General features: G+C 40.0%; 2 protein-coding genes across 3 annotated transcripts in view; both read left to right on the top strand.

Annotated features, from left to right (window-relative positions):
- prss56 (serine protease 56) overlaps positions 1–23,480 on the top strand; it is a 39,604-nt gene extending 16,124 nt beyond the window's left edge. The window contains exons 9-17 of the mRNA XM_073041268.1: positions 2,265–2,424; positions 3,637–3,825; positions 5,480–5,647; positions 9,579–9,672; positions 11,760–11,937; positions 16,970–17,123; positions 18,181–18,270; positions 20,621–20,727; positions 22,633–23,480. Of these exons, the coding sequence (XP_072897369.1) occupies positions 2,265–2,424; positions 3,637–3,825; positions 5,480–5,647; positions 9,579–9,672; positions 11,760–11,937; positions 16,970–17,123; positions 18,181–18,270; positions 20,621–20,727; positions 22,633–22,806 (1,314 nt within the window). The 3' untranslated portion in view covers positions 22,807–23,480. The remainder of the gene's footprint in view (positions 1–2,264; positions 2,425–3,636; positions 3,826–5,479; positions 5,648–9,578; positions 9,673–11,759; positions 11,938–16,969; positions 17,124–18,180; positions 18,271–20,620; positions 20,728–22,632) is intronic.
- Positions 23,481–32,105: 8,625 nt separating this feature from the next.
- chrnd (cholinergic receptor, nicotinic, delta (muscle)) lies at positions 32,106–65,716 on the top strand. Of its 2 annotated transcripts, none has more exons than XM_073041270.1 (12): positions 32,106–32,215; positions 34,546–34,691; positions 37,950–37,994; positions 39,776–39,885; positions 41,092–41,247; positions 42,313–42,422; positions 44,205–44,405; positions 50,711–50,822; positions 52,462–52,576; positions 52,853–53,069; positions 54,237–54,361; positions 57,762–65,716. In XM_073041270.1, exons 1-12 carry the CDS (start codon positions 32,164–32,166, stop codon positions 57,942–57,944), a joined length of 1,572 nt encoding a protein of 523 aa, XP_072897371.1. In that variant the 5' UTR covers positions 32,106–32,163; the 3' UTR covers positions 57,945–65,716. The 2 variants fall into 2 exon arrangements, with proteins under 2 accessions (XP_072897371.1, XP_072897370.1); XM_073041269.1 differs by having other exon boundaries at positions 54,234–54,361.
- Positions 65,717–72,089: the final 6,373 nt, after the last annotated feature.

The following is a 72,089-nucleotide window of genomic DNA, read 5'->3' as shown; positions in this document are numbered from 1 at the left end:
ATAACAGATGTGAAATAAACAGTAAGCCAAGATACAGTGATGATGATTTTTATGTTTGATCCTTGGGCTGGCAACAAATTTCCTAAATATTGGGCATGTAATTGCATATTTCAGGATATGGTATCCAATATAAGTAGCAGTTGCAGTATTTGGCATGAGTTTTAATGGTGTGGGAACACTTTGTTAGAAGTTCAGTCTAGTCCACCCTATTGTCTCAGACTGGGTGTCAGTAGCATTTAATAAGTACTGTAGATTTTGACATGTGGTGGTACTCAGAAGGTTAGACAATAGTTGTGGAGACAGAAAAAACAGTTAATATTTAAGGCTGGTGGCTTTCCATCAGAACTGGGGAAAGTTAGAAATAAAACAAGTTAAAGTTTACAGATGAACTGGGGAGGGGTGGAGAGTACAAGAGGGAAGCTCTATGAGAGGGAGAAGACTGAGTGAGAGTGGATAACACAAGTTTCAAGAGTCAAGACTGTTTATTGTTTCTCTCTGTACATGAGTGTAAAGGAGAAAAAAGTGATTGTTATTCCAGATCAGATGCAACATAGAAAAACACAACAAGCAAAAAGACAGAAGAATATAAATATAAAAGCAACCCTATAAAACACAATATACAAGTAACTGTTAAGTGTGGCCATATATACATAAGATAAGCTTATATATGTAGACTGTATGGCAATACAGTGATCTTAGGTGCGGAGTGTCTGAATTTAAAGTGACTCTGACAGGAAATGAAAAAGTGGTGCTGGATGAATGTAGTGAGTAAATGCTACTGAATATCAAGTCATACCTGGGGAAAGTGTGACAGGGAGATGGCCAAAATCCAAAATATTAGAAGAGAAAGAAGAATTTTGAATATATGAACTACAGCACTGATTGTTGAGTTCAATGTGCCAAGTCATAAGGGAGTTGCTTTATGGGGACAGAGTAGGAAGGCAGAGAGGTCAAAGTGGAATGAACTGACAACTGAACGATACCCATGTGGACCAAACTACATTGCTGTCACCCCAGTGGAGAGGAGAGAACTTTGTCAACACTGGATTAAATACATAAAATGGACCAGGCAATCAGTGTTAACTTTTCAATTCTAATTACCCTTTCCTCTCTCTCCTTTTCTGGTATTTCAAATATCATTCCTCTCCTGTTTACACTTTCTCCCAGTCTTACATTACTACCTTCTAACAGCCAGCAGCCCAGCAGCCCTGTCATTTGCATCATTCATTCTCTTCTGGTCTCCATCCTATCACACTCATTCCCTTTTGTTTCGTCCATCCCTCATCCTTTTCCCAATTCTCATGAAAGGACATCAACCCACAATGTTAACTCTCTTTCTCTCTCATCAGATGCTTCTTGACCTGTTCAGAGCTTGCAGGACTTTTGCAAGGGTGTTTTATCTAACCATCTTATGCAGTGTTTAGTGATTAGTGTGTTCATGGTTATGTAAAGTGGACACTCCACACATTTAACAATGCTATGGTAGGGGAAATGTGACAAGTATGGTATGTAAGTATGTGACTTGAAGGATAACGATGTTGTCTTAGGTCTGATTTAAGGTAATGAGTGTGGATATAATTCTGTTACGAAAGCCACTGGGTGATTTCCATATCCAACTGCCCACTGTGGACTTTAACAAACAAAACTTGGGTTCATAAGCAGCGGATCACAAAATTTGCCCCAGTTTCAATTTTTGCTATTATATCTACTGTTTCTGCTTGAATGGCACATCATATTTAGCTCAAAATATTTCCAACTTTTTGAAAAAGGAGTCGATGTAAACAGGACACAAACATAAATACACTTTAGATGGATTTTCGCAGATGAATATTATTGTTGCAGTGAGAAATTGTAATGCTTATGTTTGTTCCAGTCACCCCGATGGTTTGGTAGCCAGATGAGTAGAAAGGTCCCATAGCTGATTCTAGTTCTTTGCTGAGTTAGCCAACCACAGCCAGTTAGTGGTTGCACTGTTTCGGCTGACTTCAACAAATCTGGCTGTAAGAAGTTTGGACTCCTTGTTACTGCCCCATAGCTTGAACATCAGCATGGGGATTAGCCAAGGCATGGTCCTCCTTCCTGCAATACATCAGGTAGACAAGTAGCTTGTACACTCTTACTATCAGGGCTGTACTGTGCATGATACGGTAACAATGGATTCTGGAGAACAATACAGTACCTTCAAAAAAGAAGACAAAAATTGGTAGAAGTAAATATGTAAAGTGTCAGTATTGAATGATATATGTTATCTTCTTATTTTATAGGGAGACTCTGGAGGACCATTGACTTGCATGGATCCTGCATCAAAAAAGTATTATCTGTATGGAATTACTTCATGGGGGGATGGCTGCGGCCAACGTGGCAAACCAGGGGTTTATACCAGGGTACCAAGTTTGATAAACTGGATTAACAGCGAAATGAAAAGTAAATACTTTATAGTGTTGTAATCTGTATAGAGACTCTCACTCTCTTCCAAGATATGAATAAAATGTTTCCAGTGAATGTGTTGGTAGAGAGTCTTGGTTAACTGATCTACATAATGTCTATGGGCTGTCAGAATTGTTTCTGTGAATGAGACAGATTCAGACTACTGTCCTTCAGGTCTTATTTTCAATTGGATTCACCCATCCGAGAACATGGGCTGGAATTCCTTCTATAAGTACTATTAAAATGAGGAGAGGCCAAGCCTGGACCCTATGGAATTGTAATGGCAGGGGAGAGAGGTGGTGGTGGAGGGCAGGGGAACTATGTGGATGCAAACTTTGGTTTTCTTGCGTCAGAATATGTAGACATGTTGTCCAATGTTGAAAAGGGTGAGAAAGACAATCATTGTGCCCAGAAGGTTATTGTATGTTTATAAGAATTACATTTTCAGTTTGTGTTTATGTTACATATATGACAATCCAGAGAAGATGACAGTGTTTAGTAATCCCAGGTAGTGAACTGTAAGAAAGAATGCAACAGGGTCCTGGTTGGTTCAACAACCTTATTGAAGCTCAGTGGAATCTCTGATTCTAACCAGTTGTATGGCTTTTCCATTTTGTTATGTGTTCAACCTAGGCAGCATTGAATGATGAAGCAGACAGCCCTGTAGGCTTTGATTTACTGGCCATGTAAGTCTTCTATACATTTCTATGTTTTTCAGGAAAATTGTAGTGCATGAGTACAATATCAGAGCTGGAGGCAATGAAGCTCTCTTGCCTGTTAACAGAAAATCAAGCTTAAGCAATCCACAGAACTCATAAACAGAAAACCTTGAACCTTATACCAGCTGGGAGCATCAGAGGCCAATCGTTGAATCTAACTTTGCACGTGTCACAGTGCACTTCACAGCAATTTATAATTCTTGTACATTTCTGCATACATATACTGTAAACTATAAAAATATTTAAAAATGAACTTTGCCCTAGTGATTTTACTATGAAAATGTAAACTCAATTAAATTTTTCTAATTTTGGCTTTATAATCTTAGAAATGAGTAACTAAAAATTAATTCTATGCTGATTCATAATACTGATTAATATCAAATAAAAATTCCTGAGGAACTAATCATTGATATTTGGAGGATGTGACAGATTCAGAGCGATACACCTGGTCCTCTTTCAGTAACCTATGTCTTAAATGGTGTCTTTGCAGAATCCCCCGGTAGTCGCGAGCCAACTTGCTTTGACTTTCACAAGCTCTCACTGATGCAAGACGTGCAGCGAAAGACCGAGATTGCTCAACTCTGTGCATACTACAGCAGGTTATGTCCACCATTGCTGGAAGCAGCAGCCTACAGTCAATGCATTGAGGAGAGGTGCAAAACGAGAATGAAGAAATGTGGTAAGTTTTCCTTTCTGAATTGTAATTTTCACAATGGGATTCATTTGCAATGAGGAGAGCTGAGAAAATGAAAGTAGGCAGATTTTCAATTATGTGGATCTGTGGCGTTTGTTGCTCAGGGGGTAAGTGATTGGAGCTGGGGACTTGATCAGTCCTTACAAAGAGCATTAACCCAAGATAAAGGATTCTAGAACCAGTCAGAGGATACAGGCTAAGATATTTAAAGCTGTGATGAAGAGGAATTTCTTCACAGAAGATGGAGAACTGTGGAGGGCTGTGGTGCCAGGTTGCTAAATATGTTTAAGAGATAGAATTAGAGCACAGAATACTACAGCACAGTAAGGCCCTTCAGCCCATGTTTCTATGCTGACCTTTCCATCTAACCCTTCCCTCCTACACAGCTCTCCAGTTTTCCATCACCCATGTGGCTATCTAAGACGTTTTTAAATGTCCGTAATGTAACTACAGACACATATGGACCAAGGGGTGTGTGGAGAGAGTGAGGATAGGGTATTGAAATAAAGGAACAGCCATGATTGTATTGAATGAGTGAACAGGCTTAAAGGACCAAATGGCCTGTTCTTGCTCCCATTTTTCTGTTTCTATAACCCTGAATATTGTCGGATGTTTTAGGGTCATCGTTTAGCTTCTCAGGATGGTCAATTAACCATCCTCCCTTGATGGAACCTGCACGATTTTATTATCCAGTTGTAGTCCAATGGATTCCACTCAACCAGATAACTGTAAAAGGCATTGCAGATAAATATATGTCCTTAAAATAACACAAAGGGCAAGATAAAGGAAAACGTAGTTCTGTCACATATTCCTATAATAGTCTTTTATAAAATTCACTCTATCAAAGACTATTGTTTCTTTAAAAAATCTTATCTATATTTGGCTTAAACTCCGCATCTCCAGTATCAGGAAGATGCTTTGCATTGCCATATCCAACTTAATCACATGGAAGGCCTAAAATTTCCCCTGTAGGGTCATAGGACCATAGTGAGAAGGAGAAAAAATGACTTCCATTCCCTCACTCTGGAAATACATTCCTGCCTGTGAAAAGAAAGCATCTCAACATTTCCTGGGTATTCTTGTACAACAAACTGTTACAACACACCTTCGAAAAGAGAGCACTCCAAAGCTGCAATATCTAGTTGAGAGAATATCGTATACGCTGGGTCAGGTCATTTTATAATCTAAATATTAATTAGATATAAGATGTATAGATTATGAATTTATACCCTGATAAATTGTAACAAAAGCCTAGAATCTTACTGTCACTTGAATCAAGTGAGGGTCTAATAGATGACCATGGCCCTATGCAGATTAGAAGGCATCCCAATTATCTCTGGTTGTATTATGATATATTTGCCAATTAATACAATCACAAATCACTGCTAGACTTACAGTCCTTTGTTAAAGAGCATCAGTTAGCTTTGTCAGCATGATAATTGGTAACATATCTTCTGTTAGAGCATTGAACTATTAGTATTAGATTATACAGAGTATTTCTAGAAATATTGCTTCCACTTGGTCAATAGTCGTAGCTTCCAACCAGCAGTGACCACATCTGTGTAAGTATTTTACATCACTGAACACTAGCGGAGGGAAAAGTTTAAAGTTTTGCTCACTCATTTTGTTTTAATTGCAGAAATCAGGACATTTTTACAGAATCTGCTGGACTTGCTTCAGCCAGTTGAAGAATTCATCCGCAGTAAAGTTGACTTCTCATTTTTCACACAGACAATCCCAAAATTCTTTGAGGAAATTTACACAAACGTGTTTCCTTCGAAAGAGTTTCTGTCAATGTACGAGAAAGGTATAGTATCAAGTGATAGTATTAAGTGGGGTTTTTAAAGTTAGCTTTAACTTTGCAAACTAATTTTACATTCAAGCCAAACACTGTGTAGTAACAACATTCCATGATGGAATAATTACTGGCAATTGTTAAATACACTCAATCAGAACAGTAATACAGTACTAAATTGTATTCTGTGTATATTTCTAAATCTTCTCCTTACTATCACTCCTCTTGCCTAAACATTTCTTGTGTCCTCCATAAACCTAACTGCACCCATAAGTGCTTAATATTGATGGAAACATAGGACAGGTCCCTCTCGGCATGTGTCTCTACAATAGGGATAGGCAGAGATCAAAACTACCCCTGCAAACTTTTTTTAAAAACAAGTCAGTCATGGACCAGATTTAATTGATTTTTTGGTTTGTAGGGATGGTTTTGGGGGAAGTATGGAGAGTTAGGGGACAGGTTAGCAAGGACAGGGATGAGGGGAGTTATAGGTCAGTGGCAATAAATGAAGAGTCAGGGACAGGGGCCGGAGCCCAGGTCAGAGAGCTCTGTGGTAGATGGTCAGTGATCACTATGGACAAGTGTTGGTTTGACAGGCACTGAGGATAAAGACCTTTGGATGCCAGATCCTGTGGGCAAGAGCTGGTGACCTATCCCAGTTGGCGAGTCCCCCCCACTGCCCCCAGGTTGACAAAACAAAACCCAGGATCAAAGTTCTGTGCAGGCAGGAGGCATGAGGGCCGGTAACATACACAGGTCAGCACGTCCCAGAGTCAGAGGTCTGTGTGAGTCTGGAGTTCAAATTCCTGTGATTGCAAATTCTGGAGTTGAAACTGAAGGCTGAAGCCCATTGGCCCAATAGTCCAAAAGTCAAGGCTCAGTGGTCGAAGCCCCTGAATTAGAATGTGTGGAAGTTGGTGCCTGATGTCTATGAGTCTGAATCCAAGCCAGGGAAGACCCCCAATAAGCTGGTGAGTCCTCATCAACATAGTGGGGATCCTCTAGTTTGAAGCCCATAGTTCATAGTCCAGTCGCTGGCAAGCCCTGGGGTTGATAATGAAATTTGAAGCCTGAAGGTCAAAGACCAAAGTTGGCGAGTCCAGAAGTTGAAAGCCTTTAGCAAAGCCTCTGGATTGGCACGTCTGGAAATCTAAGACCTGATATTTGCAAGTCTGTGAGTCTGGGCTAGAGGAAGGATGTAGCCTGTCCTGAGCTGGAGGCTTGCCTGTGTATGTGAGTGGTAGGTGGGAGGGAGGAAAGGGGCTTGTTTTGCTGTTGCTGTTGTGTTGTTTGTTAACACAAACAATGCATTTCACTGTATATTTTGATATACACATGATAAATAAATGAATCTGAATTTGAATCTGGATGTGAATCTGTCTTGTCTCTCTCTCTTTCTACCAGAGAGATAAAATAAAAGACAATAGTGAAGATACATTAGTTAGATTTATTCCAAAACTTTCTGTCTCCTTTTATAATGAGAGGGAGGGTCACCATTAAAGATTATCTGCATTGGATTGCATTCTTCTGTTAAAAGAATCTATTCTCAAATAGTTAAATTTAAATTCCTGCACTTGTCCCTGAAGTTGTTGGATATACTGGAAGCACAAGAATGAGTAACAATATATCAGAGAGTGAGCGTGGATTTGAGGAAGTTCGTTATTCGGCTGATCAGTATTCAAGTGCAGTGCTTTTGGTTTGCAGTTCAAAAAATGGTGCAAGTGATTGGCTTGGTCACTTTCCTTGTGATTGCAAGACTCTGGAATTAGTAACATAGAATACTGCAAGTCTGGTTCACTGGGGAGACTGACGGTGGGAGAGCTCCATGGCCTCCATTGTTGTGCGGACTAAGTTCTTGCGCTGTGGGGTCACTTGATGCAGCACCCAGGGAAGGAGACATCCAAGCCAGTGAGGGAGAGAGCTGGAATACGAGCTAGGCTGGGGGTGGCCCCGGTGTTTGCTCGGTAGAAGACAAGCTGGATTGTGTTCATCTGCAACTGCATCAGGGCATGATGGGAACTGCTGCACCATCAGTCTTCAGGCCATGACACTCAGGGACATGGGCTATATAGATATAGATAGATTTGGTTTTATAACTATGGTTTTCTGCTATTGTAACTATATGTGCTCTATGTGTTGTGTGTGACTGTCTGGACTGTGTTTTACACCTTGGACCCAGAGGAATGCTGTTTCATTTGGCGTTCATGTGCATGATTGAATGACAAACTTGAATTTGAACTTCAACTTTGAACGTGAAGTAGAATGTTCCAATAGCTTTATCTTCACCCTGTCACTTTGGAAGTACTTCAGAGGAAGTGATAATAGCTGTATAATGTTGACATTTACATTAGTGGGAAGTCCTCATGTGAGGCTGAAACTGAATCAAAATGGCAGGATCCCTACTGAATGTGATGGCTGGACTTGGTAGGACTTCTTCTTAGCCGACGGCCTGAATGTCTGAGTGGAAGACATACTGGAGTCTATGACTGTGGATCTTTGTGAAAAGTTCCCATCAAATGTGAGAGGCCTGCAGTCAGGAAGAAGCCTACCATGATGATGCCCTGAGGTGATGAACAATTAGAACTGTGAAGAGAAGATGGCTGGAATTTATTATTTTATAATAACTTTGAAACAACAGTTGTCAGTCACTATGACATTTGTGAAAATCACAAAATGATTGAGACTGTAGAATACACATGCAGTATATTTGGATAGAGGGGAATACAGCATTCACAGTAAATGCTGGTGTCTCATAGAGATTGATTATATTCTTGGCACTGCATACTATTACAATTAGAACTCATGAATTGGTGATGAGAACTCAAACTCAACAGAAGAAAAAATATATACTTTGAGCTAAATAAGAAGACTTAGCTGCTGGCTGACAGTGTAGGTGAGCACAGTGGCAGCATGATCCACCAGCAACTTCACTGTGCATTGCAGCAGCCAAATTCTGCACAAGAACAGGAAAAGCACAGCAGGGTGCATCACTGTCTGGTATGGGGGGGGGGGGGGGGGGGCTACCGCACAGGACCGAAAGAAGCTGCAGAGGGTTGTAAATTTACTCAGCTCCATCTTGGGTACTAGCCCACAAAGTACCCAGGACATCTTCAAGGAGTGGTGCCTCAGAAAGGCAACACCCATATTAAGGACCTCCAGCACCCAGGGCATGTCCTTTTCCCACTGTTCCATCAGGTAGGAGGTACAGAAGCCTGAAGGCACACACTTAGCAATTCAGGAACAGCTTCTTCCCCTCTGCCATCTGATTCCTAAATGGACATTGAACCCTTGAACACTACCTCACTTTTTTAATATATATTCTGTTTTTGCACAATTTTTAGTCTAAATATACATATACTGTAATTGATTTACTTATTATTTTTCCTCCTCCTACACTATGTATTGCATTGAACTGCTGTTGCTAAGTTAACAAATTTCATGACACATGCCAGTGATAATAAACTTGATTCTGATTCTGATGGCCTTGGGAGTGAGTAGCAAGGACCAGCATAATTCTTGGAGAAGAGCAAGACTATGGAGATGCACAAGGCCTAATAGAATAACTTGTGCATATGGTCTGGGAAATAGAAAGCTCCTAATAGTCTTTCTTCCCAGCAGACATTGCTATTGAGTTTCCCCAGCATCTTCCTTGAATTAGTCATAAGGTTGACAGTATATTTCCCTTTCTCACCTTTTGGAGCAGTTTCAAAAGGATTCTGGTTTTCTGAGTGATTTGGAAGGCAGTAGACCTTAGATCATCCTTCTTGTGGTAGTTATCAGAACTTTATAGGATATAAATATAGGATAAATATATATCCTATTTATATAGGATATAGGATCTATGTGCAAATCCCATTTGTTGAGTTATGGCAATTGTTTAAAGGAAAATGAAAGCTCCCCGTTTGATTTATTCATTAATTTGTTCATCTTTTACTATTAAAAGAACAGGTACAAACAACTGCTCTAAAAGAAGGAAGACACGAACAGTCTCTGAATTCAGTTTTAGGTTTAAAAGCTCCACAGAATATCAACAACAGGTGAGCACATTGTTCGGCCAATCACATTTCTCCCAGCTTTGATTTATCCTTCTCAAATATTCTCCAAAGTTGCTGACTGATGTTGAGATATAGAGGGATCCGTAGATACTGTCTGCTTCCCAGTGTTTTTTCTAAACAGACCCACCTCGTGTGTGTATGCCAGCCAATTAATCGTGTTGTTGAATAGGAGAGCCCAAAGCTGAATATCATGGCAATCAGGTGATATGGAGATAGAAAGGGAAAAAGGTATTGAGATAGAAAATCAACTTTGATCTTTTAAATGCCACAACAAGACAAATAGGTTCTCTAGCCTCATTTACTCAATTATTTTCCATCTTCATCTATTGTCTCTACGTATTACCTGCCCAGTAAAGGGTTTGAGGCAGCAATGGAAGTAAACCACTTCTCCCCTTCCTTGTGTGAATCCTGTCAATTACAACTTGTACTCAGTGAAGATCAGCTCGCAAGACATTATTTGACCCAGGACCCTGTGGTTTGCTTTTCCGAGTTAATTGAGCTACCGATCCATACACTTTAAACTACTGGTGGAAAACAATAATTAATCATTGAGATTGGGAAGCAAGTTGAAGAGCAAACATCAGTAGATTGTATTAGCTGGCTCTGACAGTAAGGCTAAGTGTGATAAGCCTTTGGATAGATACAGCCAAGAAATTCAGTCCAAGAAGCTCTTCACTCCCAAATAAGACAATGAATTACAACCATTTGTCTTCCATCAGCTCTGCAGCCTCCTCTGCTAATATATCTATGTTGCTGAGTTGATAAAAAGAAGTCATTGCAAAAACATCTCTACGTTATGTATGATGGAGCAATTGCACCATTTCCATTATGTTATACAGTATTTCAAAGTAATTTGTAATGATAAAATCTCTGAGACTGAGACAGGTCATTTTGTACCAGCAAGCACATAAATCTTGTGTCTCATTCTTTGAAAAGCATGGTTAGGTTTAGGTTCGGAGCTAGTAATTCTGCTTCAATTAGAGGTTCACATGGTAATCACTTTTTGCATGATACTCGCATCCAGTGTTGGTAGTATAAAGCTCCAATGTTTTACATTATGCTGAACTGGACATTGGAGAATATGCTGATTCCGTCCCAGGACTATACATGAAGATTCAGGGGATAGTATCTGGAGGCTAAGGTCTTATTCTTGGTACCTTGATTATGCTTTAAATTGTACCTTTCTGAGCATAAAAACTATTAGTTGTCTTGAAAGAAATGTACAGTTGGCCCTCCGTAGCCACAGGTTCCGCATCCGCAGATTCAACCAACTGTGGATCAGGATCGGAAAAAAGACTTGTTAGTTCTCTCTCCAGCACTCGTTGTTTGAGCATGTACAGACTATTTTTTCTTGTCATTATTCCCTAAACAATACAGTATAACAACTATTTACATAGCATTTACATTGTATTAGGTATTATAAGTAATCTAAAGATGATTTAAAGTATACGGGAGGATGTGCATAGGTTATATGCAAATACAACGCCATTTTATATGAGAGACTTGAGCACTTGCAGAATTTGGTATCCGCGGGGGTCCCGGAACCAAACCCCCCTGGATACGGAGGGCCGACAGTAAAAGTTTTGCCTCAACACAACAGACTTTCTGTCTAACCACCTGATCACAGAGTGGCTATTACTGGATTTGTCTGGATGGGGTTATATTAGTGATAGGGAGACATGAGTTTGAAGCCTATCAGGGCAAATTGGTAATTTAACTTCTGGAAAGTAAAATTAAAATTGGAATAAAATTAGTTACCAATTGCAGAATAAAGATATCTGACTCAGTAAAGTCCTTCAGGGAGGGAAGTTTGCCAGATCTACACAGCAGTGCTGCGGAAACTTACCAACCTTCTCAAATGCTACTGGACAAGAAAGAGCAAAAATATCAGCTTTGCCCCAGCGCCCACATGTTGTGTGGCCAGATGGTTAGACACAAAGTGATACTTGCTATACATAATCATTTCTCTGTATAGCTCTTGTATAGTGTCCCCAATATTGATCAATAGCTGTTCAATAAATATACATGTACAAACGTACTTTGCTTACATGAATTTCTTTCTTTTCAAGAACTACGGAAATGAGAGCAATCGAAGCTGAAGTCCTGTTCAAAGATATTGGCCCTGATTTGGACAGCTGGATCAATTATTTTGCTGAGATCACAGAAGAAACTCAACCTGTAACTTTCAATGCTAAAGAAAGGGAACGCAGAAGCTTAGTCCAAAAAGAAAGGCAGCTCTTATTTCAGGTATAGTATTGAGGCAGTTCACAAACTCACCTCTCTGGTGCTATTAGGGTAAGCATACTACTGGAAGTAGAAAGCATAGAAACTGGGTATAGGCTACCCAGCAACACCATTTTTTTTGTGGGAGTAAATGAACCACAGTATCCTTTATGCTTTCTAACCACTTTCACAGTTTGCCCTTCTAATTTCAAGGTCGCTGTGTCTATGCACTCAAATTTCAACTCTGCCATTTATTTTTTTATTGTTTCCCTTATTCTTTCTGATAAAGTTTATCCACATAAACCTACCCAATAAGCCAGTGTATGCAGTCTGTACAGTAGTAGTATTCCCAGGACTGATGCCTGGAGAGTACAATGTCTGTTCTTTCTCACAAGAGAACAAAGATAGTGGAGTGGAAAAAAACTACAGGCGCTAAGAGAGTAAATGTATACCATTTGTCAGCTCAGTCAATATCTCTCGTCCATCAAGATCAAAGTAATTTCTTCTGTACCCTTTTCCCATGTAATTGTTATATCATCTTCCATCCTTGCATGTTTCTCTCAAGCTTCAACTTAATTTGTAACTCAATTTTCTTTTGGCAGGCATCTCACTTCCATGCTTGATCTTGGTCCTTAAAAAAACATTTTACTTTTCACTAGGATCAAACTCTGCCAAGTTTCTGCTCAACCCTGCAAATTCCTTATCATTAACTCGACATCCATGTCCTTCATGCTTTTGTAACTATAATACCTTCACTCAATAAAGACGCTTTGTAAATTCAGATTGCTATAAAGTATTGCTGCCTGACCTGCTGAGTTCCTCCAGCATTGTGCGTGCGTGCGTGCGTGCGTGCGTGCGTGCGTGCATGCGTGTGTGTGTGTGTGTGTGTATGTTGCTATGAAGTATTAAGTCTGAATAATATTGAACTTAATTTCTAACAGGATGAGCCTTTTGTTCAACATAGTAATTGGCAATTTCATGTAGAAAAGCTTTTTCATGTTCAATACAAATAAAAATTATAAAGTCTAAATGCACTATGGGGCACAGCCTTAGAAAATGCACCACAAATTTTACTCTATTTCTGAGGTAGAATCTTTTAAAATCACTGAATATGGATATTTACCATCTGTTTCAACATACACAAGCTACAACACAGAATTGAAAGAATAGTAGTCCAGTTACTGGAGAAGGTTTTTAAGGATGTAAGCATTTAGAAATCCATGGCCTAATTAGGAAGTCATAATGGCCTTGTGCAGGAAAATTCATATCTTACTTAACTGAGCTTTTCAAGGTGGCGATGAAGGTGATTAATGACAACAAAGACGTAAACATTGTCTACGTGGATTTAAGTAAGGCATTTGACCATGTCCCTTATGGGAAGCTCATCTAAAGGATTCGAATGCACAAGACCTATGTGAAATTCATCATCTGGATGTGGAATTGGCTTGCCCAAAGAAGACAAAAGCTAGTGGTCAATGGGACTTATTCTGGCTGGAGGTCTGTGACTGTGGTGTTCTAGAGAGATTCATAGCGGGGCCTCTGTTGTCTGTAATATATATCCAGGTCATTATATATACACACATACACACACACTGGAGGTCTGTGACTGTGGCGTTCTAGAAAGATTCATAGCGGGGCCTCTGTTGTCTGTAATATATATCCAGGTCATTATATATATATAATGGAAAATTGACAAAGGATATAGTGGGGATAGATCAAATACAGATGTGGGTGGAGAAATGGCAGATAGAGTTTAACCTGAGCAAATATAAAGAGGTGAATTTTGGGCGATCAATTATAATGGGACAGTACACTGATAATGGGAAGAACCTTAGCAGTGTTGATGAGCAGAGGGACCCTGGGGTCCAATTTTATAGCTCCTTGAAAGTGACTACATAGATTGATAGGATGGTTGAAAAGGCATATGGCTTGTTTGCCTTTATTAGTAGAATTCAAAAGTCAAGAAGTTATGTTACAGCTTTATAGAATTCTAGTTAAGCTGCATCTGGAGAATTTGCACTCAGTTCTGGATTTGCCATTATAAGAAGGATGTAGAGGTTTTGGAGAGGCTGCAGAAGAGGTTTACCAGGATGCTGCCTGGATGAGATAGCATGTGCAATGAGGAGAGTGATGTTTTCTCTGGTGCAGCAGAAGCTGAGGGGAGACCTGGTGGAGGTTTATAAGATTATGAGGAACATAGCTGCAGTGGACAGCAAATATCTTCCCCCCCCCCCCCCCCACCTTGCAAGGTTAACATGTCTAATACCAGGGCGTGTGCATTTAAGATGAGAGAAAATTCAAAGGAGATGTACTGGTCATGGTTTTACAGAAAGTGGTGGGTCCTGGAATGCACTGCCTGGGTGGTAGTAGAGGCAAAAAAAAACAGACATTCACAAGGCAGTTAGAGAGGCAAATCACTGTGTAGGAAATAGAAAGTTATGGATATTGAAGGGTTTAGTTGGGTATCTGAATATAAGTAAATTAGTAGGCACAATATTGTGGGCCAAAAGGACTGTTCCTGTGCTGTGTTCTTCTATGTTATGTGCACCATTTGACTCAACCAGTCCATATAAGACCCTAAGATATAGAGGCAGAATTAGACCTGTTGACCATCGAGTCTGTTCTGCCAATTCATCATGGCTGTTCCAATTTTCCGCTCATTCCCAATCTCCTGCTTCTCCCTGTATTCATTTAAGAATCTAGCAAGCTCTACCTTAAATATATATATAAAGACCCCTTGGCCTCTACAGCTGCCTGTGGCAATGAATTCTACAGATTCACCACTCTCTGGCTAAAGAAATTCCTCCTCATCTCCGTTCTAAAAGGACACCCCTGTTTTCTAAGGCTGTGTCCTCTGGTTTTAGACTCTCCCACCACAGGAAACATTCTCTCCACATCCACTCTACCAAGGCATTCACCATTCAATAGGTTTCAATGAAATCATCCCTCATTCTTCTGATTTCAGCTGATACAAGCCCAGAGCCATCAGACACTCTTCATATGACAAGCCATTCAATCCTGGAATCATTTTCATAAACCTCCTTGAACCCTCTCCAGTTTCAGCACATCCTTTCAAAGATAAGGGACCGAACCTGCTCACAATACTCCAAGTGAGGCCTCACCAGTGCTTTATAAAGTCTCAACATCACATCCTTGCTTTTATATTCTCGTCCTCTTGAAATGAATGCTAACATCACAATTGCCTTCCTCACCACAGACTCCACCTACAAATTAACCTTTAGGGAATCCTGTACAAGGACTCCCAAGTCCCTTTGCACTTCAGTTTTTTTGTATTTTCTCTCCATTTAGAAAATAGTCAACCCTTTCATTTCTTCTAGCAAAGTGCATGGCCATACACTTCTCAACACTGTAATTCATCTGCCATTTCTTTGCCTATTCTCCTAATCTGTCTAAGTCTTTCTGTATCTTCTCTGCTTCCTCAAAATCAGCTGCCACTCCACCTATCTTCATATCATCTACAAACTTTGCAACAAAGCTATTGATTCCATCATCCAAATAATTGACATATAACATAAAAAGAATTGGTCCCAACACAGACCCCTGTAGAATACCACTAGTCATCAGGAGCCAGCCAGAAAAGCTCCTTTTATTCCCATTCTTCCCCTCCTGCCAACCAGCCACTGTTTTATCCATGTTAGGATCTTTCCAGTAGTACCACGGGCTCATATCTTGTTAAGCAGCCTCATGTGTGGCAACTTGTCAAAGGGCTTCTGAAAATCCAAGTACACAACATCAATGATTCTCATTTATCTATCCTGCTTGTTACTACTTCAAAGAACTCCAACAGATTTGTCAGGTAAGATTTTCCCTTGAGGAAGCCATGCTGAATACGGCCCATTTTATCATGTGCTCCAAGTACCCTGAGACCTCATCCTTAATAATCAACTCCAATATCTTCCCAACTACTGAGGTCAGACTAACTGGCTTATAATTTCTTTTCTTCTGCCTCTCTCCCTTCTTGAAGAGCGGAGTCACATTTGCAATTTACCAGTCTTACAGAACCATTCCAGAATTTAGTAATTCTTGAAAGATCATTACTAATGCCACCACAATCTCTTCAGCCACCTCTTTCAGAACTCTGGGGTGTACACCATCTGGTCCAGTGACCCGCATTTATCTACCTTCAGACCTTTGAGTTTCCCAAGAACCTTCTCTCTAGCAATGGTAACTTCACACGCTTCATGCCCCGACACCTGGAACTTCCACCATACTGCTAGTGTCTTTCACAGTGAAGACAGATGTTAAATACTTATTCAGTTTGTCTACTATTTCGTTGTCTCCCATTACTAACTCTCCCGCATCATTTTCTAGCAGTCTGATATCCACTCAGGCCTCTCTTTTACACTTTATGTATCTGAAGAAACTTCTGGTATTCTCTTAAATATTATCAACTAGCTTACTTTTGTATTCCATCTTTACTTTCTTAATGACTTTTTTTAGTTAACTTCTGTTGGTTTTTAGAAATTCCCAATGCTCTAACTTCCCACTAATCATAGCTCTATTATATGCCCTCTCTTTGGCTTACTGTATATGTTGATTTTGACTTCTCTTGTTAGCCATGCTTGTATCATCTTTCCTTCAGAAAATTTCTTCCTCTTTGGGATGTATATATCTTCTGCCTCCCAAATTGATTCCAGAAATTCCAGCCATTGCTGCTCTGCTGTTATCCCTGCCGGTGTTCTTTTCCAATCAATTCTGGCCAATTCCTCTCTCATGCTTCTGTATTTCCTTTTATATCTGTGTTTACATTTTATAAAAGTAAATAGTCCAGTAATAAGTAATATGAAAGTGCTTGGATGTTTTCTGAAGCAGTTTTTCACACTGATTGTTATAATCCTGGAATATTATAGTTACAATATAAAAATATAGTTTTTTTTAAATATTCTATGGTGAAATATGTTTTAGTCATAATAAAGAATGTTCTTCAGTATGGAGTTACTATTTAAGATCTTGCAAACAGGAGCATTTATTAGCATACCAACTGTTCATGTTAGTCCAAAACAATGTTAAAGATGTGCCAGTCTTTTATTTTTAGAGTTCCAACCTGCAGCTGGAATCACTGAAGACTCAGCTTTACACTCTGTTACAAGGTTTGAGGAACCAGCCTGAGATAGATCAGCTTCTTGCTCATATGCTGAAGATGTCACATGAAGCAGAAAGATCATCCTTGGCATCTATTAAACAAAATGGTACATTTAAAATATTTACATGTCAGAATCAGGTTTATTATAAGAATCAGGTGTATTATCACTGACGTGAAATTTGTTGTGTTGTGACAGCAGTACAATGCAATGCATAAAATATGCTATAATTTACAAGAAAAAACATTTTTATAAAGTAGTGCAATAAGACAGCAAACTAGTGAGGTAGTGTCATGTGTCCATGGGCCATTCAGAAATCTGATGACAGAGGGGGAAAAGCAGTTTCTAAAGCACAGTGTGTGTATCTTTAGGCTCCTGTAACTCCTCCCTGATGGCAGTGATGAAAAGAAATTATCTGGGTGGTGGTGTCCTTGATGATTGAGGCTGCCTTTTTGAGGCATTGCCTTTTGAAGGTGTCCTCAATGGTGGGGAGGCTGGTGCCTATGATGGAACTGGCTGACATTACAACCCTTTGCAGCTTTTTCTGATCCTGCAATATCATATTTCATCTCCTATTATGTGATTATTTGAGAATTGTAACATTACCTCTGCTGAGCTAATATAAAATGATTGGAAATGTCTTAATCTATTTTATTGTCAGGCACATGCTTTAAAAAAACAACAAAATGACTAGCATCTTTTAACCAAAGTGAAGCATTTTGTTATTATTCAGCACTCTGTCCTGTTTCTTGGTGGAGCATTACAACATTTTAACCAGTAGAGTACCATGGAATCAAAGTGTCTGCTATTTCTGAGACCTATATTAATTAACATTCAAACAAGAATAAAGATTTCTGCTGCTTTCTCAATTTAGAGAAGATTTAATTAAATTCCCTCATCCCCTCTAACAAGATCAATGTGGCTGTTTACTTGGAGAAGTGAGACCTCAATCCATATTTACCCAACTGGGCAGGGCAGGGTATAATGAAGTGTAATGGTCTCCTCTTTCTTCTCCACCTTGAAGATAGTTAAACAATAGGTGAAAGTGAAGAAATCTAAAAAAAAATTAGACTCGTTTGCTGTAAATAAGATTATCATTATTTCCTAGCTGAAACGGGAAAATGCTGATAAAGTAATTCTATTTCAAAACAATTATTTTTAATAGGATTGAACACATCAAAAGGTAATTTGAAAGTGAAGAAAAGAGATGTTTCAAATATCCTTTCAGAACCTGGAAACTCTCTGAAAGCAAATGGTAAGTTGTTTGCTCAGATACAATTAAATAAACCTTAGCATGTTTTGGAAGGGATTGCCAGTGAAAGGGAAAACTTCTTCGATGAGTCTCTGGTTTACACATCTGAAGCTTTGAATTGAATGTGGTCTATAGGACTGGCATGCAAGATGGAAACAAAGTAGATGAATGTACTTCAGTTAATAGATATTACCTGAGTGAGTCATCTTTGTTGTGAATCCTTCTCAAGCAATATCCTCTTAATCATCCCTTAAAATGTAAAAAGGTTCCTCAGGGTTCATCCTGCCAGTGCAGTTATACCTGACGAATAGCTGTGCCACACAGATGCCAGAAAATGACAAGCTACACTCACTGGGAACGTCATCACCTCCCATTAAGATTCAGTGCTACCACCTGCCTGCCTGGATTTATAGATTTCTCCCATTGTTCTCACTAATGAAATCATTACAACCACTGTACATAGCATCCTGATATTAACACAAAACAAAACACAGCTGGACCAGCCATACAGATGCCATGAAAGCCTGGAGAAGGTCAGAAGTCTGGCATTCTAATTATCACCTGACTTCCGAAAGATTCTCTGTTATCTCTACATTCCAAAATAGGCAAATCAATGCATACTCTCCATAAATACAAGCATTTCTGCAGATGCTGGAAGTCCAGAACAACACACACAAAATGCTGGAGGAACTCAGCAGGCCAGGCAGCAACCACAGTGGGGAATAAACAGTCAATGTTTTGTGCAGAGACCCTTCATCAGGACTGGAAAGGAAGGGGGAAGAAGCCGGAATCAGGAAGTGGGGAAGGGGAAGGACTACAAGCTAGAAGGTAGGTGAGCGAGACAACAGGTGGATGGGGGATGAAGTGAGAAGCCGGGAAGTGATAGGTGGGAAAGCTTAAGGGCTGAAGAGGAAGGAATATGATAGGTGAGGAGAGTGGACCATGGGAAAAAGGGAAAGAGGAGGGGCACCAGATGGAAGTGATGGACAGGTCAGGAGAAGAGAAGGTGTGAGAAGGGAGCTAGAATGTGGAATGGAAAAAAAGAGAAGGGGGACAGGGGAGAAATTACCAGAAATTAGAGATACTGATGTTCATGCTGTCAGTTTGAGGGCTATCCAGATCTGAATATATGGTGTTCCTCCACCAACCTGAGAGTGGCCTCATCATGGCAGTACAGGAGGTCATGGATTGACATGTCAGCATGGGAATGGGAAGTAGAAATAAAATGTGTCTGTCACACATGCTGTCCACCTGTCTAAGTAAATGCATTCAAGAAGCCTGACAACATATATAAATTCCCCACTCCCACTTAGCCCTATCAAAGTATATATTATGCGTAGAATGCAAAGCAGTAATTTTCCATGGTCTCTTTGGTGGTACTTCCCTCATCTGGAACCTAGACTGACAACATGCAAACAGCTTCAGTCCCATATTTCACTCCAAAATACCATCTTGACATTCGTGTGTCAGCATTTCTTCATTATTGCTGGGTCAATGTACTGGTCCATAAGCTTCACTGTTCAAGGTGGAACCCTACAATCGTTTTCTCAGGCACCCAAGATTGGGAACAAGTGCTGGCCACTTGGGGGAGGGAGAGGGAGTGAGAGAGAGAGGGAGGGAGGGAGAGAGAGAGACAGACAGACAGACAGACACAGACAGACAGACTACACTACACTACACTAAAGTGTACCCCTGCCTAATAGGGGTCAAAAATAATGACAGTGTCGCTCGCTGCACTGTTTGCAACAGTGACTTTTCTATAGCCCATGGTGGGTTAAAATGTAAAAGCCATGTTGAGGTGAATTTAACAGGTGTCATTCATTCATTAGCATAGCTAATGTTATTTAAACTAGCTGGCTCGCTGTTAAGGAGCTACTCTATTGCAGACATCCCACCTCTCCCGGCACTCTCCTGCAAATTGATGGTGTTACCTCCCTGAAATTAGTTTTTGCAGGGTGGGAAGTCTATCATTTGAATGATGCCAACTCATTTGGGAAACCTCTCTTGTTCAGCTAATCATCTAGAGGAAATCCAGATAAGCACAAAATAACAGAATTCAAACATTAGGACAATAGCTTTGGATAAGTAAGGATGGGGAGAGATTCATGGGGAGCATAATCACTTGGTAGAATATGCAGTTGTTTCAAATCAACTGTTTCAGAATGGTAATCCCATGTAATTTGCTGTATTTCAAAAGCTTTTTTTCCCACTAAAATGGTTCTCTGTGACTGGTGTTGATATTTTATATCCATCTGGTAAGTGTATTATTTGCTTAGGAATGGATATTTGAGTGTGCAACACCAGAAATCATAGCTTTACTCCTTCCCACCAAAACATTGTTCCTGCTGTTTAGGTTGTCAGAGTGTAAATGAAACACTGCTGAACATTAGCATATTGATGGATGAATATAAATGGATTCTGGATATACCAACAGAGGAATTGTCAATGACCTTTAAAGAGGTATGTACCATTGCCATTTTGTAATAGAGCAAAGTCTTTGTGAATACATCTCTTGTGTAGCATGGGAGTAAATTCATATTAAAACTTAAGAAAATTTCAATGTTTTCAAGCCATCCATTCTTTGAAAAATGGAAACTAATACATTTCTGTCTGGTTCCTTTCTACTACATGACTGTCTCTAGGGCCTACAAAGATTTAGGGTATGGGGCATTCCAAGTTTGGGATGATAGATGCAAATCAATGTGTAGTGGATTGCGTGAGTGCCATGCACGTTTAGCCCAGGTGGTCCAGCTGGAAGAGATTTTCTTTATTTTTGAGAAACGTATGAACAAACTGGATTTTGGTTGAATTAGCACCCCCTTCTAAGAACGTGAATATCTATTGCAGAAAGCCTATATAACCAACATGCCTCCTCCTGTGTTATGGTGCTCTCTGCAAAAGACATGGCACTATAAGACAACAGGCTCTGTATAATGGTGTTGCATGGGACCAATGTTTAGCCTTGCTCCCCATTGTGGTACGACGTCTGCTGTGGCTCGGTCAGTAGAATCTTAACCATGAATCAAAGAATCTGGGATGCGGACTTGCTCTGGAGATATAATCACAAAAATCTATCCTGACATGCTTGTGACATGCTGGAATTGCTCAGATAGATTTTTATTAACCCAGTGATCAGGTCCTGGTTTCTCTGATGTGAGAAGCAGCTCCATGACATTATCTTGCTGATGATTAGACAGTGTTCCAGGGTTTTCATATGATTCTAACATTGACATTTCAGTTGACTTTCTAATCATTGTCACATTTGGTTTGTGGGAGCTTGCTCTATGTAAATTGACTGGCATCTTTCCCATATTATGACTACACTTCAGAAAGATGTTAATGGACAAAAAGAGTATTGGGAAATGACGGGTGAAAAATAAATGTTTTTTTTGTAATCACCATTTCATCCTTCTCTGCTTTTGTCATTTACAACATGATTCCTCAGCTTTACTTCTTTTCTCTGCTTTCTAGAAGAAAATAAATATTCTTGATCGTTCTTCTACCACATTTTCTTTCTCTGTAGATTCCCATGCATTGTAACTGAAAGATAAATCTTTATTATGTAAATCCATAAGACGAGAAGCAAAATTAGCCCATCGAATCTGCTCTGCGTTTCATCGTGGCTGATTTATTATCTTTCTCAACCGCCTTCTCCTGCCTTTTCTCCATAAGCTTTCAAACCCTTACTAATCAAGAACCTATATACCTCCACTTTAAAATTGTATTGTTCTGTGCTATTCTGTGTTACTGGACCATTAGATTTGATTATTGTTTCTACTATTCAAGCACGAATTGGACATTACTGTAGCATTATGGTAGCTCTGAGGCACTCCATTGTTTAGGGTCGACCATGGATGTTCACTCGATAGGCAAGCCAGGGTATTACCATGTGAAGAGCGAACTGTTGCGATGTAGCAGGCTCACCCTCTCCACGCAGCTGATGAATCCAAAAGAACGGCAGAGACCGATGAAGTTTGACACCAGCGGCGTGGCTGGAGTTGCCAGTCAGCATTGAACTCGATGTAGGACTGCCTTAGGGACTTCAGTTCCTGACTTCTCCCGAAACCTTCCTCATAAGCAGGTAAAGCTGCAAAGCAGCAGAGGTTTGAGATTGGAGATTTCCTTCTCCTAGATGAGCTGCCAACCATGGCTGACAGGCCCCATTTGCCTGAAGCAACTGGTTTGAAGGCACCAGTAACCTGCCTTTGCCCCTTCTCCTGTCTGTAGAAATGGTTCCACTAGATTTAGTAGCTAAGCCACACTTGAATGCCAAGAGCTGGACATAGTTGTCAGATGCTAGGATCTACTAATTGTGAAGTGTGTTTTATGTTGAATAAGATTTGATATGATTCTGTTCATGTCCAGGTGCTGGTGGACACATCTTCCAAAAACGAGAAAGGATTATTTAAGGCACGTGTTAAAGCTCTGGTTGGAGGTCGGCCTGCAACCTTTCACAGTCTGGTTGGTTTGGAGAATGATTCCTTTTATAGAAGCATGGCACAGATTATTGCTCTAGCTCTGGATAATTTAAAAACATAAGGTGATGCAGTAAAATGGGTACTTGAAACATTTCTTCTGCTTTGGATATCATGTTAACATCCTGTAAAAACAATTAAGGAATACAGTATATATTGAGCTGGGATAACTACATAACTATTACCACTTAGACTTAATCATATGACATCTCAAACAACTTAATGCAATATATTGGCTACTGAAGTAATCAAAGACTACAAATCAACCTGAGAAATACTGTATTATATTTAGAACTTGGTAGTGTCCTGAGTAATATCTGCCCAGATGTGAAAACTAACTCATTTTGGGAGGGTCTTATGTTGATGTCCAAATATGAAGACTGAAAGGGGTCAATTCAAAGATAAACCAGCACTTTTTAGCTGAATTATCCTCTCTTCCATGCTCCACAGCTGGACTCAGCTATGTGCTGCATCTGACCTTTCTTGCCCCGACTTACATATTTCACTGCATAAGAGCAGCAATTGGACGAGAATTGAGCATGAAACAGGGAGCTGCTCTGTGTAGACCCAATAGTTAAAATAAATACAATTTGGGCCTTTGCCTGATTGGTTCAACAAAATTAGTAGAAATGTATAAAAAGATATCAAATGTTCATTAAAAGGAAGCTACGGTAATATAGATTTCATATTACATTACCATCACAAGGTGCTTTGAATAAATTATATTTGTCAGATGCATTGGAGAAAATTGTTGGATGGAACCAATTAATAAGGCAAAAAACATGATTTGTTTTTTATTTCTGTGTTGGAGCTGGTTTTTAGTATTGGCAATAGAGCTTAAAAGTCCCATTTCCGGGAGATAAGACTCTCCCTGTCAACATGCAAATAATTGTATCAGTGGAGCACACACAAAATGCTGGAGGAACTCAGCAGGCCAGGCAGCATCTGTGGAAAAGAGTAAACAGTTGACGATTCGGGCCGAGACCCTTCATCAGGACTGTTGTGTGTGTTGCTTGGATTCCCAGCATCTGTAGATTTTCTGTTGTAAATGTATCAATGGTACGTTTTCTATTATCTATATCTGAACATAAGACATATTTGGGGAAAAACTGTTAATTTTGGAACATAGGTAGAACTTCGGCATCTGGGAGAATAAGTTTTTATACATTTTCAAAATGACGACTCCCTTTTCTTTGTAGGAAGTTGTAATTCCTGACTAGAATTTCAAACTATTGACTCAAACTGGTGGGGAAATCTAATTATTTTAAAATTAGAACATTTACTTTGAACATACATTCTAATATTAATGATGCAGTTCACAAACGCTCTGTAAATATCATGTAAAATATGGTAAAAATGTTATTTTTTATATATATAAAATTTCACAAACATTACATAATGTTCTATTGATAAGGTTTAACATGAATACCCAAATGCATTTAAACACGGAATTTGTGTTTTATCACACACTTGTCTCAGGCAGAGGTCATATAGAGTAGTAGAATATTCAGTTGATGTAAGTGAGTTAAAAATTAACTCTCCTTTCCGTGATTGTGAGTGAAAGTTAATTTACTGGACTATTGGTATCTCTATAACCACACAACGTCTCTATTACCACAGACAATCAGAGTCTTGCTTTCTGTTAATGACCTACTTGAACATTGCTTTAGGTGGGACCTGGTTATCCACATGCTCCCACTTCACCCTGATTTTTACTTGGCAGATCCTTCCTTTGTAAATGTGATGCATATCTCCTGTGGATTTCCAACTGGCAAAGGTTGACAATTCCACCACAAAGGACTAAATCAGTGACTCTAAATTAGTTACTTGGAAGAGATAATGATCTTGAACTTCCTTAACAGAAACGTACAATCTATAAATTGAGTATCCACTAATAAGAAGCGAATAAAACTGCAGACACTGAAAGCTTAAAAGGAAGAGAGATGCTGGAAGAAAGCAGCCAGTCAACCAACACCTGTCTAGGTCAAAGACCCTTCTTCAGAGCTGAGCACTCAGTTCTGATGAAGTGTCTTCAATCCAAAAGGTTAACTGGTTTCTCTTTCCTCAGATGATGTTTGATTGGCCAGCTCATTCCAGTCTTTCTGCTTTGTATGAGTATCCACTATGCCATTTTAAAATCCCAGATTCCAATTTGGTTCTATCTCAGCATTATTACTTCCAGTATTACATTTATATGATTTGTTTGTCTTGGTTATGCTAAGTATTAAATTCACTCACTGAAGTCCAAGTGCTTTGAGACCTTATAGAAGTACATAACAAAAAAGTTGTGGGATTTCTAAGAGCAGTTATTTTTTTTAATGATGTATGCATGCACGCATGTAAAATATATATGTATTTGTATATTTTTTTCCTTAGTGAATTGAAGTGCAAGGTGACATAATGCACTGCTGCTATGACCATTGACTTATTTATTATTTGTACAATGTATTTCATGCAGTTTCTTCAGATTTGTGGCTGGAAAGCTGTAACCACTAAAAATAAAATTGTTAGTAAAACAAGTTTCTTTCGATTTGATGATTTTATTGATGTTCACAAAGATCAAATTTTACTTTTACTTTAAAAATGATACTAAGTTCTTGGCGCAGCTGTCATTCAAGTACATTTTAAGATTCTATATGGAGGGCTCAGTGAGAGGACGATGAAACGTTGTAGGTGGGTAGTTAAGGTTGCAGTTTGAAAAGACTTGTGATTTTCTGAAGAGTCATAGAGTTGTACAGCAGAAAGATGGGCTCTTTGACCCACCATGTCTACGCATATCGTTTTGCCATTTACACAAATAAAAGAAGTCAGATCTTTGTGAAGAAAAGGTAGATAATCTCAGAGGAGCTTTTTTTTTTGTTTTTTTTTGTGCTTGAAGAAGGCAGGGTTTTATTAGTTAGTGCTCAAAGTCAAAGTTGGGTTTACTTTCATATGAACAAGTACAGGAGTGCGCAGGTGTGATGAAAAACTTACCTGCAGCAGCATCACCTGCACATAAGCAGAATTCACAAGAAAGAAACCAATTTGACTTCAATTATACGATATTTTTACAATAAAATGCAATTAATACAATAAAAATCAACTACTTTAGTCAAAGTGGTCAAGGTGGGTCTGATATTAAATGAGATTAATTGGGAAGGAAATTTAAGAACTGAACAGATGCCAGAAATGAGAGGTTGGGTGATTGCATGAAGTTGTCACAGACAGAAATGAAGCTTATTTACCTTTATACCGGCTGGGTAGCCTCCAACCTGATGGCATGAACATTGACTTCTCTAACTTCCGTTAATGCCCCTCCTCCCCTTCTTACCCCATCCCTGACATATTTAGTTGTTTGCCTGTTCTCCATCTCCCTCTGGTGCTTCCCCCCCCCCCCCCACCTCCTTTCTCCTGAGGCCTCCCATCCCATGATCCTTTCCCTTCTCCAGCTCTGTATCACTTTCGTCAATCACCTTTCCAGCTCTTAGCTTCATCCCACCCCCTCCGGTCTTCTATCATTTTGCATTTCCCCCTCCCCCCACTACTTTCAAATCTCTTACTACCTTTCCTTTCGGTTAGTCTTAACGAAGGGTCTCGGCCCGAAACGTCGACAGTGCTTCTCCTATTGATGCTGCCTGGCCTGCTGTGTTCCACCAGCATTTTGTGTGTTGTTGTTTGAATTTCCAGCATCTGCAGATTTCCTCGTGTGATGCTTATATAAAATCTTTCCTAACCATGAAATTATCCAAATGTTTGTTAAGCATTGTAAGTGTACCTGTGGAATAAGATGTATGCATAGTGAACAGCAGCAATCTTTAATAAACTTAAAGGGCTGTTCTGTTCAGCAATTGAACGTAATGGTCTGGCTATTCTTGGCTTCTTTGGATGTGGGATCACTGGTGAATCTAGGATTGCTAGAAAGTCTAGGGCTGCAGCTGCATTGAAGTCCTCAACCAGCGGTTCCCAAAGTGGTGGGAGTTTCTGAGGGGGTGATAAAGGGGGGGGGGAGTCTCAGTAGCAAAGGGAGCAACCAAGGGATTACATGCTTAATTTAAGAAATGAATTACTTATTATAAGCATTTGATCTTCAGCCCCTCATAATGGATTACAATGATCATGTAATCACCTCATTCCTTGCTTAACCCATCATTCTCTTAGACTTTGATCGAACAATGTTATAGATTTTGAAAAGCAATTTGACACTTCTGTATTTGGCCAATTATGAGAAATCTGGACTGAAGAAATTGTGTTGTTTCTGGGCCCAGCCCATGCATTATTCCAATTTCACTACTGTAGTACAGTGTTAGCTAGTATGATTCCCATACTCTAATCATGCAGTGATGCAGTTTCTGTGAGTTAGGGTATGGCATTCAATGCAGTAACGTTCAGAATCCAACCTTTCAAATGGTCTTGGCCGCATTTCTCTAGCCCACAGCCCAACCAAGATATCGCTGCCCCACTTTATGTACCTTCAAGCAGAGTCAGGTTTTGCCTGAGCAATGATGATGTCATAACTTTTCCCTTTATTGATGACAGCATATGACATTCGACATGACAGTAGGCAATTGACCATGGTCATTAATCCATAACAAACATGGCAGAAGCAGACCAAATGAAGAAGTGTAAACTGTATAGTGTGGAGTATCTGAACTATGGATTTATACCAGCACCGAGCTCCAACAGCAACCAATGTGTCTGTTGTGTGAAAAAGCTTTTCTTTTCAAATGAGGCAATAAAACTGTCTAGGCTCCTTGATCACTTGAAAAGAATACACTCTGAACAAAACAGTGATAGTTTGCATGGGGTTCATACACTATTTCATTGCTCATTGTTAAATCTGGAAAGCCCTATGCGGTTTGAGTAGAACTGATTCTGCCAGCAGTAAGGGAGGTTCTGAGCACAGTTTTGCTTAAGGTCACCAGACCAAATAATTAAAGTAATTCTGCTCCACAATAACTCTGTTCAAAGATGAATAGATATTATGTCTGAGAATGTGTAAGACACATTGTGCAACATACTTAGGACAACAGAATTTGCTCTGTAGTTGGATGAGTCAACTTGTTCTGGCAACAAATCTTTGCTTCTTGCTTATGTTCACTTCATGAAAGACAAAAGCATGGTTCAAGAGTTGTTATTTGCAAAGGGATTAGACAGAGATATGAAGGGGGAGTCAATATTTTGGGTGGTTGAGAAAGACTTTCCACTCACCAACATTCTTGCTTGCGCAACAGATGGGGTACCATCAATGACAGGACACCATTGTGGGGTCATTACTTTCTTGAAAAAGGCTGTGCCTAAAATATTTACCATTCACTGTGTAATTCCCAGACATCTTGTCACAAGAAAAACAATGATTAGCTGCACAAATCATTTAGTACTGTTATCACAGCGGTAAAGAAAATCAGGTCCCATACTCTCAGTTCCTGACTATTTTGAATGTTGTATTGAGAATGATGAACAGTTAGAATGCTTCCTGTTGAACACAGATGACTCTCAAAATGCCTAAGATGCTTTTATGTGCTTTTTAAGACTGATAAAATTCTTTGAAGACTCGAATGCTTCATTCAGTAATCAACTAAAGAATATTAGGCATGACATTGCTTATTTGTCAGAATTATTCATAAAGTTTAATGAAATCAGTCTTACAAGGAAATGATGTGAATCTTAGCAAAGTCAAATTAGTTGTCTCCACATTTCTGTCCAAATTAACCCTATTTAAGTGCAACAGTGGCTGTTGCAAACCTTTCCAATTCCTGAGCTTCTCTGAGTTGGAACAGAAAGGAAGGATACCAGTGATGATGTTCAAGTATACTGTGCTCACCTGAGAGAGCTGAATAAAGACATGTCAGAGAGATTTCAGGATCTTCCCTCAATCCAAATTCTAGATTGGGTAATAAGCCCATTCTGGAACACTTGTAATGAGGAATTAACTGGATAGATGGAGGAAGAACTGATCTCACTACAAAATTACTTTGAGTTGAAGCTGAAGTTCAAAAAATCCTATCAAGACTTTTGATTTCAGAAACAAATTTTGGAACACTATCCTGCAATGTCAAGATTTTTTTTATTGCCTTTCCAACATCATATCTAGTGGAGCACGAATTCAGCATAGATGCCCAATTTTTTTCAAAGCAATTAAACAGACTGCAAATTACTGAATACGATGATCTGAGACTCCTTCTGAGTGGCATTCAGCCTGATTTGAGAAGTTGATATCACTGCTCCAAGCCCATCCAACTCACTGAAAGGTGAAAAAGCAGTGAAGTTCCTCCAATAGTTCCTCCAAGAGAACCTCAATCTTGTCATGAAGGCTTGACTGCCTCAGTGACTCAGAGAGCTCAATGACCCAGAGTGGTCCAGTGATCCTCCAGTTTCAGGGGTTCAGCTCAGGGCTAACAACCCTGACTGGTCACACAAAACTGTTATGGAAACAGCAATGAAGAATTGTTCTACATCTGTGTGCATTGGTATTCCTGAGTGTCCCGGGACTTGCACGACTTACACTAAACCAAGAGGGAGCTACTGACACAATGAAGGAAGCCATGAATGCCACCAGAAATGGAGGGCCTTCATTGCTGCCCTGAACACCAGCATAATGGGCAAAAGAGGAAGTGAATAGTTGGACTGCTAACGTGCGCTCTAAAATTGTTGATGAAAATTGTTTTTATTGTAATTAAATAAAGAAATAATTTTATTTATGTGAGAAGTTTGCAGACAGGGTTTCCACATATAGATCCAGGCCAGCAAGATCAGAGCCACAATAAAACCAGATACAGTTTCATGAAGATTTAAAAGTGCCATATTATGATGGCATTCAAAACTGAAAAATTATACTACTATTAGTTTCTTTAATTCATCCTGTGCAGCTGTTCCTACTTAAATTCTGGATCATATTACTGTGTGAGTAAAAATCCCCATAAGCAAACCAGTACTGAATACTTCCTACAACTATTACTACAAAACACCCACCATTAGATAAATACTGTCCAAATAAGTCTTAATAGCACTATTCTTTGTTCTAAGTAAGCTTGACATTGAGTTTCTTATTAGAGGAGAATTAAAAGTTACTTTCAGCAGTGTCCAACCTTTGGGTTTCTAAGTAATTGTTTAATATGACTCTGTCTAAATGAAATAAAGATAACTTATTGTACATGACCCAAAGTCTATAGTTGTTCATCTGAAGTTGTGAAACTCTAACATAGAAGTAACCAAATAGATTCATGATGTAACATATCCATAGTCAGTGCCATTAGTGTAAGAAAAAAGTTGAATAAATGGTCAGAAACCCCTTAATTCAAAGAATGATTGTTAGCACAACATTGTACAAAGCCAACCTCTAACAGAGGTGAGCCTGATTTATGTCATAAAAATAGGATTTATTTTACATTTTGAATCTTCAGAATTGTGAGATATTACTGTTATGGACTGAGTACTTTTTAAATACATGTAAAATCAAAGTAGCAACTGTTTTGTGTATTTAAAGAGGTTCACTAGGAACATGAAAAAAAACACTTCCGTGCTGTGTTTCCATGAGCATCATACCTACAAATGTAGCATTGGTAATGGATATGGTTTCCTTATTAAAATTCACTCTGATTGAGGAAATATAATCCACCTTAGTGCCTCACTGAAAGGCTGCTCCAATTCCAGGGTGACAATTTGAATATCACTCAATCATTATTCAGTCTTAGAATGAATATAAATATTATGTTAAATAGATAGGTGGGTAAATATTCTCAAAGCAGATCATTTACCCATTTAATTTATCCATCTAGAACATGGTCTCAAATCATGTGATCTAATTATCACTTTAATCACAGTCTTTCAAGCATTTGTCTTTGTAGATTGCACAGTTATGAAATGTTATCATTCAGACCACAAGGATGCCATTCATTCCATCATCCCTGTAATAGCTCTTTGAAACAGCAAACTATTCCTGTCCCTCTTCTATTTCCCCACAGCACAGATCTTTTTTCTACCTTAAGATTATATCAAATTTCTTTTTGGAAATTACAACTGAACTTGTTTGCAGGAAGTATAATTTTAACTATTTGCTGTATAAAATGTAAAACCAAACCTGACAAGAAACTTTTTCTCTTTATTTAAATCTAGGAATCTACCCTCAACAATCTCAACAGTCTTTATCGAACCTCCAACATGTTTAATTCTTTAAATTATAAATTGATATATTAATGTGTAAATGCTGTGGATCTTGGAATTTTGATTCAGGATTGATCTACCTGTAAATCACATTCTGTGGAGAAAGCCTCTGGGTCCATAAAATTCTAAGAAAACAAACTACCAATAGCAATAGTAAATATAATACCAATAGCAAGGCTGAGGCTACAAATAACATTGTGGCTGGAAGTCCTTCACCCTGCTTAAATGGCTATGTTATAAATCCTATAACACAGAGTCCATCAAGTCCACAGAGCATCAGCTACCCATTTACACTAACTCTACACTCATCCCATTTTATTCTGCCCACATTCCCATCAACTCTCCCCAGATACTACCACTCGCAATTTATAGTGGCCAATTAATCTACCAAGCCATATGTTATTGAGTACTGTACTCATAGATAATTGGCACAGTAGCAATGAGAACTTAGAAACTCCACACAGTTATCATTGGAGGTTAAAAAGAAACCTGAGGCTCACTGAGGCTCTGAAATTTGTTCATTGATAGTTTTCTCTCCACCCTTCCTCATTCAATGCAACTTAAAATGTTTAATTTTCAACTTTTCCTGGATATATTATGACAGTTATTAATGTTGCTCTGTCCACAGATGCTGCATGACCCACGGAGTGGTTACAGCATTTTTTGTTTTCTAGCACCAGCAATTCTTCTGCCCCAGAATGTTCAGGGTACTTCACAGGACACAACTTTGACACCAAGCCACAAATTAGGACAAGTAACTGGAAGCTTGGCCAAAGGGTTAGGGTTCAAGAAAGGGAATCTGGAAAGCAATTTCTGACTTATGGTCTAGGCAGCTAAATCTAATTCAAGAGTGAAGAGGGTTGTCTTGAGCCCTCAGTGGAGAGCTCTGAGGGTTACAATGTTTGAGGCAGAAGATCAAGAGCAAGGGAGTATTTGAAAACAAAGTTAAGAGTTTTAATAGTGTGGGAATGTGAGATCAGGATCAGGGATAGGACAGGAAGCACAGGAATGATAAACAAATAGGATCTGGTACAACTGACTTTCATTCTGGGAGGAACTGACATTCACATGGAATATAAATCAAATTCCTCATCCACAGTGAGAGATTCCAGACCGTTTACATCGGATGAAGTTTATTTTATACACATCGACACCAGCAGCTGTTTTTGTCAGTTTCCATTCTGGATCGTGTTTCAGATTCTCTGTGCCCTTCAAAGAATAGCCAATAAGATTGCCAAATGCCAGACTGCAACTGTTAAATTCAGAACTACACTCTTTCAAAATGGAGAACATTCATTTAGTTTACATTCTCATTTCCTGCCTATTTTTCACAGGTAAGTTATACTTTATTATTACCGAAGGAAGTTTATTGTGCTAATAGAGATTTCTTTTGGCTTGAGTTAACAGTTTTCTCTGACCCTATCCTGGCTGGAGCTATTGTGATGAGTGTCTTCAAACTGAACATTTTCTTTCAACATGAAGAGAAATGAATTTTTATTGAAATGTTTGAAACTATAAGATTTCTTTAAAAACGATAGTCCTAGAAGCTTAGGTATAAGTTCTTTTAACTTCAGTTTGTGTTAAAAATTAGATCTCTTTGGAGAACTAAAGAAGCTTTAGTTCCATTGTTCACTTATAGTTATAAGACGTTCTACCGATTTCCATTTTGGTTGGTTGGAGGACTACTTCTGCAACCCTCAGTATTTTGGCTATTATGACACTACATCCATATTTAGTTGTCACTGTTCACAAGTCAGCAATAACTAACACTAAAGCTGAGTTTTCTCATTGACTGTTAGTAATGTCTGATATTCTACAATGGACAACTGCACATTTTATAAATTAGTTCAGAGTGACGGGAAGCAGCTTTCTGACAACAGGCAGATGCCAACAAGATACCGAAGTTTGATGATACAGAAACAGGTGGTAACGTAAGCTGTGATGAGATTAAGTAAAGCAAGCGTATAGACAGCAAAAAAAAAACACACTGCTGGAGGAACTCAGCAGGCCGAGAAGCATCTGTAGTGGCAGAGGGGTGGTCAATGTTTTGAGTTAAGATTTTACATGAAGATTAGATCCGAAATGTTGACCATCTCTTTGCCTTCACAGATGCTACTCGACCTACTGAGTTGGCCCAGTAGTTTGTTTTCTTGCTCCAGATTTCAGCATTCAACTCTATCTTTACTCAACTCTTGGCCTAGCTTGTCATAACACCTCTATTATATGATGAATGACACCTTATTTCGGAACTCATTCCTTGACACAAAATATACTTTCCTTAGAATGGGTCCATTCTACAGGTCAAGTACTTAAATACTTTGGACTGCTGTTAAATATTATTGCCAACTGTTCAACAATGTAGCTCATGCAGCTGAGGATAATGCAGCTCAGATTGGAAAACAATGGCTAGCAAAGTTCACCCAGGGGAAAATATTTCAAGACAATGAAATCTGCCCTCTGACTGAGGAACCTCTGAAAGAAAACAGGAAAATGTGAGTAGAAATAGGCCATAAGGCCATTCAAGCCTGCCCCACTATTTCACACTATCATGGCTAATCTATGCTGTCCTTAAATTCTCTCCTATACCATTTCTCCAAATAATATATTCATTGATCTATGAAATATTTCTCTACCTTACCTTTAAATACTTATAATGATGCTGTTTCCTTTATCTGCTGGGGCAGACAATTCCAGAATTTAACTCCCCCTATGAGAAGGGATTTCAACACACCATCATTTTAAATGATTTGCTCCTTGTCTTGCAGCTATATCCCTTGTTCAAGACTCTCCCACTAGTGAAGACATCCCCACATCAGCCCTGGAAAGCCTCTTTAGGATATTATATTCTTGATTATGTCATCCCTCGTTCTTCTAAACTCCAAAGAATTAAATTCAAAACCATTTAGTAGGACAACCCTCTCATCCCATGGATTAGCCTGATGAATGCCATTTGTACTGTCTCCAATGTACTATTTCATTTTTTATGTAAGGGGTCAAAACTCTAGAGACCATTCAGATAAGGTTCACTAGCAACCAATACAATTGCAGCAAAATCTCCCTGTTTTTGAACTCCAACCCTCATGCAAATTACCATTTGCCTTCTTATCTTCTTGTTGGCTCTCCCTTCTAGCATCATTTGATTCATGCACCAGAACACCTAGGTCCCTCTGTACTAAGTTATCCAGGTGTTTCACAGTACCATCATATGTGCTTCCAACCCACGAGATGCACAAGCGTAAATAGTGGAGGAAACAGAGTCTAATTTCTGGAGCCTTATGATTTGACCATCATTGTTGCTTCACACTCTTGAAAATGATTGAATTTCTTGGCATCTTTAATATTCTGCTGTTAAATTGGAAATTGTTCACTTTAAGCCCAAAAGTGATACTATCTACAAATCTCAGGCCAATCAAAGTTTATTTTCTTCAGTCATGTCAATCAAAGGTTAATGCATGACGAACGAAACTTCAGGAGAGGGGTATTCAACCTTAATTGACAGAAAGACTCAAAACCCAACAAGTATTTGGCTCTCTTCTTTTTAAGCACAATTATCACTTTTTAAATTGAAAACTGGAGCATCCTGACATCTGTATTGATTTTAGTTAATGAGGTAATTTCTCTATACGTTCCCAATGCCTGACATTCTTTTTCCTTTGTTCTGTAGGATGTTTTAGTCTGAACGAGGAGGAGAGGCTGATTAATGACCTTTTAGTTGTCAACAAGTATGACAAACATGTACGGCCAGTCCAGCATAAGGATGAAGTGGTGAATATTGCTCTGAGTTTAACGCTCTCCAATCTTGTTTCACTGGTAAGTCATTTAGATATTAAGTGACCATTCGAATATATGCAAATTGCCAATTCAGAGAAATTATTTGCAATTTTACCTTTCACTGACTCTGCATAACAATAATTTCAATGTCAAATAGAATTATTTAACTCTATAGCTATAATATTTAATTTCTGTCTATTTGATTCAGATTATACCAAAATATTATTAAATTAACTTACTATTTTTGAAGCTGTATAATAGAGGTTCTGGGTAAAGAAATCCTCTGAAGAGCTCTGAAACTTTTGAAAGAGCAGTTTGATTATTTTTTGTTGTCTTACTGTACTTACAGTACAATGCAGTTATGATTGACAGTGATATCAAGTCAGCCAGTTCTATTCCAGCATCTAAGTAGTCCAAATCACTGTCTACTGCAGCTCTGTAAAGATGATCTTTCTGCACTCACTAAAAAAAGCAGGAAAGTTACTGATGACCTAGCAGGGAAAGACAATGCTTCACAAAGGTTTTGATTTATCAGCAATGTTGATCAGTGTTAATGCTGTGTAAAGGTAAAGTTGCTGATGGTACCACATAGTGAATGGAAAGTTTCTCATTGTTGTGATCAGAACGTTAATTAGAAGCATGGTATGTAAAGACTTAACACACACAAAATGCTGGAGGAACTCAGCAGGCCAGGTGGCATCTATGGAAAAGAGAACAGTCAACATTTCAGGCCAAAACCTTGGCAGGACTGCTGAGTGGATGTTGATGGAATTGGTGGACATTGAGAACTTAGATTCTCAGAAGGCCTTTGACAAGGTGCCACACATGTGGCTGCTTAACAAGTTAAGAGCTTATGGCATTATAGGAAAGATATTAGCCTAGATGGAGCATTGACTGATTGGCAGGAGGGAAGAGGCAGGAGTAAAGGGAGCCTTTTCTGATTGGCTACTGGTGACCAGTAGTGTTCCACAGGGATCTGTGTTGGGACCGTTTTTTTTATGTCACAGTATTTGCCAATAATTTGGATGATGGAATAGATGGCTTTGTGGCCAAGTTGTGGATGATATAAAGATAGGTGGAGGGACAGGTAGTTTTGAGGAAACAGAGAGGCTGCAAAAGGTCTTAGACAGATTAGGAGAATGGGCAGAGAAGTGGCAGATGGAATACAGTATTGGGAAGTGCATGGTCATGCACTGTACCTTCTTCCTGATGGCAACAGCGAGAAGAGAGCATGTCCTGTGTGGTGGGGTTCCCTGATGATTGATGTTGCCTTCCTGTGACAGTGTTTCATGTAGATGTGCTCAGTGGAGGGGAGGGCTTTATCCATGATGGACTGGGCCATATCCACTACTTTTTGTAGGTTATTCCATTCAAGGGCATTAGTATCTCCATATCAGTCTGTGATGCAGCCAGTCAATATACTCTCCACTACACATCTATAGAATTTTGTCAAAGTTTTAGATGTCATGCCAAATCTTCGTAAACTCCTAAAGAAAGAAAGCCATGCTTTCTTCATAATTGCACTTGCGTGCTGGGCTCAGGACAGATCTTCTGAAATAATAACACCAAGGAATTTAAAGTTGCTGACCCTCTCCACCTCATCCTCTGATGAGGACTGGCTCATGGACCTCAAGTGACCACTGTGTGTATGTTATCATTGTCAGTCACAATCTCGTCTTCCTTTCGGTTATGTATTTGGACAGGCAATGAGGTGTTCATTGTCCAGCCATAATTCTAACCATTGAATGCACACAAAATATGGATGCAAACCGACAAGAAACTGCACTGAGATCTATAAAGAAATGACTGTGTGCAATTCACAAAATACATCAAATGTATAGCTCTTAGCAAATAAGTATAAGATCATTGTACATGTCCCAGTATATTGTTTTTGTCATGTTGAGACACAGTAGCTTAACAGCTAATGCGATACAGCGCCAACTATCCAGGTTCAATTCTTGCTACTGTCTGTAAGGAGTTTGTATGTTCTCTCTCTGAGATAAAGTTACAGCAATATAAGACCTTAGTTTGACCCCACTTGGAGTACTGTGTTCAGTTCCAGTCACCTCCCTGCAGGAAGGATGTGGATACTATAGAGAGAGTGCAGAGGAGATTTACAAGGATGTTGCCTGGATTGGGGAGCTTGCCTTATGAGAATAGGTTGAGTGAACTTGGCCTTTTCTCCTTGGAGCAACAGAGGTTGAGAGGTGACCTGATAGAGGTGTATAAGAAGATGAGAGGCATTGATCGTGTGGATAGCCAGAGGCTTTTTCCCAGGGTTGAACTGGCTAACACGAGGGAGCATAGTTTTAAGGTGCTTGGAAGTACATATAAGGGGGATGTCAGAGATAAGATTTTCACACAGAGTGGTGGGTGCATGGAATGCACTGCCAGTGAAGGTGGATACAATAGGGTCTTTTAAGAGACTCTCAGATAGGTACATGGAGCTTAGAAAAATAGAGGGCTATGCTGTAGGGAAATTCTAGGCAGTTACAGGCTCTAGGAGTAGGTTACATGGTGGGCACAACATTGTGGGCTGAAGTGCCTGTAATGTGCTGTAGATTTCCTATGTTCTTATGATTGTGTGGATTTCCCCTCCCATTCCTATGGTATATTGATTAGTAAGGGTTAGTAACTTGTGGACATGCTATGTTGGCGCCAGAACATAAGTTCACAACACTTGTGGGCTGCTATCAGCACATATTTACAAGGAGATTTACAAGGATGTTGTCTGGACTGGGGAGCATGCCTTATGAGAATAGGTTGAATGAACTCGGCCTTTTCTCCTTGGGAGCGAAGGAGGATGAGAGGTGACCTGATAGAGGTGTACAAGATGATGAGAGGCATTGATTGTGTGGATAATCAGAGGCTTTTTCCCAGGGCTGAAATGGTTGCCACACGAGGACACAGGTTTAAGGTGCTGGGGAGCAGGTACAGAGGAGATGTCAGGGGTAAGTTTTTTACTCAGAGAGTGGTGAGTGCATGGAATGGGTTGCTGACAACATCGGTGGAGGCAGATACGATAGGGTCTTTGAAGAGGCTTTTAGATAGGTACATGGAGCTTAGTAAAATAGAGGGCTATAAGAAAGCATAGTAATTTCTAAGGTAGGGACATGTTCAGCACAACTTTGTGGGCCGAAGGACCTGTATTGTGCTGTAGCTTTTCTATGTTTGGACTGTGTTGGTCATTGACCTAAATGACATATTTCACTGTATGTTTCAATGTGCATCTGACAAATAAAGCTAATCTTTAATGTTTAGCTTCTAATGTAATACTATACCTTCAATTCCTTATAGAAAGAAAGTGATGAGACCCTTACTTCAAATGTATGGATTGACCACGTAAGTAAAAGAACCTGCATTGTTTCATATAACTAAATTGTGTTTTCATCATGCAAACAAGACCATAAGACATAGGAACAGAATTAGGCCATTCGGCCTATTGAATCTTGTCCACCATTCCATCATGGCTGAATTATTATCCCTCTCCACCAACTACCCATTGACCCATCCTCCCCTGGTTTCACCTGTCACCTTCAGCTTGTACTCCATTCCCTGTCCCCCACATTCTTATTCTGGGTTCTGCCCCCTTCCTTTCCAGTACTAAAGAAGGGTCACAGCCTGAAACGTGGGCTGTTTATTCCCCTCCATAGATACTGTCTGACTTGCTGAGTTCCTCCAACATTTTCTGTGTTGCTCAAGAATTCCAGCATCTGCAGAATCTCTTGTGTTCAGGAAAAGTATTTATATGAAATTGATGAATTTGACATTGAGCCCTAAACATTACAGCATGCCTGGTGGAAGATGAGGTGTGTTCCTCAATCTGGAATTGCGTTTCATTGGAACAGTGTAATAGACTATAGGGAGAAGTAAGATGTGGCAGTGGATTGGGGAAATAAAGTGCCAGGCAACTGGAAGCTCAGATTCATCCTTGTGGACTGAACAAAAGGTTTTCTGCAGTGTGGTCACCAAATCTCCATTTAAATGTTATAAGTGTACAGGAGACACTACCAGCCCACTTTCTTTTTACCAAAACTGTTGAAGTTTCCCAACACTTCTGAGTTTTATTTCAGAAATTTACATGTAACCCCCTAACCGGGCTCATATGCAACCCTGGCTCATTAGCCAATTTTGCTAACAGCCGTGGGACTCAGCGGTGAGAAGGCCACCGTTATAAACAATATACATCTAGAGTCGGTACGTTTTGGGTTTTAACCAAACAGGAACATCATGATTAAAGAAACCCCAGCTTGTGCGAATACTGCATAAATACTGCCCTTACACAATTATTGGTCAGCAAGAAATAACAGATCATACACTTCATAAAATTACAAAGAAAGCATACAATATTTTGAAAATTCAGCTTTATCGAAAAAGAAAAGAAAAAAAATAAGAGGGCCCATTACAGTTAAGCCAGTACAAATGTGCACATAAAGTTGCAGCTGACCCTGGTGACGTCTTTTTATTCAATCGCTGGTGATGTCTTTTTATTCATATGCTGGACTCACGGTCTGCGTGACAGCATGCACCACATTCCAAACTTCACACAAAATCCATCTCGAACAAGTGGGCTCTCTCTTGGGAGTATTGGCCCTTCTTCTTTACAGCCATTCATCTGCACAAGCACTGTGTATTGGTGTCTCTCCTTCCAACGGCACTCTCTGGCATCTTCCCTCCTCTTCCCCTGCCAACAAACAACCCCAACCAGACTACTGTCCACAAAAAAGCTCCCTCCACCCTGCTCTCTAGAACTTTCCTCTAATTCTGCCATTCTGATTGGCTGACACAACATTCTTAAATTGTGCAACAGAGCATCTTATTTCTAGCCGAAACAAAAACATTCTACCAGCAGGACACACTGCTTCTTAACCAGGGCATACACAACATGCACAACAGTGACTATACAAATGGGAATGTTTGAAGAAATATTTCAAGCAGCGTTACTGATTCAATAATGTTGAGAGTACCTAAAGTGAATCAAAAGTCATTGTAGCAATTCAAAAACCCAGTGAAATTTTACTGGCTACTTGTATATGTTGTTATGTAAATAATGTTTGAGATCTGAACCCATTTATCTAATTCCCAATTCATTTGGCAACAAGTTGTTCTGCTTCTTGATGTAGGCATGGTATGATTATCGACTGACCTGGAATACATCAGAATACAGTGATATTTCCATTCTTCGGCTTCCCCCTGGCTTGATATGGATACCGGACATTGTCCTAGAAAACAAGTAGGAAAACTTATTCCTTCAAAGCATGTCTCTTTGAATAAAAAAGCTTTTGTTCACTGCAAAATGCAGAACTTTGTTCATATGCAACATTTCTTGGGACCTTCTTAGGATCTTCAAATGAATGGGCATTTACAAAAACTGCAAACATAGTGACTTCAGTTCTCTATTAATTGGCTTCCCCGGACATGAAATGATGGAATTTTGGTCTGTTGTGCTGCTACATATCACTTAATTTTTCCATAGGTACACTGGTTGTTCCAGCTGAGAGCCCCTATCCCAGTCAGTGCCATGCCCAAGGTGATATAACCCTCTAGACACATTTAAATTTCAAGTATAAGGTGCCCCATAAAAGCTATAAAGCTTAACATACTGCTCTTAGATGGATGTAAGTGACCTAGGACACATATTATGCAATAAATGTTTGTCTTGGAGAAAGCTGCCACTACCATGGCCAATTTGAGACTAAACACAAACTTAAAGATAAACTCCTCATATTTTACATGGATTACCTGCTAAAATAAATATTGAAATCTTCAACTCCTGTAACTGCTCGCCACCCCATCCCTTCGATCTCCCTCCTGATCTATTGTCCTCCATCACCATTCCCCTTTTCTATCTGTCCGTCACTCACACACTCCTCTTTCTGGTTCCCCTCGCCCGCTACTCCCCCCCCCCCCCCCACTATCCTCTCCTATTAGATTGTATCATCTTCAGTTCTTCCATGTATCACTTCACAGTTCCTAGCACCATTCCAACTTTCCCCTCTCTCATCTGACAATCGACACCTCCCCAGCCTAGATTCACCTGCCAGCTCTTGTTCCCCCTTCCCCTCCCCTTTTTTAAACCAGCTATGTCCCTTCAATCTTTCAGTCCAGATGAAGGGTCTCAACCCAAAATGCCAACTGTCCATTTCCTTCCACAGATGCGACATGACACACTGAGTTTCTCCATCGTTTTGTATATTGTTCCACAGTTCAGTATCTGTAGTCTCTTATGTCTCTATTTTACTTTGCGTTTAATCACATGGCAAATATTTGAGGTTAACAATAGCTAATTTCAGTTACCTATCACTAAAATCCATTATCTTGTGAGTAGAGACAATAAAGAAATATAATATGAACCTGCAAAAATGTGTTGAATAGCTATTAAAGGTTTGCTGAAATGTTAGCTTTGTATATTTAATCTCTCCTATGCCTTACTCACCAGCAATGATGGGCAGTACCATGTGGCTTTTTTTTGCAATGTCCTGGTCCAACCAGATGGATTGGTTACATGGCTTCCCCCTGCAATATTCAGGAGCTCCTGTCCCATCAATGTCCTTTATTTTCCATTTGACTGGCAGAACTGCTCCTTAAAATTCACGTAAGTACAAGTTGCTTTATTTGCTCCATGAAAGTCTTGTTTCTCTCTTCTGAAATTGGAAAGAAGTGGGTGTGGATTCTTGCCAGTGATGGAAAATGCAATTAATTTTCATGGTTATGTCATATTAGCATGCAGAAATTGCATTCCTAATAGCAATGATCATGATGGAAAGAAAATCCAAAGGTGTACTAGACACAATTTTGACTACCCCTTTCTCTTTGCTGGGACTGTCTGAACTAATAAAGATTGATTCCTGGTCCCAGACTAACTACCTCTGCCTTTGGGTTACATGCCCATAACTTAGCTACATTCATGCCTGGCCAACTGTGTTCTTGGAGAACTTCATCAGCAGCTGAACAGAGTGGAACTCTCCACTACATAATCAGCTTCATTGTAGCTTCAGCTGATGAATTGTCAAAACTTCCCTCAGTAGTTTTGAAAAGCTTCCATAAAGTAAACAGGGTTAACTGGGAGGACTACTCATATATGTGTGCCCTCACCAAAAAGAGCCCATTATTCCCTCCCTTTATACCTTTTAGTTATTGTGTGCAATATCTGAAACACTATTAATTTTAATGGGAATTGCAGACCAGATATAGGAGGCAAAGGAACTGGTAAGTTACTTGTTGTTATACTTTATCTAATATCTTTAATCATTTTTAGTATTTTGTGGTTACAATTTAATTTTTTATAACATTTAGTTTTTATAATCAGTGATTTCAATCTTTGAATGACAGAGACATTAAACTTAATTATGGGATTGTGACTTTTACAGCTGGTAAACCATTGATCCTGCCTTGCTGACTGTCAAGGCTGTTGGTTGGGTTGATCCTAACAATGCCATTGGCTGGCCTAACACAGCTCAGACCAAACAGCCTCACTATGTAGTTGGAGACCCAATGACTTATCTTTGCAAATTCAGCCATTGATACGAGCAGACACTGATGGCAGTGGGGGAGGTGGAGGGGGTTCTGTTATGGTCTATGTGTCACTAGTGTTAATCATTACACCTATAAAAATTCAACATTTTAACTTTAGTATCTTTTTTTTCTTTTTCTATGAAAGTTCTTTGAATTACAATGCAGAGGAGATAAATATGGAGCTAACAACAGAAGTTGCAGATGGCAAGGAGTATCCCATTGAATGGGTTATTATTGATCCTGAAGCTTTCACAGGTAACACATTATTAACGCCATTACTGTTTACCAGAGCATATTATTTACTAATAATTTAATTTATACATGTATTAGTTAATGATAAAATATATCATCCTTTGCTCTGGTACCATTGTGATGTTCAAAGGTTCATTTATTTTTAAAACATGCATCCATATACAACTCTGAAATTTGCCTTCTCCAGATAGCCACGAAACAAATAAGAAGATACAAGTCATTCAGAGAGAAACATTAAACCCCCCCATCCCCAGCACAAAAGAAGAAATGGCATCCCGATCATCACCACCCCCCCCCCCCAAATCTGCTGATACGAACATAAATTATGTGGTCTAAAAAGATTAACATATATAACAGGAGTAAGTGGCAGATCATGGAAATGTTCAGTGAAACAAATCTAGCTTTAGTCTGAGACTCCATCTGGTCATTTTATATTACTGTATATCAGCTGTAAAATGAGAACTATTACAACTCCACTACAACTGGTTCTTTTACACGAGCTGCTGCGACCAACAACATTGCTGACAAGACTGTAGTTTAGCTGCATTTTGATGGAAGGCTATTCTATGTGGCCAGTTTCATGATTTAAAATCAATGATGTCCCTAAGTTATAATGAAGTGAGATGCCTGGCTTGCAATGCACTTGACATCTAGACAATTAGAAATACAGATCTCACTCGGAGCCGAATTCCTGATTATAGCACGGGGGGAATTACATAAACTGCATTAAACTTTGCAAAAAGATGCCCCGTGGTCCCATTACTGTTGCTAGTTGCAGCAAATAGGTACTTGGAAACATGTCTGCTGTAAACTGCAGAACAGCAAATGAAAGTGAAAGTTGTTGGATGTCCTTTGAGGTTTTTGCTACATGCATTTCTGTCTCTGCTTTCAATTTTATTCACTATCATAAACACTAAAGATAATTTTGTAACATAAAACTACTGCAGCTATCCCCCTGAGCACCTGCAGTAAATGACCATTTTAACTGGATGCTTCCTCATTTCAGCAGATTCCATTTTTAGCACTAATTTGCTAATGACCTGGGATTTGTGGAAAGTGGGGGATGTATTTTTGCCACCAAATATAGGAAATGAAATGTTTTTACTTCACTCATTTGGTTGTCTCATTTGTTTCTAAATAATTAATAGAAGAGAGAAAGGGGATTCTGTGGATGCTGGAAATCTTAGGCAACACACAAACATACAAAATTCTGGAGGAATTCAGAAGATTGGGCAGCTTCCATGGAGTAGAATAAATAGTTGACTTTTCAGGCTGAGACCCATCAACAGATTGAATGGATATATAACTTAACTTGAGCTCTATGCTTGTTGCTGACAGAAAGCCTTTGTTAGCCTGTTACATGATACGTAAACTGTACACAATTGTGAGGCTTCCTCAGTGGATGTAAGAATTCCAGTAGTATTTTTTTTGTTGTAAACACGACATGGACAAAAAATGAGAAAAGTGTCTTGTTCTTACTATTCTCTATGATACTGGTCATAGATATGTTATTAATAATAAACATGAGAAATTCTGCAGATGCTGGAAATCCAAAGCAACACACACAAAATGCTGAAGGAACTTAGCAGGTCAGACAGCAGCCATGGAAATCAATAAACAGTTGATGTTTTGGGCCGAGGCCCTTCTTCAGGACCTTAATGATCTTCTTCAATGAGATTTGCCTCAAGGATGATAAACTCACCCATTGGGAGTATTTGTTTTTGCTGTTCCACAGTGCAATTTTCCTGTTTTTTTGCTAACATCTTTATTTTTCATTTTACGCAGAGAATGGTGAATGGGAAATTATTCACAAAGCTGCAAAAAAGAACATCCATACAGAATTTCTCCCTAACACTACCAGATACCAGGATGTGACCTTCTATCTCATAATTAGACGCAAGCCTTTGTTTTATGTCATCAACATCATTACTCCATGCATCCTCATCTCCTTCCTGGCATCACTGGCCTTTTATCTTCCTGCAGACAGTGAGTATTCCTCATTTCACTGTACAATTCTCCACAAACAGTACATTTTTAAACAAAGATATTTACCACAGGAACCACTCTTGATGCAATGGATTATAGACGGAATACAAAGGAAAATATTTTCTCTAGAATTTAAGTGACACTGGATGGCCAACAGTAAGCTATATGTGATTGCAACATGATTGTTAACTTCAGATCATCAAAGACTTCCTTATGCCATTACAGTGTCTGTTGTAGATTAATTGATGTAAGGTTAAGCAATGAATCTAAGATGGTAATCTAGGTAGTCACTGGATGATTTAATGACCTTTTATTTGGAGTCTTTGGCAAAGACTCTTTTAGCTCCTGCTCCTATGTTGCATTGGTCAATTTATTCGACTAGCAACCTAGAGAAGGGAGCTCAGACCTCACCGTGGCAGCTGAGAACTTCAAATATAATGAACTAGATAAATTCAGTAACACACACATTCTCTACAACCACTGGTTCTCTGATCTCCAATCTACACTAATGTCAATTTGCAGTCACCAATTAAACTAAGAACCTGTGAATGCAACATGTCTTTGGGATGTGGGTGGAAGACAAAGCCCCCAAGGAGGCTGTGCACCTTCCACACTGATAGTATCAGAAGTCAGAATCAAACATGGGTCATCTGTCAACGGAGGTAAGGAGGATTTTTTTTTTTAGCCAGAGAGCAGTAAATCTTTGGAATGCTCTACCACAGACTAAGGTGGAGGCCAAGTCTGTGCGTATATTTAAGGCAGAAGTTGATCGTTTCCTGATCAGTCAGGGTGTCAAAGGATATGGTGAGAAGGCAAGTGTATGGGGTTGAGTGGGATTTGGGATCAGCCATGATGGAATGGCAGAGTAGACTTGATAGGCTGAATGGCCTAATTCTGCTCTTATGGTCTCACTATCTGTAAGGAGTTTGTGCATTCTCTGATGACCGCGAAGGTTTCTTCCGGGTATTCCAGTTTCTTCCCATATTCCAAAATTGTACGGGTTAGGATTAGTAAGCACCAGAAGCATGGTGACACTTGTGAACTGTTGTTTGTTGACACAAATGATGCATTTCACTGAATATTTTGATGGTTGGTGCACATGTGGCAAATAAAGCTAATCTGACCTAATCTATTGAGAAAGCTTTGGGCCGTGTTCAAGGACTTTTACCTTTTCTGAATATTTCCTTTGATCTTCAGAACAATAAACACTCTGGAAACAAATATGTGCTCTTTCTGTTTCTCACTCTAATTGCTTTAATTATTAAGCTCCCTTTCGCTTTAGTTGACTGTCCAGTTTCTGTTTTGAAGTATGAACTGAAGGGTCTTTTTAGTAAAGGATATACAATGAAATACTCTCCAGGTAGCTGAATGTCTGCTGCTCTAACAACACTCAAGCAGCCGCACACTTTCCAGGACAAAGCACCCTGGTTGATTGGCACCCCATCCACCTCCCAAGTTGTGCAGCCTCTCCAACACTTTCTTATCACTGCTGCAGTGTGCAACATCTACAAATGCACAGCAGTATCTTGACAAAACTTTTTAAATAACATTTCCCAAACTAACACTTTGACAGGTGGTAATACATGGAAACGGCACCACCAGCAATTTCCTCCCTATGTCTCACACCATTTTATTTTGCATGTCTTTCAGTTCCAAGTCTAAATCCTGGAGCTCCCTACCAAAAGCACCATCTTAATACCTTCATGTTGTGGCGACCCACTTTCTGCGCAGGCGAACTGGCTCACAAGTAGCCAGCGCGCGGAGGGAGACTTTGGTAATGCACCTCTGACGTCATTTCCGCCCAGAGAGGGTGGGCGTTAGGGATTAAATGCCAGCGCCGCGAAGTTTGAATAAACTAGTCTCGAAATGGCTTACCAACTGCGTGTCGTTATTTCAGCGCTGTATGTAGCACATCGCTACATTGGTGACCCCGACGGTCCAAACGGGATTTGGACCAAAGATGACCGACTCTTCATCTGTTCACGCAGTTTCGCTAAAACTGCCGACTTTCTGGACGCTGCGACCACGCGTGTGGTTTAGCCAAGCAGAAACCCAGTTCCAGATTCGGCAGATATCTTCTGATTCCACGCGTTACTACTACGTGGTGAGCGCCCTTGACCAGGAGATGGCCGCCCAGGTTGCGGATTTCATACAGTCACCCCTGGAAGAAGGCAAATATGAAGCATTCAAAGCGCTGCTCATTGGGACCTTTGGCCTCTCACGGCGTGAGCGGGGTGCCCGCCTGCTTCACCTGGACGGCTTGGGAGACAGACTGCCATCAGCATTGATGAACGAGATGCTGTCCCTGGCTGACGAACACAAGCTCTGCCTCAAAGTAGACGCGATCCGGCACTTTGCCCGGCCCAATACGGTCAAAGGCCTACAGGGGTTCGTTGAACTTCTACCATCGCTTCCTCCCCTCAGCAGTCCGTATCATGCGCCCTTTGTACACCCTGATGTCGGGTAAAGGCAAGGACATTACTTGGGACGAGGAGGCCACGGCCGCTTTCGTTAAAGCCAAGGAAGCCTTGGCAGATGCCGCGATGCTGGTGCACCCCAGAACGGACGTTCCGACCGCACTCACGGTGGACGCATCCGACACAGCAGTCGGTGGGGTGCTGGAGCAGCTCATCGAGGGGTGCTGGCAACCCCTGGCGTTCTTCAGCAAGCACCTACGACCACCCAAACTCAAGTACAGTGCTTTCGACTGGGAGCTGTTGGCACTGTATCTGGCAATCCGGCATTTCAGGTACTTCTTAGAAGGCAGGCCGTTCACCGCGTTCACGGACCACAAACCGTTGACCTTCACGTTCACTAAGGTGTCTGATCCCTGGTCGGCTCGCCAGCAGCGACATCTATCCTACATCTCCGAGTACACGACGGACATCCAGCATGTCTCGGGAAAGGACAAGGTCGTGGCGGACACACTCTCCAGACCAGCTGTCCAGGCCCTGTCCCTGGGGGTGGACTATGCAGCACTGGCGAAGGCGCAGCAGGCAGATGAGGAGATGCCCAGCTACAGGACCGCAGTCTCGGGTTTGCAGCTGCAGGACTTTCTCGTAGGCCCAGGTGAGAGGACCCTCCTGTGTGACGTTGTTACCGGTCAACCTCGCCCCATTGTCCCAGCAGCCTGGAGGCGGCAAGTTTTCGACTCCATACACGGTTTGGTGCACCCATCTATCAGAACAACCTTCCGGCTGGTCTCCAGCACGGACTTCGCAAGCAGGTCAGTGAATGGGCCAGAACGTGCGCGCAGTGCCAAACAGCCAAGGTGCAGCGGCACATTAAAGCCCTGCCGCAGCAGTTCGAACCCACCCACCGGAGGTTCGACCACATTCATGTGGATATCATGGGCCCCCTACCAGTGTCCCAAGGAGCGCGGTACCTCCTAACTGTGGTAGACCGGTTCACGAGGTGGCCAGAGGCGGTCCCGCTCACCGACACTTCTGCTGATTCCTGCGCCCGAGCACTGATTGCAACCTGGGTAGCATGCTTTGGGGTACCGGCCCACATTACCTCCGACAGAGGCGCCCAGTTCACCTTCAGCCTGTTGGGAACGCAGCTACACCACACTACTGCCTACCACCCACAGTCGAACGGACTAGTGGAACGCTTCCACCGTCACTTGAAGTCGGCTCTCATGGCCCGACTGAGAGGACCTAACTGGGTGGACGAGCTTCCTGTGTCCTGCTTGGAATTCGCACAGTGCCCAAAGAGGATCTGCACGCCTTGTCGGCCCAGTTGGTGTACGGCGCACCCCTGGCCGTCCCGGGTGAGTTCATACCAGTCCCAAGGGGGCAAGAGGAAGAACCCGCAGCAGTCCTGGACAGACTACACGAAAGGCTCAGCAACCTGGCCCCTGTACCAACTTCACAGCACGGACGGACCCCGACCTATGTACCCAAAGACCTGCAGAACTGTAAGTTTGTGTTTGTACGAAGGGGCGGACACCGGGCACTGTTACAGTGGCCGTACAAGGGGCCGTTCAAGGTGATCAACAACAACGGGTCCACATATGTTCTGGACATTGGGGGGAGAGAGGAGGTTTTCACGGTGGACCAACTCAAACCAGCCCATGTGGACTTGGCACAGCAGGTCGAGGTTCAGGCACCGCGGCGCAGAGGCAGACCTCCCAAACAGAGGCTGATCCAGACTGTGGACATTGGGGGGTGTATCGCCGGTTCTGGGGGGGGGGGGGTTATGTGGCGACCTACTTTCTGTGCAGGCGAACCAGCTCACAAATAGCCAGCGCGCGCGGGGGGGGGGGGGGGAGACTTTGGTAATGCACCTCTGATGTCATTTCCACCCAGAGAGGGCGGGCGCTAGGGATTAAATGCCAGCGCCGCGAAGTTTGAATAAACTAGTCTCGAAACGACTTACCGACTGCGTGTCGTTATTTCAGCACTGTGTGTAGCACATCACTACAATGTGACCAATTTCAAAGAAGGTGACTGCCACTACCTTCACAAGGATATTTAGGGATGGTTAGTAAATAGAGGCCCCAAGAACAATCACAGATTCTGTAAATAAATGAAAAAAAATCTTGAGGAAGGGATGATTGTTAGTCCAGTGGTAGATTCTCCAGGTTTAGAAGAGGTTTGGGCTTCAGTTGTTGCTATATTAATGGAAAACTGGTGAATAGCTCCACAATGTAAAATAGAATTTAAATATAAATGTGAAAACCAAATTAATACTTTTCCAGTAATACTGCAGAAAATGGTGATAAACTATACTAAAGGAGAATAATTGCTCATTTCCTTTTTGGGCATAACAAGACAGAGCCAATCACCCAAGGCTTAATGAGTCTTTCTTATCTTTATTCCATTGGTTCTATAGCTGGTAAACCTTGTATTAATACAAATAAAATGAGAAGGGAGATGGAGACAGAGAAGATTAAATAGGGAGAAAACTTGAAAGCAGTACCTAATGTGATGATTTTAAGAAAATAGACAAGAAACTGTAAAAAGTGTTTTGCCAAGTATAATTGAAGGAGACCATAAGACCATAAGATGTAGGAGCAAAATTTGGCCATTCAGCCCATTGAGTCTGTTCCACCATTCCATCATGGCTGATCCCAGATCCAGCTCAACCCAATACACCTGCCTCCTTGCCATATCCTTTAATGCCCTGACAGGTCAGGAAACTATCAACTTCCACCTTAAATATACCCAAGGATTTGGCCTCGCCCGCAGTCTGTGGCAGGGAATTCCACAGATTCAGTACTCTCTGGCTAAAAATATTCCTCCTTACCTCTGTTCTAAAGGGTTGCCCCTCAATTTTGAGGCTGTGCCCTCTAGTTCTGAATACCCTCATGATAGGAAACATCCTCTCCACATCTACCCTACCTAGTCTTGCAACATTCGGTAAGTTTAAATGGTACCCCCCCCCCCCCCCCGCATTCTCCTAAATTCCAGTGAGTACAAGCCCAAAGATGCCAAACACTCCTCATATGTTAACTCCTTTGTTCCCAGAATCATCCTTGTGAACCTCCTCTGAGCCCTCTCCAGTGACAACATATCCTTTCTGACCATTTATGAAACCATTATTCAGAATACTGATCAAATATAGGGATTCAGTTAAATGGGATTTAACTCAAAGTGAATTCGTCAAATGTTTTGGAAAAGAATAATACCTCTTTTAAAATAATCAGGAAATGTCAACATTTCACAGACAATGAAATATACTTAACATATAACAAACCTTGATATAAAAAGATCTAACAAAAACTTTTTGGTTAGCTTTCATTCCCAGAAAGGTTGTTAGCCCCTTTTGGGTGGTTTCTGCTAAGCAAATGTTGGTCCAAATTTTCCTTAGATTATTTTATCCAAAACATTCCTGAACCAATGATATCTGTTCTGTTGTTCGCTCTGTACTCAATGTACTGATCTGAATTTGCCCAAAGAGAAAATAGTATTGTCATGGAAATGCATGCGTTCATTTGGCACAAAGACTTTGACATTCTTGTTGTTATTAATCCAATTCACAAAGGAGTTGTCCAAATTCTGCTCTTAGATGTCAAATTCATCTAAAATACCATCTTGCTGATGCAAGGTTGTGGTCTGATAATTCAAACAACATGGTACCTCAGTCAGTTTTGTGAGGGAATTGGGAAAGTGGGAAGGTAAGCTCACAGGTAAGCTCATGCACATTATCTCAGATTCCATCCATAATGTTTTAGAGCAACATGTAAACAAATATTTTAAATGATATCATGTAGACTGCTTTATTTTTAAACCCAGAATAGGCAAAAATTGATGCAACACTCCAAATTATGAACTTGTTCTGCTGTCTGTATTCTTTCTCAGGTGGTGAGAAGATGACCTTATCTATCTCTGTCTTGCTTGCTCAGTCTGTTTTCCTGCTGCTAATTTCACAAAGATTACCAGAGACAGCTCTTGCTGTTCCACTGATTGGAAAGTAAGTGATCATAAATTTGTACAACGGACGGTGAGCATTTTCCAAACTGATATCCTGCTTCTGGTATTTACAATGCTAAAGTATGACTCTAGATTCTAAATTTGCACACTGTCGAAAGTAACTATAATCGCTGGTTAAGAGGCACAGCTCTTTCTGAAATGTATACAATTTACTCATTATAAGGCTTCCCATTTTTGGACCATCAGAATTAGAACAACAAATTTTGTGTACTATCAATTCATCCAGGGCACTTTGTAGGAAGGTTATCAAACACAAAATGTAACTCTGAGACACAAAGATAAACTGGGCAGAAAAAGAAAGTTATGGAGGCATCGGGCAGGATTTCTACAGCTTTAGAGTTTAATCATTTTAGTTGAATGATTAAAATTGCAGGTCTACAAGGTTGTAAGACCGGAAATGAATGTCTACAGATATATGAAAATTAGAGAATGTTACACAAAATACAGATTGTGCAAGGTCTTAAAAATAAGGATTTTTTTGTTTTGGGGAAGAAGTTTTGCTTCACTGTGAGTTAAAATGAATATGGTATGGTTAATAGGAAGTAGGGGGCCATGAAGAAGATGTAATAGTATGGGAATTCAGATAGAATCTCTTCTAGAGTCAAATATAACACCAAATTGTGGAAAAAGTTCTACTTAATTAGAATACCAAGAAATATAAAAGATGTATTTTTGATTGTATGGAGGGAATTCACCAAAGGTGGAAGGATGGTAAGGTGGTTAATATGGTGTACATGATACTTGCCTTTATCTTTGAGGCACAGAGTACAAGCTCTAGCTAGTCAGGCTCAGTTAAAACAGATAATAGAGGATAAGGTCTAAACCTGACAACTTTGAAGAACTTGCTTACTCATTTCCACAAATGGGATTTTTTGTGATGTTTTCCCCCCAACATAACATTTGGATGCTTGGTTGCTTTTCACTACAATCTGTCTCTGGGTGATAACACTTGGCTTCAGTTTACCATTACATAGAAGCTTCTATAATATTAGTAAATTTAAAAGTCCAATGTATGTACATACATTCATTTCTACAAATGGCTGAACTTGTTTCCTCTCTCTCTCCCCACTATTAGTAATTGTTACTTAGCAAACCCGTGTGCCTTTGGTGACATTCATTAAAATACTAATGAGGGTATAGTTATCAAATCAAGTGGGGTTTTTTTAATCTAATAACTGAACCATCTACTGTAGGTTTAGTTACTTTAATTTATTATACATGCAGCACAGATCACATGAAAATCTTTCAGAGGAGTTGTGCTCTGGAGAAATACACTTTCTTGCAAAAGGACAACATTGTCACCAAATGCTTAGGGGCTGCAGCAACACCTACATATCACAATGGTCTTCTATGGCTGTGATGTTAAAGACCCTGCTTTGAAATGATAAAGCTTATCATTGTTTCTCACAGAAAACTAACCAAACTGTATTGTCCAAAGGGTATAAGAGCACCACAATCAGACACTTCTCTCAATGATAGACAAAAATATTACATTTAAGAAGAAAGAGTCAATTATGATCTGATTTTAGCAATGTCTCTTCAATAGTGTTTCTATCATAAATGACTATAAATGATTTGTTGAAAGAGTATTAAGTGATATTGTCCATTTTGTCTTCCAGGTACTTAATGTTCATAATGAGTCTGGTCACTATTGTGGTAGTGAATTGCATCATTGTGTTAAACTTTCACTTCCGAACTCCAAGCACACATGTTCTCTCATCTGGAATTAAATGGGTACAGTAACATTTGGTTTCTGTATTTGCATGGCAAGGCAAATTACCATTTTTTAAGGAATAAAAGACCAAATGATGCTTAATGCTTTGATTAAACAGTTTGATTATCTTGCACAATTTGGAAAAGTGAATAAATAAGGTAACTGAAACATTGAAATATTCAAAACTTTATTCAAACAAAACCATAGTCCTTCAGAATGCTGTGGGTGAAATTAGAAATGTGGGGAGAGAATTAAAAACATTCATCCTTATAGTTAATTTTACGTTGATTTTCCAGCTCTTTTTGGAAAAACTCCCACGGATCCTCCACATGTCACGTGCTACCAAAGATGAGCCATCAGCTTGGCAGAACAATTTGATGCTGCGTCGCAGCAGTTCCATTGGATACATTTCCAAAGCACAAGAATATTTTAACATCAAATCTAGAAGCGAACTTATGTTTGAAAAACAATCTGAACGCCATGGATTGACACCACGAGCGACTCCAACAATTGGTGAGTATCTTTTAATTTCTCTAGCCCAATTTCTACATCTTGCTCTCAATAGTTTCCTCATGTTACTAGTTTGGGGATTGGTGCTGCTGAATCTTGTGGCATGCAATATAGTGATGCAGAACTCCTTTTATGTTGCCTTTCCTAACATACACACCAAACATCAATGTAAATGTAAAAGCCTACTAGTCTTTGTCACCTGCTATCTTTATTGAGCTGTTAGAGGAAGTGTATAAAACTGGACCAAGGGTGGTGCAACGAACAGAGATGCTGCTTCACAGCTCTTGCAACCTGGATTCAATCTCACCATCCATACAACCATATATCAATTACAGCACGGAAACAGGCCATCTCGGCCCTTCTAGTCTGTGCCGAACGCTTACTCTCACCGTTTATATTTATTTTATCATATTTATTTTATAAATACTGTATCCAGTGATACAGTATTTGCCTGAACATCACCTGGTGATCATGGGGCCTCAGATTCCCTTCCATATCTCAAGGATGTATGGATTGATGAATCTATTGGCCATTCCAAATGGTAACTACTGTGTAGAGGAGTGATAGAATCAGGTGGGGGTTGATAGGAATAAGTGTAGAAGAGGTTAAAGGGAAAAATTAGTAGAGAGAATGGGATTTATCTGTGAGCCAGCATGGACTTGATGGGATGATATGGCCTTTTCCTTTGTCATTAGGAGATATAAATGATGTTCCTTGATCTGAATGGAAATGAGCAAAATTTGTCTGAAACTAATCAAGGGTAACAAAAACTTAATACCTTCACTTACTTTCAATCTTAGGAAGCTCAATTTCAGAAGACGGCTCTTTATTCTGAATTAAATGGTTTTAAATAATTAAAATAGACTTATTTTCAAGATTACGAACAGAAATAGTAGATTAAGATATGCTAATGAGAATGATGCATGACTGTCTTTATTTTATAATCCAGTTTTTCAAGTCTAAGTTTTAGTTATTAAAAAAAGTTAAAGTTGAACTTGGCTCCAAAGTTCTCCAAATTAGAATTTCTCTTTCCTGAATTTAAATATCAGGACAAAGTGGAGAAACTGAATCCAAGCCTCTTGCATGCTTTGTCTCAAGTTTCTGAATACAAGCACAGACTTTATTCAGAAATGTCGTACAACAAATGAAAATTCTGGTGTTTTAAAGCAGGTTTTAGGAGCAGTGGGAATGATAACGTGGATATTTCAGACCAGCTTCATGCAGAAATCAAATCGGGTATCGATGGGACAAATTACATCGTGAAACACATAAAAGATCAAAATGCCTATGATGAGGTAGGTTCAGTCAACAAGGAGACACCGCATTATTAAAATTGATTTGATTTTCACTGGCACTTTATCACCTAGAATATTTATTTGCTCAAACAAATGCTTATCAGTAGATGGGAACCAGTGGGCATTAAACTGTAGAGCTTCAGGCATAGACAAAAATAGTTGGTAAGGGAGCAAAATGGTGACTAGTAGTAATTTAGGGATTTGAGGTGGGTAAGAGAACTGTTCCTTAATGTAACGAAATGGGGAATAGGGCAAAGTGATTTAGCCTTAGAGATTTATTCCTGAATTATAAAGTGAATAATCCTTGGCACAGTAGTGCAACACTATTACAACACCAGGGACCCAGGTTCAATTCCTGCAGCTGTCTGTAAGGAGTTTGTAGGTTCTTCCCTGACCATGTGTGTTTCCTCCACATGGTTTAGCTTCCTCCCACATCCCAAAGACGTATGGGTTAGTAGGTTAATTGGTCACAAGGGTGAAATTGGACACAACTTGCTCATTGGGCCAGAAGGGTCTGATCTCTAAAGAGAATAATATTTTAAAAATTCCATGAGATAGTAAGATTATGTCTCATGGACCAAATGATCTCTCGTACTGTAACAATGCTGCACTTGAGGAACTAAGAGCCGTGATCAACAGAAAGGAAGCAACGTACCATGGTGCCTGTTACATAATGGCAAGAAATTTTAATCCGACTAGCTTGGTGAAGTTTTGCCGATCTACTATCAATACATCACCTGCAATGCCGGTGGAGTTAACACACTCAACAACTGCCATACATCCATCAAGAAAGCCTACCACTCCTACCCTCACCTGCACTTTAGTAAATTCAACCACCTAGCTGTGCCTATTTTGCCTACAAACAGAGAGGCTGATGAGGGCAGCTCCATTGAAAGGACTACAAAGAGCTAGACGGCAGAAAGAGAAGAGAAAATTGGGATTGCTTTAAATTGGTGATTTGGACGACATTCAAGGATTCATCAGTGGTCGTAAATGAATATGCCACAGTCATCAACGACTGCATAAGAACATAAGTGCACAACTCCAATGCCGTCTTCAGATTCGCCAATGACACTATTGTTGTTGGACAAATTACAAGTGGCAATGAGTCAGCTTACTGAAGTGAGATATTATCACCTGGTTGAGTGATGTGGCAAAAATAACAAAAGAGTTTGATTGTTGACTTCAGGAAGGGGAAGGAGGGTGAACATGCAACAGACTATACTGGGACACTGGTAGTGGAGAGAGTTAGCAGCTTTAAGTTGCTGGGTGTTAACATATCAGACAACCTGCTCTGGGCCCAGCACACAGAGGCAAGCATAAGGAAAGTTTGCTAGCACCTTTACTTAGGAGGTTAAGAAGGCTCAGCTTTTCATCAAACACCCTAACAAACTTTACAGATGCACTGTTGAAATTATTCTGACCAATTGCATCGTGGTCTGGTACAGCATCTTGAATGCTCAGAACATAACAGACAGATGGAGCAAAGAGTTAAATTATACCACAGAGGCAATATTCAAAAGGACTGAAGGTGCTGTATTTAAATGCACATAGCATTTGGAATAAGGTTAATGAACTCGTGGTGCAATTAGAGATTGATCAGTATGACGTTGTGGGCAACACTGAGTCATGGCTGAAAGAATGCCATGGTTGGGAACTTAACATCGAAGAATATATATTGTATCAACAAGCCAGGCAGGAAGACATAGATGGTGGTGTGCCTCAGTTGGTAAGAGATAGAATTACATCTTCAGAAAGAAGTGACATAAGGTCAGAGAATGTTGAATCTTTGTGGGTGGATAAGAAACTGCAAGGGTAAAAAAAATATTATGGGAATCATATATAGGCCTCCAAATAGTAGCCAAGATGTGAGGTTAAAATTGCAAAGGGAACTGGAAAAGGCATGTAATAATGGTAATGACACAATTGTAATGGGGACTTCAATATGCAAGGGGATTGGGAAAATCAGGTTGGTGTTGGATCATAAGAGAGGGAATTTGTTGAATGCCTACAAGATGGTTTTTTAGAGCAGCTTGTGCTTGAGCCTAGTTGGGGGAAGGCCATCTTAGATTGGGTGTTGTGTAATATTCCAGATCTTACTAGGGAGCTTAATGTAAAGGAGCCCTTAGAAGGCAATAACCAAAATATGATTGAATTCATACTGCAATTTGAGAGGGAGAAAGATAAGTCACATGTATAAGTATTGCAATGGAATAAAGGGAATTACAGAGGCATGAGAGAGGAGCTTGCCCAGATGAATTGGAGGAGGATACTGGTGGAGATGACGGCAGAGCAGAGATGGCTGAAGTTTCTGGGAATAGTTCACAAGGTGCAGGATAGATATGTATCCAGAACTAGAGCGCATTGTCTTAAAATTGAGGGGAGACATTTTAGAACAGAAGTAAGGAGGAATTTTTTTTAGCCTGAGAGTAGTGAATCTGTGGAATGCTCTGCCACAGACTGCGGTGGAGGCCAAGTCCATAGGTGTATTTAAGGCGAAAGTTGATCGTTTCCTGATCAGTCAGGGCCTCAAAGGATACAGCAAGAAAGGGGGATAGGGTTGAGTGGATTCAGGGATCAGCCATGATGGAATGGTGGAGCAGATTCAATGGGCTGAATGGCCTAATTCCATTCCTATGTCTTATGGTCTAAGCTGCAAAGATTGGTAGACTCTGCTCAATACATCATGAACACATCCCTCCACTCCATAAGTCCAGAAGGAAAAAATTTCTTTGAAATCTGCATCAATCGTATATCACCAAGATTTTTGCTTTCCACTGTTTGTCCATTATCCTGTGCTTAATGAATGTCAATGGCACAGCACCAATATTTCAGCATTTCCCTCCCTATGTATCTCAATATCTCTGACTTCATCTTCCTCAAAGATATTCCATGACATTTGAACAAGTTTTTTTTTATCACCTCTATTATTTACAAGTAGCTGTTTCTTTAGCCGATTGTTAGTTTTGTCTGATGTGCTTCCATGAAGCATTCTGGAATATTATCAGATTGCTGTTGTCAGCTACAGTAGATTTTTAAGAAAATTCAGTCAGCTGAAAACCCATATGTTAAGTATCATCATTTGGATGTAGGGAATCCTGATTTTCCAATATTCCTGTACATAATAATTTCATTAAATTATTTAAAATTTCATAAAATTATTCCTATGTTGGGCTGTTTGAAAATTTGCTTCTATTATATGTTACATAATACTCCACAATTGGAAATGTGTGCCAGAAAAAAATGTTAAATTGCATACTTACTTTATCTTTGCATTCTCGAAGCATACCTTAAATTAATATTACAATTTGACTCACTGCTATAATACAGACAGAACAAAGAGAATTTCATATGAAATTATTCAAAAGAATAAATTACTTTTTTCCCCTTTCCATTTCAGGAAGTTGAGAGCTGGAATCTAGTGGCCCAGACTATTGACAGACTGTGCATGCTCATCATAACTCCAGTAATGATCTTTGGAACTATCTTCATTTTTGTGATGGGAAACCTCAACCATCCCCCAATATTGCCATTTGAAGGCGATTCCTTTGAATATTCACCAGATCGTCCACGATGTATGTAACTGAAGAAACTGCAAAGTACAGGGAGAATTATTGGAGAGACTGCTCTCTCTCTCTCGCGCACACACATGCATGCACACTCACAAAAACAGCACAAAGAAACATATCACAAGAGAAAACTAAAAATATAGCACAAACATTCAAGGAAATGTAATAATACCATTGGGCACAATGTCCCAGCAACTGTTCACCACTAATAACATGTAATAATTAGAGAAATGTAGAAGTACTGCTGCAATCAATTCTTCGTTTTTCGATTAGCTAACCCACCGATAATCTTGAATATGAATCTCTACAATGGCAGCAAAATAACGGCTTGAGTTGCAACTCACTTCCAGAACAGACAGGGTTGTCATGTAGGAAACATTTGAGCTTTGTTTTCAAAAAAATTAATTCTTAATCTATATGAACCTGTATTAAATTCACAAGACCACCTGAGCATTTTTATAACCTGTTGTAATTACTCTTCAATGACAGTTGACATGGTAACCTAGAAAGTAGATTTCACTGCTTATTGGCAAGCTAAGCCATTGCTGTATTTATTTCTGTTACTCATTTCCTGCAAAAAGAAATCATGAAATTGGTCCAAGACAGTTGTATTGGCATTGGGTGATTTAAACCCTGAACCTCTGCTAAACTAGGACTTGTGCCTTTCAGATGCACAATCCACACTAAGAAAGATGTCAGCCATTAAAAGTACATTTTCTCTAGATCTGGGCAAGATGTAAGTAATTGCTGACTCCTCCAAGTGTGGCAATCTCCACTCAATTCAGCAGTGCAAACATAAATTACAGGGTCATAGAGTCATAGACTGTGACAGCACAGGAACAGGCTGCACTGGCTCATCTAGTCTGTGCCAAACTTATTCTGACTAATCCTATTGATCTACACTTGGACCATAACTCCCATGTCCTACCCATCCATGTATTCTTCCAAATTTCCTTTTAATGTTGCAATCAAATACACTTCCATTAGTAGCTTGTTCCACACTCAGACCACCCCAAGTAAAGAAATTCCCCTTTGTTCTCCTTAAATAATTCACATTTCACCCTTAACCCCTGATCTCTAGTTCTAGTCTCACATAACCTCAGTGGATCTAGCCTGCTTATATCTACCCTATCTATACCTCTCATAATTTTGTATATCAAATCTCCCGATTCTCCAGCATTCCAGGGAATAACGTCCTAACCTGTTCAACCTTTCCCTATAATTCAGATCCTCAAGTCTCAGCAACATCTTTGTAAAACGTCTTTGTTTTCTCAACCTTATTGATATCTTTTCTGTAAGTAGATGACCAGAACTACGTACAATATTCCAAATTTGGCTTCACCAAAGTCTTAGACAACTTCAACATAACATCCCAAGTCCTGATCTCAATACATTGATTTACAGAGACCAATGAGCCAAAAGTTCTCTTCATGACCCTATCTACCTGGGATGCCACTTTCAAAGAATTATGAAAATTCTTCCAGGTGCTTTTGTTCTACCACACTCCTCAGTGCTCTACTATCCACTGTGTAAGTGCTACCCTGGTTTGTATTCCCAAAGTTCAACACCTCACCCTTATCTATATTAAGATCCATCTGCCATTTTTCAGCCTATTTTTTCCAGCAGATCTGGATCCCACTGCAAGCTTTGAGAGCCCTTCTCACTGTCCTTTACACCCCCAATCTTGGTGCCATCTGCATGTCCTCATAAAATAGAAGAGGCTGAACTACTGAAAGAAATGTGACAAGCCATTTCATTATGTGCATCAGATATTCTTACTTTCAGTGCAACTGAATCTGCAAAGCAGTGGGTGATGGATCTAATGCCAAGTCCTCCACCTGATTTCATGTCCACTATGTTGTGGGTAGGGGGGCACTGGGTTACTTATAACATTATGATTTCATATCTTCCTTATGAGAAGCAATTCTTTCTCATGGTGCTAGTGCTGTCATCTCCTCCAGGCAGATGGGAGAAGCAGATATGAATGCTGAGTAGGGAGGCTATCCCTATTGCAGCCCATTTCCTCCTATTCTTTCTGTTTTGCTTATTTGCAGAGTTCACCTATATATAACAACCATATAACAATTACAGCATGGCCCTTCAAGTCCTTGCCAAATGCTTACTCTCACCTAGTCCCACCTATCTGCACTCAGCCCATAACCCTCCATTCCTTTCCTGTCCATATACCTATCCATTTTTTTAAAAATGACAGTATCGAACCTGCCTCTACCACTTCTACTGGAAGCTTGTTCCACACAGCTACCACTCTGAGTAAAGAAGTTCCCCCTCGTGTTACCCCTAAACTTTTGCCCCTTAACTCTCAACTCATGTCCTCTTGTTTGAATCTCCCCTACTCTCAATGGAAAAAGCCTAACCACTCTATCCCCCTCTATCTAGTCAACTCTATCTATCCTCCTCATAATTTTAAATACCTCTATCAAGTCCCCCCTCAACCTTCTACGCTCCAAAGAATAAAGACCTAACTTGATCAACCTTTTTCTGTAACTTAGGTGCTGAAATCCAGGTAACATTCTAGTAAATCTCCTCTGTACTCTCTCTATTTTGTTGACATCTTTCCTATAATTTGGTGACCAGAACTGTACACAATACTCCAAATTTGGCCTCACCAATGCCTTGTACAATTTTAACATTACATCCCAACTCCTATACTCAATGTTTTGATTTATAAACACCAGCATACCAAAAGCTTTCTTCACCACCCTATCCACATGAGATTCCACCTTCAGGGAACTATGCACCATTATTCCTAAATCACTCTGTTCTACTGCATTCTTCAATGCCCCACCATTTACCAAGTACGTCTTATTTTGATTAGTCCTATCAAAATGTAGCACCTCACACTTATCAGCATTAAACTCCATCTGCCATCTTTCAGCCCACTCTTCTAACTGGCCTAAATCTCTCTGCAAATTTTGAAAACCTACTTCATTATCCACAAAGCCACCTATCTTATTATCATCTGCATACTTACTAATCCAATTTGCCATCCCATCATCCAGATCATTAATGTACATGACAAACAACATTGGACCCAGTACAGATCCCTGAGCCACACCACTAGTCACCAGCCTCCAACCTGACAAACAGTTATCCACCACTACTCTCTGGCATCTCCCATCCAGTCACTGTTGAATCCATTTTACTATTTCAATATTAATACCTAACGATTGAACCTTCCTAACTAACCTTCCGTGCGGAACCTTGTCAAAGGCCTGACTGAAGTCCATATAGACAACATCCACTGCTTTACCCTCGTCAACTTTCCTAGTAACCTCTTCAAAAAGTTCAATAAGATTTGTTAAACATGACCTTCCATGCACAAATCCATGTTGACTGTTCCTAATCAGACCCTGTCTATCTAGATAATTATATATACCATCTCTAAGAATACTTCCCATTAATTTACCCACCACTGACCTCAAATTTACAAGCCGATAATTGCTAGGTTTACTCTTAGAACCCTTTTTAAACAATGGAACCACATGAGCAATACGCCAATCCTCCGGCACCATCCCCGTTTCTAATGACATTTGAAATATTTCTGGTCAGAGCCCCTGCTATTTCTACACCAACTTCCCTCAAGGTCCTAGGGAACATCCTGTCAGGACCCGAAGACTTATCCACTTTTATATTCTTTAAAAGTGCCAGTACTTCCTCTTCTCTGATCGTCATAGTTTCCATAACTACCCTACTTGTTTCCCTTACCTTACACAATTCAATATCCTTCTCCTTAGTGAATACCGAAGAAAAGAAATTGTTCAAAATCTCCCCCATCTCTTTTGGCTCCACACATAGCTGTCCACTCTGATTCTCCAAGGGACCAATTTTATCCCTCACTATCCTTTTGCTATTAATATAACTGTAGAAACCCTCTGGATTTATTTTTACCTTACTTGCCAAAGCAACCTCATATCTTCTTTTAGCTTTTCTAATTTCTTTCTTAAGATTCTTTTTACATTCTTTATATTCCTCAACCACCTCATTTACTCCATGCTGCCTATATTTATTGTAGATCTCTCTCTTTTTCCAAACCAAGTTTCCAATATCCCTTGAAAACCATGGCTCTCTCAAACTTTTAACCTTTCTTTTCAACCTAACAGGAACATAAAGATTCTGTACCCTCAAAATTTCACCTTTAAATGGCCTCCATTTCTCTATTACATCCTTCCCATAAAACAAATTGTCCCAATCCACTCTTTCTAAATCCTTTCGCATCTCCTCAAAGTTAGCCTTCTCCAATCAAAAATCTCAACCCTGGGTTCAGTCCTATCCTTCTCCATAATTATATTGAAACTAATAGCATTGTAATCACTGGACCCGAAGTGCTCCCCAACACATACCTTCGTCACCTGACCTATCTCATTCCCTAACAGGAGATCCAACACTGCCCCTTCTCTAGTTGGTACCTCTATGTATTGCTGCAAAAAACTATCCTGCACACATTTTACAAACTCCGAACCATCCAGCCCTTTTACAGAATGGGCTTCCCAGTCTATGTGTGGAAAATTAAAATCTCCCACAATCACAACCTTGTGCTTACTACAAATATCTGCTATCTCCTTACAAATTTGCTCCTCCAATTCTCACTCCCCATTAAGTGGTCTATAATACACCCCTATAAGTGTTACTACACCTTTCCCATTCCTCAATTCCACCTAAATAATCTCCCTAGATGAGCCCTCTAATCTATCCTGCCAAAGCACCGCTGTAATATTTTCTCTGACAAGCAATGCAACACCTCCCCCTCTTGCACATCCAAACCTATCACACCTGAAACAACGAAATCCAGGAATATTTAGTTGCCAATCACACCCCTCCTGCAACCATGTTTCACTAATAGCTACAACATCATATTTCCAGGTATCAATCCATGCTCTAAGCTCATCCACCTTTCTTAGCATTAATGCTCCTAGCATTAAAATAGATGCATTTAAGAAATTCTCCACCTCTTACTCTCTGTTTATCCCTAACAGTGCAAACAACTTTATTATCTTTTTCTTCCTTCTCCCCTACATCTTTGGTCTGAGCGCTCCCCTTCTCTATCACCTGCCTATCCTCCCTCACACACTGTCTACTAGCTTTTTCTATTTGTGAACTAACCTCCTCTCTTCTAGTCTCTTCAATTTGAATCCCACCCCTCAACCATTCTAGTTTAAAGTCTCCCCAGCAGCCTTAGCAAACCTCAGTCACACCTTCCCCAAAAGAAGTCCCAATGATCCAGAAACTTCAATCCCTGCCCCCTGCTCCAATCCCTCAGCCACACATTTATCCTCCACCTCATTCCATTCCTACTCTCACTGTCACGTGGCACAGGCAGTAATCCCGAGATTACTACCTTTGCGGTCCTTCTTCTCAACTCCCTTCCTAACTCCCAATATTCCCCTTTCAGGACCTCTTCCCTTTTCCTACCTATGTCACTGGTACCTATATGTACCACGACCTCTGGTTCCTCACCCTCCCACTTCAGGATATCTTGGATGTGATCAGAAACATCCCAGACCCTGGCACCAGGGAAGCAAACTACCATCTGGGTCTCCTGACTGCGTCCACAGAATCACCTATCTGATCCCCTAACTATGTGGGATGTGGGAAGTCCCCTATTACTAGTGCCTTCCTCTTCCTTTCCCTACCCTTCTGAGCTACAGGGCCGGACTCTGTGCTGGAGGCACGGCCACTGTTGCTTCCCCCTTGTAGGCTGTCCCCCCCAACAGTACTCAAACAGGAGTACTTATTGTCAAGTGGTACAGCCACTGGGGTACTCTCTAGTACCTGACCCTTCCCCTTCCCTCTCCTAACCATGATCCACTTGTCTGCCTCCCGTGGCCCCAGTGTGACCACCTGCCTGTAACTCCTCTCCATCAACTCCTCACTCTCCCTGACCAGATGAAGGTCATTGAGCTGCAGCTCCAGTTCCCTAACACGGTCCCTTAGGAGCTGCAGCTCGGTGCACCTGGCGCAGATATGGACATCCGGGAGGCTAGGAGACTCCAGGACCTCCCACATCCAACACTGAGAACAACTAGCTGCCCTCACACTCATAATTCCCCCTTTCCTCAAATAACAGGAAAAATTGAAAACTAAACCTACCTCGCCTCACCCGTTTCCGCCTAAGGCCGTTGAGCCAAAGCCCTTAAACCTTCACTCTGCTCCTGGCTCACTCCGCTGCCTGCTGTATCAGGCTGTGTTCCTTTTAAATCTTCCGCGCTTCACTGCCCAACGTCACACGCCTGCGCAGTCCCGCCTCTCTTAACTCCGATAAGAAGAAGAAAATATCAAAATGGCTCCCGCTGCACTCCCGTTCTGATTCTCAGACTTCCTTCTCCAAAAGTCCTTCTTCTTCTTTCTCCTCATGGCTTTCAGATTCTGAAATCATTTCCTCATGAACGTGGTTTCAGGCTGACCTCTCTGATGCACAGTGGTGATCGACACATTGGGAGTTGGCAAGAGGCTTGCTTGCCACTGTTTAGAAAGACTGTATGCTGAGAAATTAAAAACACGAATTTGATAGGGAGATCAGTTCAAACATAAGGGTGTGGCCCAAGGTATTTCCCCAGAGGATCTCATCTACCTCACTTTTAGGAGCCTTTGCAAAACTGAGTCAGCAAGTTCAACGTTCATCAGACTTCAGATAGGATGCAGTGTTTCTGAAGACTCTGTGACTGCACAATTATTGTTGACAAGCTTATCCTTTGCCTGCACCCCAATGATCCCTGACTCACCTCAGATGATCAATCATTTCCAAGAATGAGAATTCCAGTACTAGATAGCTGCCAGTAATGAGTATGCCCGAGGCCAGATAAAGGGTAAGATGTGACTCCTAGTTAGAATTACATAAAGAAACATAGTCACCAGCATTGCTGCAGTGCTGTGAAACAGAAGTCATCTAACAATGAGAATATGTGGCATTATATGTACACCTACAAGTCATTAACAAAGGGAGACTATTTGCAAAATTGTCTTTAGTAGTAACTTACAGATTGTGTATATACTTATACTTGGATACACATATTGCTATAAATACAAAAAATGTTACTGAGTTAGTTATATATTTGAATACAAGTACAAAAAAAAATTCCCTTATGAAAAGGAACACATGCAACATGCAAAACAATGCTCTGCCTTACCCACTGGCAGAACAAGTGAATACTGGAAATCTTAGGTCCTGATAGAACAACAAAATAGCTCACATTGCCCAAAGTACACAAGCACTAAATTTTAAATCTTTACAATGGCAATCATTATGAAAATTATTTAGTTCTTTGTTCATGAGTAACTTCTATTTCATGCTGTATGAAAGTTTGCTTCTCTATTAGATTTCATACCATACTTTGTTAATGGCAGCAGTTCACCAGAAAAAATAATAATCTTTACTTAATTAACATTTATTTAAAGAACTTAAAGCATCCTCAGTTTTTAGACTGTGCCTTTTAGTATTCAGCTTCACCTCATCTCAAAATAGCAGCTTGTGTGGTTAAGTTATAATACATCTGGTTGCAGATTATCTAATAAATAGAATTTTGCAAGATTAATCACATTGATATTGAACCAATTGAATTTCAGATATATGCATATTCTGTTGTGGTATTTGAAATTTGTTTTTTGACAAAAAAAATCAGAGCATTAGCTTAAAACAGAATTTCCCTTCATTCTGTAAAATTGCAGCAGGAAGATATTATATCAAGAGAAACTAATAATCAATTCTCTGCTTAAAATTCAAGCATGTAAAAACAAATTAAAGTAATATGCTTTCTTCCCAAGTAAAAAACCTGTGCAAATATTTACATGTTACGAGCTTGACTCATTCTTGGGTGATATAACTCCTTCCTCTATGGGAAAAGTAGCAACAACCTTGTAAATCCTTTTGGCACCCTTTCCATTTAGTAACATTCATTCATTATGTGCCATTTCATATGACAAGGTCAGTCATGGTCTTGACCATGATTGTTCTTGGCAAACTTTTCTACAGAAGTGGTTTGCCATTGCCTTCTTCTGGGCAGTGTTATTACAAGACAGGTGACCGCAGTCTTTACTCTTCAGCAATTCTCTGCTTGATGTCATTGGTTGCATAACCAGGACTTGTGATATGCACCAGATGCTCATATGGCCATCCACCACCTGGTCCCATGACTACATGTGACCCTGAATGAGAGGCTAAGTAGGTGCTATACCTTGCCCAAGGATGGAATACCTTACATCTCCTTTGTTACAGACATATCTCCACCCTGCATCCACATCGTTCCTATAACAGGGTGACCCAGAACTGTATACAGTTCTCCAAATGTGGCCGTACCAACATCTTGCAAAATGATTTTATCAACATCAGGAACATAATGTCTCAGCCTCTGTACTCAATATTCTGATCAAGCACCTTCTTCAACAGCCAGACTCACTATGGCAGCACTTTACAAGTATGGGTACCTGCAACCTCACATCTCTCCTTCTATAACACACCAAAAGGCCCAACAATTTACTGTGTAACTCCTGCCCTAGTTTGTCTCAAAATGCAGCCTCTCACATTTATCTGATTTATATTCCATCTGCCATTTGCCAGCCAACTGACCCAGTTGATCAAGATCCATTGTAATCCTTGATAACCTTCTTTACCGATTTTAGTGTCATCCACTGAATTACAAATGATGCCACTTACATTCACATCCAAATCATTAATATTAATGGTAAACAAAAGTGGATCCAGCACCAATCCTCACAGTAAACCACTAATCACAAGCCTCCAGTCAGGAAAAAAAGCCCTCTACCACCACCCTCTGTCATCTACCATTGCACCAATTTTGTGTCCATTTGGCTAGCTCACCCTGGATCCCATGTGCTCTAACCTTTCAGACCAACACACCATGTGGTACCTTGTCAAAAGCCTTAAAGTTCACATGGATGAATTCACAGAAAATGATAAAGAAGCAGTGGTTGGGAGCGTGGAGGTATGGGTTAGTGGTTGGAGGTGTTGTTCAGCTTTACTCTTGGGAAATGTAACTGTTTTTGAGTCTGTCAGTCCAGGCATAGATGCTATGAAGCCTCACCCCTGATGGGAGTGGGACAATCAGTCCTGGAGCAGGGTGGGTAAGATTCTTCCTGATGTTACTAGCCCTTTTTCAGGCATCTTTCTGTATACATGAAACAGCATTCTGACATGTGCACTTGTTTTCTAGATGCAAGGTCAGGGCCAGGTGCATGACAGATGCAATGGCATCTGTTGTAGAGTGATTCCATTGGACACTCACTAATACACTTACCAATGTGTCAGGAATGGAGTTTTTAATGTGTGCTGTTATCAGCCATTCAAAGTACTTCATGATAGTTGACATCAGTGCCACCGGGCAAAGGTCGTTTAATTCTGAAGGTGTAGAATTCTTTAGTACCTTCTAGCATTGTGAAACTGAATTGAATCTTCTGGAAAGTTTTAAACGACCCAGATTTATTCTAATATATTCAGAATTGTCCTGCATTTCCCACAGCCCTGGTTAGTGTTACTCTGATTACTAGGAAGCATATTGCTTTTTGCCTGATTGAATCTTTCATTATAAAAATAAAATCGAGTGTGTTATAGAAACTCTTGCAAACTGATAAAAAGTGTGAGAGAGTTAGTAAATATAGAACATAGAACAATACAGCACAGTACAGGCCATTCAGCCCACAATGTTGTGCTGACCCTTAAACCCTGCCTCCCATATAACCCTCCACCTTAAATTCCTCCATATACCTGTCTAGTAGTTTTGTATATTTCACTAGTGTATCTGCCTCCACCACTGACTCAGGCAGTGCATTCCACGCACCAACCACTCTCTGAGTAAAAAAACCTTCCTCTAATATCCCCCTTGAACTTTCCTCCCCTTACCTTAAAGCCATGTCCTCTTGTATTGAGCAGTGATGCCCTGGGGAAGAGGCACTGGCTGTCCACTCTATCTATTCCTCTTAATATCTTGTATACCTCTATCATGTCTCCTCTCATCCTCCTCCTCTTCAGAGAGTAAAGCCCTAGCTCCCTTAAAGTAATGGTATTCCTGCGTTCTCCTTTTTTTTAAACAATTGAGAAAAACCAAGCAGAAAAGTCTGCAGTAATTACACAACTTGTGCCTTTAGGACTCTTAAAAAGGGAGAAGCACATTGGAAATGTGTTAGGACTACCAAAAGGAAAGACAAATAAAGAATATGAGTTATCATTGAATAATATAGTTCTTTCAAATACTCCAAGGCAGCTCTCAGACCCTATTGGGACACATTCAGAAGAAGAGAAGGGTTGGTGAAAGCAGGATGCGAAAGAGCAGTGGGTAGGAACTTCTTCCTACAACACATCTCTCCCCAGAGACATGGGGACAAAGGAAAATACAGGAATCCCCTGCACTACCATTACTTCACTAAGTCCACCAGCTCTGTATAACAGCAAATGTTACAAACCAAGCGAATGAAACATGCCTCACTTTTCACCTGTAGATTAGAATAGTTACTGCATTGAGTTTAAATGGTTGCAAACTATGTAGAATAGTTAATTGACAGAAGCAGCAGACATTGATTTTAGAAATAACCAATTTTGTATATTACAGTCCATTCTACATCTACATTATTAAAGTTAAAAGTTCAAAGTAAATTTATTATCAAAATACATATATTTGTTGCATACGCAGTAAATCCAATAACCATAACAGAATCAATGAATGACCACAACCAACAGGGCAAATAACCAGTGTGCAAAAGATAACAAACTGTGCAAATACAAGGAATAATAATAATAACAATAATACTAAATATATAAGCAACAAATATCAAGGACATGAGGTGAAGAGTCCTTGAAAGTGAGTTCACAAGATGTGGGAACAGTTCAATGATGGGGCAAGTTAAGTTGAGTGAACTTATCTCCTCTGGTTCAAGAACCTCATGGTTGAGGGGTAATAACTGTTCCTGAACCTGGTGGTGAGCCCGTTGGCTCCTGTACCTTCTTCCTGATAGCAGCAGTGAGAAGAGAACATGACCTGGGTGGTGGGATCCCTGATGATGAATGCTGCTTTCCTGTAACAGTACTCCGTGCTGATGTGCTCAATGGTGGGGAGGGGTTTACCCGTAACAGACTGGGCCATATCCACTACTTTTTGTAGGATTTTCTGCATTGGTGCTTCTAAACCAGTCTGTGATGCAGAGAGTCAATGCACTCTACACCACACATATATAGACATTTGTCAAAGTTTTAGATGTTACACTGAACCTTTACAGACTTCTAAGGAAGTAAAGGTGCTGCCATGCTTTATTCTTAATTGCATTTGTGTGCTGGGCCCAGGTATACTATACATCTTTAATATAATGTGTATAGAAGAAAATAACATGCCAAATGGTAGTATGATTAGAAAAGCTGGCAGAACACACAAAGGGGGAATAAGCCAATTTTTATTTTTTTTGGTTATGTAGAGAAAAAAGGAAATTTCAGATTTTGAGGGAGGTAATAAAATAATGGAACTCTCAAGACTAGAGTCATAGGATTATATGGCACAGAAACTGGCCCATCAGCTCAATTTCTCCATGCCAACCAAGTCGCCTTCCTAAGATAGTTCCTTGCCTGAAATGGCCCATATCCCTCTAAACGTTTCCTATCTATGTTCTTGTCTAAATATCTTTTAAATGTTGTATCCATCTCTCTCCTTACCTCTTGCAGCTTGTTCCATATACCCTGCACCCTCTGTATGAGAAAGGTAAGAGAACAAAATTTCTTGCTAGCTTGGAAAGCCCCACAATCAAAGATCCAATAAACACCAGATATTCTCTCTTCTTGCCCCTCCAAATGTGCAGGAGATACAAAAGCCTGAAAACACATACCACCAGGCTCAAGGGCAGCTTCTGTCCCACTGTTATTAGCTTATTGAGTAGTGCATAGTACAAAAAGATAGACTCTTGACCTCACAATCTACCTTGCTGTAGCATTGTACCTTATTGTCCAGTGGCACTGCACTTTCGCTGTTACTGTAATACTTTATTCTGTATTGTTATTATTTTCTTTAGCACTTCCTCAGTGCACTGTTTGTAATGAAGTAATCTGTATGGATGACATACAAATCAAGACTTTTCACTTAATCTTGGTACATGTGAGATTAGTAAACCTATTTACTAATTTTCACATTACCATCAAATACGACATTCAGATTTAATCACATCTATTTTGATTTCTTTGCTATATATCTCTTCCTTTCCCTTTGCCAGTCTTCCAAGTTCTCCTCTTCTCATTATGTAGGGACAGGGAACAAAATCAGTATCAATTTTTTTTGGACAACAAATCCAGAGTCATGGATCCATAATGCAAAGAACACATACAAAGGCCATTATGTGAACATTTGAATTTGATTTAAAGAAACTAAAATCATAAAGATGGAAGCAGTCATAATATTTATTATTGCAATCCATGCTCCCACTCAACCCCACCTCTTTCCAATTTGTCATGATATTTTAGGAAAGGGATCTGCAGACATTACCCGTAGTTGTCTCCAGTTCCACACCAATCAAATACCCTCATAAATGCTCTCTGAGGTAATTTATTCTCAGTGTTATTTGGTAACAGCTTTTCATGGAATTGTTCCTATTTATGACTTACATGTGATCCTGGGAGGATGGACACGATAATAATCATCTCAACAAGGTGAATACTAGTATGTGACTTCAAAAAGTTACATCGTTAATACCTACAGATGGAATGGATTTTCTTGAGTTGAGCATACATGTCAGAATGGGTGCTTCCACATCACAGGGTCACATAGTGGTGCAGCAGCTTAAGCTGAATTAAGTTGAATCTTAACTTTGTATGGAGTCTGTGAACTTTGTACATTTGCCGTGTAAGTGCATGAATTTCCTGGGTGCTCTGGTTCCCACACATATCCCAGCCAGGTGCTGACTGGTTATTGCTGTTTGGCTATTGTATATTCTGGGTGGCTGGAAGGGAAATAACAGATGGGAATGGGAAGGAGTGGGACTGATGTGAATGTTCTGAGAGCTGGGAGAGGCTTAATGGGCTCTATCTGTACTGTAAGAAAATATGAATATAATAATCCCCAAAAACACTCGAGATAGATTAACAATTAGCTTGCTTGTCTTCGTAAACTACAGTAGACCATAAGCCCTAAGACATAGGAGCAGAATTGGGTCATTCAGCCCACTGAATCTGCTCCACCATTCTATCATTGCTGATTTATTATCCCTCTCAATTCCATAATCCTGTCTAATCAAGAGCCTATCAACCTCTACTTTAAATATATTCAATGACTTGACCTCCACATCCATCCATGGCAATGAATTCCACAGATTCACCACCCTCTGCCTAACTGTGCCCTCTGGTCCTAGACTCACATTATAGGAAACATCCTCTCCACATCCACTCTATCTAAGCCTTTCAATATTCACTGGGTTTCAATGAGATTCCCCCTTATTCTTCTAAACTCCTGAGTACAGGCTCAGAGTCATTCAAGGCTCCTCATACATTAACCCTTTCATTCCTGGAATCATTCTCATAAATCTCCTCTGGACCCTCTCCAATGCCAACAACTTTCTTCTTAGATTAAGGGCACAAGTTGCTCACAATACTCCAAATGTGGTCTGACCAATGCCTGACAAAGCCTCAGCATCACATCCTTGCTCTCAAATTGTAGTTCTCTCGAAAAGAATGCTGACATTGTATTTGCCTTCCTTACCACTGACTCAATCCTTAAACTTGAGGAAATCCTGTACAAGGACTCACAAGTTCATTTGCACCTCTGATTTTTGAATTTTCTCCCCGTTTAGAAAATATTCTATGCCTTTATTCTTTCTTGCAAAGTGCATTGCCATATACTTCCCTACACTATATTCCATCTAAGAGCTATTTGCCCATTCTCCCAATCTGTAAACGTTATTCTGCAGACTCCCCTTTCTCAACACAACCTGCTCCTCCACTTATCTTTGTATCACCTGCAAACTTAGCCACAAAGCCATCAATTCCATCATCCAAATTGTTTACAATTTCTTAACTCTACCCACAAGAATTCTACATCTTCTGATCCTACGTCACCTCTTTCAAAGGATTTGATTTCAATTTTTACAAACAAAGCCGACCCACCCCCTCTCCCTACCCTTTCAATGCAATGTGTATCCTTGGATGTTAAGTTCCCAACTAT

This window comes from Hemitrygon akajei, chromosome 3, assembly GCF_048418815.1.
Source record: "Hemitrygon akajei chromosome 3, sHemAka1.3, whole genome shotgun sequence".
Lineage (NCBI taxonomy): Eukaryota > Metazoa > Chordata > Chondrichthyes > Myliobatiformes > Dasyatidae > Hemitrygon > Hemitrygon akajei.
This window is presented reverse-complemented; position numbering and strand designations above follow the sequence as displayed.

What these genes read in the sequence shown, in the direction of transcription:
- chrnd (XM_073041269.1), top strand. Translation starts at nt 32,164, where the DNA reads ATGGAGAACATTCATTTAGTTTACATTCTCATTTCCTGCCTATTTTTC. An exon ending in TTCCTGCCTATTTTTCACAG is followed by an intron (nt 32,216 to 34,545) that starts GTAAGTTATACT and finishes TTTGTTCTGTAG; the next exon opens with GATGTTTTAGTCTGAACGAG. An exon ending in GCTGTTCCACTGATTGGAAA is followed by an intron (nt 50,823 to 52,461) that starts GTAAGTGATCAT and finishes TTTGTCTTCCAG; the next exon opens with GTACTTAATGTTCATAATGA.